The sequence below is a fragment of the Schistocerca cancellata genome, chromosome 1 (assembly GCF_023864275.1).
Source record: "Schistocerca cancellata isolate TAMUIC-IGC-003103 chromosome 1, iqSchCanc2.1, whole genome shotgun sequence".
Lineage (NCBI taxonomy): Eukaryota > Metazoa > Arthropoda > Insecta > Orthoptera > Acrididae > Schistocerca > Schistocerca cancellata.
The window spans coordinates 818,782,208-818,854,296 of NC_064626.1; the positions used below are offsets into that span (position 1 = coordinate 818,782,208).

The window sequence follows — 72,089 nt, forward strand, 5'->3', positions numbered from 1 at the left end:
TTTCAAATTGTATCGAGCGGATGGACGTTCAAGGGTATGGAGACAACCTCATGAATCCATGGACCCTGCATGTCAGAAGCAGACTGTTCAAGCTGACAGATGCTCTGTAATGGTGTGGGGCATGTGCAGTTGAAGTGATATGGGACCCCTGATACGCCTAGATACGACTCTGACAGGTGACACGTACATAAGCATCCTGTCTGAGCACCTGCATCCATGCATGTCCATTGTACATTCCGGCGGACTTGGGCAATTCTTGAAGGACAGTGTGACACTCTGCAATTCCAGAATTGGTACAGACTGGCTCCAAGAACACTCTTCCGAGTTTAAACACTTATGCTGGCCACAAAACTCCCCAGACATGAGTATTATTGAGCATATCTGGGATGTCTTGCAACGTGCTGTTCATACTCTCACAGATTTATGGACAGCTCTGCATGATTCATGGTGTCAATTCCTTCAATCACTACTTCAGAGATTAGTCGAGTCCACACCATGTTGTGTTGCGGCACTTCTGCACGCTCGCAGAAGCCCTACACGATATTAGGCAGGTGTAGCCGTTTCTTTGGCTCTTTAGTGTATGTTATGTGAACTATAGAAGGCATGTTAATACGTTCCCTTTGACATCCTAATTGCATGGTTGGTATTTTATTATGTAATTTAGTTCTGCATTAGCAGTAATTACTTAATTTATCTCAGTTAAAAAGAAACACTCTTCTGTAATAGAGATGAGTACTACCGTATTTACTCGAATCTAAGCCACACTTTTTTTCCAGTTTTTGTAATCCAAAAAACCGCCTGCGGCTTAGAATCGAGTGCAAAGTAAGCGGAAGTTCTGAAAAAAATTTTGGTAGGTGCCGCCACAACTAACTTCTGCCGTCGAATAAATGTAGCGCTACACAGGCATGCTTTGCAGGCACAAAGATAAATACTGGCCCCAAACCCTCTGCGTCAGTAAATAAATTAAAAAAAAGGTGGACGACGAGCTTTTTCCTCCGCCTCGAGTTTCGACCACTGCATTTTCACACATTATCCAACGAAGTAAATACAAATTCCGTATTGTCCACCTTCGAATGTAGCAGCATTTCAATGTACTACGAAAATCCGACTGGCAAGACTGTTTGGGATGTCTACGTTCTTAATTTTTTCCTACCTATGAGAAGAGATGGTTCCTTATAGGAACTATTGTGAATCTCATGCAGTATTCTCTTCACCATAAGAATAATACGAATATAAACATTTTGCCATGTATTCTTTCATGTTTGCTGCTAATTCATTTAGATCCTGTCTGCCTAATAAACTACGAAACTAGAGTGAGACAACAGCAAACGCGGAAGAATATACATATCATGTCATGTTTATATTCGTATTATTCTTATGCCTAATAGTGATATACAGTCAGAAATGATGCACGGCAACTGACTAGATTTTTAAATCTAAGATGACTCTAATTTCAGTGCAGAATGTAATGTAGGCTACTAAAGAGGCGTCTGCAAAGATTTTCAAACGGAGAAAAATTTTCGCTAACCTCTCGTTCAGAACATCTTCTATCATACGCTATCTATTATTTGGTTCTTGTTGATCATTATCAAAGAAAGCAGCAGTGTAAGTAACAACAAATAGCAGTCTCTTGCCATTGTTTCACTAAGGAGACGACTCCTTTCTCTCTCTCTCTCTCTCTCTCTCTCTCTCTCTCTCTCTCTCTCTCTCTCTTTTTTAAATATAAAAATTGTAAGCGGCGGTAGCGTGCGCAAAAGCAAGCCATGCCGCGAGCGGCGACAGGTCGTTAACACTCATTATCAGAATGCGACAAACAATGCATGACACAGTACAGTAATGCATTTTCATCTTAAAGTGACGTAAACACTTATAACAAAGAGTACGACACTTATCAGATCAAAGAAAAATAAGCAATCAATTCAAACCAGACGTAGTATGCGAAAAACTTGGGTACTTGTATAAATACAGATGGAGCACGTGACGCATAGCAATGGCTACCTGGTAAAGGTTAACTGCTAAGCTTACGACTCGAACCAAAGTACTGTAGCTGTATCTTCATTCATTCGACCTTAATTGTGTCTCATATTACAATGGACCAACTTTGTTTCGGTTTGGAGGTGCGGCCTAAAACTTTTCTCTCCCCTTGAATTTCGAGTCTCAAATTTCAGGTGCGGCTTAGATTCGGGAATTTTTTTTTCCTTGATTTTGAGTTTCATTTTTCATGTGCGGCTTAGATTCGAGTAAATACGGTAGTGGTTTTCCCCCCAAGGCTCTGTCCTTATGCCTTTCTTCAGCATTATTGCTATCAGTGACCAGCCCAGTTGCATAGATCTGCATTATCAGTAATTACTTAGTTTGTTGCAGTCAAAAATAAACACTCTGCTTTAACAGGAATTTGCAGTGGTTTTTTACAGTGCTCTATGATTGGAATGACATGCTTAATTAGATACTATATCAGACTGGCATATGCTTAACTTACCTCACGTCAGAACATCTTAGCTCTGAAGGAGGTTACACAGGACTCGCTTCAATCTGTACTGTGTCAGTTCTCATCAACTAAACTACTATGTAATCCAAAGAAGTTACAACAGCTTCTTTTAGGATTGCACAAAGTTATATATCTGGAATCCAGCATAAAACTTTAGGTTGGAGATTTCTGACTGGCTGGCTCATCTTGTTCTAATTTAGTGATCAGTCAGCCACACGTACTGCTGTAGTATTTTAGTGTCTTCGCTATTCAGTTTAAAGCTGTTTTACAATTATATTAGTGGAAAGTTTGATTTTTTTCATCAGTTTTAAACTGAACTGCTGCAAGTTATTTTGGTATATACATTAAAGGTCAAGATGACAAGTACCCAAAGATCAGAAGAGATTTTTTTTTCTTGTCACCACCTTATAGATGTAGTCAAGAAGGCAAAAGCTATGTAATATCGAATGAAATCAAATGTGAAATGAGAGACTTATTTCTGTTGTAACTACCATACATTTTATTGTTGTCAGTACAGTTCAGTTCATGTAAGTAAAATGCCAACTGGTTATTAATTATGCTTTAATAAATGACTAAGCCTTGGACTTATCAATAAAGTACAAAATTTGATTTGAAGTATTACAATTTTTTGGCAACACTTATCAATTTGACAGTAAAAACATCTATCAAAATGTTTATTTACAAAACATCATTCCACTTATTATATAAAGAACTGATATATAAAATATGGTGCCATATCTGCTACTATATGAGTTATAAAACATTCAGACATGAAAAAGAGAAAGTATAGAAATCAGCATTTTGTTACAAATATGAGTATTTTTAATAAACTGTATTATGAAATTATTCAGTCTCATTATTACTTAACATTTCATGCACTCTTGTTCTGAAGATGTTTCACTTGTATTTTTATTTAGTGGTAAAAATATCAACCCAGTACCAAGTCTTAATTATTTACATCAAGTTTGTAAAAATGCTGGAGCTCATGTCCAAAATGCATCACATTCAGCATAAGAAAAACATATCATCTAACAGCTCTAGAAAGTTATTTAAACCATGGTGCTCCATCCAAAGCTTAATGGTTACATTCTATGAAATGCATGCTCACCTCCCAAGCCTGCTTTTTTTAAAAAGTACTGCATACGTAACATCACAACTGGTAGTGCTCATGGCATACACATATCTGTATGTGAAAATGTGTATTACAATCCCATTACATATTTGAAGTGTCAATTACACACAATTTACAAACAATTTAATATTCTATTTACAAACAATTTAATATTCTGCTGAACTCACTGTAACACACACAATTGAGTCATATCCTTGAAAGTATTATGTCAAGAGAATATAAATTTGTCACTGAGCACCAGTTATTACACAGGACACAAGCAGTCTCATAAAAGAATGGTAAAATAAAAAACAAATGCTATCCCATAAACAATATCCTGTGATATGTGTTTGCTTATGAGAATTACAATAAAGATCAAAGATCACAAAGAAAATTTTAGAAAGAAAAACATGATATGTGTTCAAAGAGGAAGTTTTCAGAAATATTACAGAAATGTATCTTAATAATATGTTTTAACTACTTTCTTTGTGTGACTACAGCATAAAAATCAAGACATTTTCTTCTTCTAGCGAAATGCAAAATGGATTTTGTGTAGCACAGTGAAAGGAATTACCTAATTTTCACTAAAATATTATTATTATTATTTGGAGTTGGGACACAGCAGACTTTTGGAGTTGGGGCACAGCAGCCTTAATATGTAATTTTCTAAATGAGGATTTAGAAAACTACATAAAACTTATCTTGCAATCATATAAACATGAAAGATCCATATACAGACTCTTATTTTTACATTAATACATGAAGCTCATTATTGAATACCAGATGGGTCAGGCTTGCTTTCCTACTGTTTTGACATTTTGTACAATTAATTATGTTCCACAAATATTAGTTTCTGGCAGTGTTCAGTCATAATTTCTGGTTACTTTAAAAGGTCCTTTGCCCCAGTCTGAAACTATTTTTGTATTACATACACATTTTGTACAAGGTATGCATGCCTTTTCATATCCAGCTCACATGATGTAATTTAAACCAGATAAATTTTTATATACAGTCAAACATATTGAAGATTATAAAGTCTGTCCTTAACCTGATAGATCTCCAGATGATGATCTTTCAATAGGTTCCACTCTGCCTGTTCCCTGAATGTCTGTTAAGATTACAACTTCATATGGAGAGCATTCCTCGTGCCTCAGTACAGCACACAACCAGCCATAAAACCCTTTCTCTAGATCTGTTATTTCCTTATACCAGCTATCATAAAACCATGACAGCTGAACAAAACCTGCATAAATGCCAAGACCAAGAGTAAAAATAACTATAAGAAAAGGATACAATAAAATGAGAATGGGAGAGACAAGTACCCTACAGAATGTAGGCTTTTCTTCAGTATAATATGTAAAAATGTTGTACCAAGTAATTGTCCCAATGTAAAATGAATACGCACCCGACACAAGACTTACAAGAGGTAAAATAAGGGCAGTTATTACCATTATATGGGGACCACTCTTAATACCACATGATAACCAAGTTGAAGCTGAACTGGAACTGGATTTTTTTGCAGTTATATTTGCTTCAAGATGCTCAAGCTCTTCACGAGACATATTCAGTCTAATATCCACGCACTGACCTGCCTTCTTGCCACGTTTAATGGTTCCAGTAACTGTAAGGCATCCATCAGTGCTGTTGCTCACTGCTGAATGATCTGCTACAGATTCTGATGTCTCAGAACCTCGAAGGGCCATAGTCTCAAAATTATTGATTCCATCTTCCTCTTGGTCCTCGCTCTCTGTGCAGATATTGACATGCTTTCTAGATTTCAGTTTATGAGCCCCTGTAGTATCCCGCACAGCATCAAAATCTAAACTTTGTTCACTCTGACTAAGACTTTCAGTTGTTGTACTTGTCTTGTCGGAAGGATGTAATTTAACTGTTTCTGAAAGTGGGATAGGAATGCTGCAAATTTCTGATGGTGGCGACATTTCAACCTTGCACGTCTCTTCACTGCCAACAATTTTATTATTACTGTCACATCTTTCAACATTATTCTGGTGAAAATTAGTCACATGTTTTGCATTATTTCTGTTTTCTTGGCACAAGTCACTTTCAGCAGAAGGAGCACACAGCACGATACCATTTTCCTTGTCCTGTATGAAAATTACATAATTTTTATTAACATTCAGTGACATATAATATGACAACAGGAAAACAACTGTGGGAAGTTCATATTGATATATACATGATTAAGAGCTATTAATATAAAATATTTATCAAATTACTACAAACTTGGCTTACAATGTCTGGCGACAGAGGGAAAGAAGTATGTAAATAAAATTTCTTTGCATATAAATAATGCTTGTCTTTAATTGCAGAGAACGTGACATGTCAAACAGTGAAATTATTATTATTATCTTCTTTCCTTTCTCAGACCTTAGGTCTGGTTAAAAATGGAAAGTGACGCGGACCTTGATCAAGCGTGACTTCCTTTTAACTGTACGGTATATGTTACATTGCATTTAGGAACTTTCGGGTAATTGAACATGTATCAATAATTACAGATTTCTGTAGTTGTATATATAAGTTTGGATGTAGCTGTATTGCGTTGATGTACTGGTGGATATTGTGTGGTATGACTCCTGTAGTTGATGGTATAATTGGTATAATGTCAACTTTATTCTGATGCCACATGTCCTTGACTTCCTCAGCCAGTTGGATGTATTTTTCAATTTTTTCTCCTGTTTTCTTCTCTATATTTGTTGTATTGGGTATGGATATTTCGATTAGTTGCGTTGATTTCTTCTTTTTATTGGTGAGTATGATGTCAGGTTTGTTATGTGGTGTTGTTTTATCTGTTATAATGGTTCTGTTCCAGTATAATTTGTATTCATCATTCTCCAGTACATTTTATGGTGCATACTTGTATGTGGGAACATGTTGTTTTATTAGTTTATGTTGTATGGCAAGTTGTTGATGTATTATTTTTGCTACACTGTCATGTCTTCTGGGGTATTCTGTATTTGCTAGTATTGTACATCTGCTTGTTATGTGATCTACTGTTTCTATTTGTTGTTTGCAAAGTCTGCATTTATCTGTTGTTGTATTGGGATCTTTAATAATATGCTTGCTGTAATATCTGGTGTTTATTATTTGATCCTGTATTGCAATCATGAATCCTTCCGTCTCACTGTATATATTGCCTTTTGTTAGCCATGTGTTGGACGCGTCTTGATCGATGTGTGGCTGTGTTAGATGATACGGGTGCTTGCCATGTAGTGTTTTCTTTTTCCAATTTACTTTCTTCGTATCTGTTGATGTTATGTGATCTAAAGGGATGTAGAAGTGGTTATGAAATCGCAGAGGTGTAGCCGATGTATTTATATGAGTGATTGCTTTGTGTATTTTGCTAGTTTCAGCTCGTTTTAGAAAGAATTTTCTTAAATTGTCTACCTGTCCATAATGTAGGTTTTTTATGTCGATAAATTCCCTTCCTCCTTCCTTTCTGCTTAATGTGAATCTTTCTGTTGCTGAATGTGTGTGATGTATTCTATATTTGTGGCATTGTGATCGTGTAAGTGTATTGAGTGCTTCTAGGTCTGTGTTACTCCATTTCACTATTCCAAATGAGTGGGTCAATATTGGTATAGCATAAGTATTTATAGCTTTTGTCTTGTTTCTTGCTGTCAATTCTGTTTTCAGTATTTTTGTTAGTCTTTGTCTGTATTTTTCTTTTAGTTCTTCTTTAATATTTGTGTTATCTATTCCTATTTTTTGTCTGTATCCTAGATATTTATAGGCATCTGTTTTTTCCATCGCTTCTATGCAGTCGCTGTGGTTATCCAATATGTAATCTTCCTGTTTAGTGTGTTTTCCCTTGACTATGCTATTTTTCTTACATTTGTCTGTTCCAAAAGCCATATTTATATCATGGCTGAATACTTCTGTTATCTTTAGTAATTGGTTGAGTTGTTGATTTGTTGCTGCCAGTAGTTTTAGATCATCCATGTATAGCAAATGTGTGATTTTGTGTTGGTATGTTCCAGTAATATTGTATCCATAATTTGTATTATTTAGCATGTTGGATAGTGGGTTCAGAGCAAGGCAGAACCAGAAAGGACTTAATGAGTCTCCTTGGTATATTCCACACTTAATCTGTATTGGCTGTGATGTGATATTATTTGAATTTATTTGGATATTAAGTGTGGTTTTCCAATTTTTCATTACTATGTTTAGGAACTGTATCAATTTAGGATCTACTTTGTATATTTTCAATATTTGTAGTAACCATGAATGGGGTACACTATCAAAAGCTTTTTGGTAATCAATGTATGCATAGTGTAGTGACCTTTGTTTAGTTTTAGCTTGATATGTCACTTCTGCATCTATTATTAGTTGCTCTTTACATCCTTGTGCTCCGTTGCAACAGCCTTTTTGTTCTTCATTTATAATTTTGTTCTGTGTTGTATGTGTCATTAATTTCTGTGTAATGACTGAAGTTAATATTTTGTATATTGTTGGTAGGCATGTTATGGGCGATATTTAGCTGGGTTTGCTGTGTCTGCTTGATCTTTAGGTTTCAGATAGGTTATTCCATGTGTAAGTGTATCAGGGAATGTGTATGGGTCTGCAATGTAACTGTTAAATAATTTAGTTAGATGTGAATGTGTTGAGGTGAACTTCTATAGCCAGAAATTTGCTATTTTATCATTTCCAGCGGCTTTCCAATTGTACATAGAATTAATTGCTCGGGTGACTTCAAGTTGCAAAATTACCACTTCAGGCATTTGTGGTATCATCTTGTATGTGTCTGTTTCTGCTTGTATCCACCGTGCATGTCTGTTATGTTGTATTGGGTTTGACAATATGTTGCTCCAGAAGTGTTCCATGTCTGTTATGTTTGGTGGATTGTCTATTTTAATGTGTGTGTTATCTATTGTCTGGTAAAATCTCTTTTGGTTTGGGTTGAATTTTTGGTTTTGTCTCCTTCTATTTTCACTTTTTTTGTATCTTCTAAGTCGTTTGGCCAGTGCTTGTAATTTTTGCTTCTTTTCATCTAATTGCTCTATCGCTTCTTGTTGTGAGATTTTACCTAACCTTTTTCGTTTTTTGTCTGATATTTCATTTCTTATAAATTGTGTTAGCTGTCCGATGTCTTTTCTAAGTTTTTCTATTCTGATCTGTAGCCTGTGTTGCCATGCTGTTTTTGTGGGTTTCTTCTGTGTGTTGGTTGGTTCTGATCTCTGCCTAGTGTGTATATTTAGTGTAGTGAGTGCTCCTATATAAACCAGTAGTTGTAACTCTTCCATTGTTGTATTTTCATTTATTTTGTTGTGTATGATTGTGTTGATTGTTGTTATTGTTGTTTCAACTTGTGGGTTATTTGGTGGTCTATGCAAGAATGGTCTAATGTCTTATTATTATTATTATTAACTCAGTATTCTCCTTGTTGTCTGGCCTTTGCAGAGAACTGATCGAGTTTAGGATGTAACAACAGTAGCGCTTTATTGAACATGTATACAAATATGTAGTCGTCTTACTAGCGCTATCCAAAATAACATACTAAACTGGATTATGAAACAGTTCTCTGGGAGATGATCTGTTCCAGTAAAATGTTGTATGTGTCATACATCCATCATGCAGCTCAGTGACACAGTTCCCAAAGAAATACTGCTACATTCTTATGTGATTTAGTGATCATAAGAGTATAATTAATCACATAAAATACAAGTTGAATTCAGCTAAAACTAAATAGGAAAGTCAGAATTTTGACTAACACTAATGTGTAACTTAATCAGATATATTCTTAGTAGCCTGTAGCATGCTCCATCTCTCATTGTGACATGGGCTCCAGAAACAGTGCAAGCATTGGGAAGCCATTCTGATACATTACTGCTCTCAGCAGCATTCCAGATAAAGAATTTCACTCTGCAGCGGAGTGTGCGCTGATATGAAACTTCCTGGCACATTAAAACTGTGTGCCGGATCGAGATTCGAACTCGGGACCTTTGCCTTTCATGGGCAAGTGCTCTGCCACCTGAGCTACACAAGCACAACTCACGACCCCATCCTCACAGCCTTAATTCTGCCAGTACCTCATCTCCTACCTTCCAGACTTCACAGAAGCTCTCCTGCAGAGCACTTGCCCGTGAAAGGCAAAGGTCACGAGTTCGAGTCTCGGTCTAGGACACAGTTTTAATCTGCCAGGAAGTTTCAGCATTCCAGCTGTTCTCAAGGAAGATTAGGGCATAATGACCCATTTTTAATGTGATCAAGCTCAGGTTGTACAAGGATGAGGAGAAAAATTGGCCATATTCATTTTGAAGTACCATCTTAGCATTAGTGTGAGTGGTTTAGGGAAAACATGAAAACCCTGAAGCTGGATGGCTGGACAGGCATTTCAATCTGTCTCCTCTCAAATTTAAGTGTAGTGTCTTACACTCTGTGCCATCTCACACAGTGCACATTTTCAGTGTGACTAATGTCATGCTGCTTCATGATGAGACAAGTATTTCTGTCCTCTAGAGTGTTCATCAAACTGCTGTGATACAGTTTGGGGAAATAGGTGCTACATTGTTGTGTTGAATGTACAGAGAGCTGCATGTGAAGGGACTGATATATATGATCTACCACCAAGTCTCTGACTCTTTTTATCTGTGAGCAACAGTAGATGGTATTCCAGGAGTCTTATTTCATTCCATGGATTAACACCAGCACAGCTAAAAATGTGCCCTTTAGATGGCAAGAGCTGTCTTCTACCTGCTTTGATATACTCAAACTGTGCCTGTAGCATGTACCAAAATATGATGCAACTCATCAATTCAAGCCATCTTTCCTTATGCTTCAAATGCCCAATTGCAATGTTTTGGGATCCATTTATCAATCCGTATGACCTGCAAGATGTTATAAGCATATAATGCAATATGGGTCCTCAGATATTGATAGTGCTCACATGCAAACTGAGTGTTATCAGCTACACTGTGGCCTATTTGACACACGGGACACTGCAACAATCCCAGGTAACCCATGGTGACCTCTGTCAACCATACGTTTTGACCTCGCAACTGATTTTTTTTATTTAATAGGATCAGTAATGTTGCACATTTTGTGCATGGTTGTCACACAGGCAAAAGTAAAAGGCATGATGATGTCATCAGTGTGTAGCACACACATCTCTTTCAATTGCTGAATAGTGACAGATGCAGCACTCTGTCTTTAACACTGCTGCTGTCTTTCATTGAACTGCTGCACCTGATCAAAAGCATTAAAGAAACATGAAAAAATTAGATGCAACAGAACAGTCGCTGTTATCCTTATGACTAAAGATCCTCAATATAGCACTACATTGGAGGTGGAGGAAAGAGAGAAAGAAAACTGCCCCATACTAGTAAGTAATTAATTCATTCATCATGTTCCACATATCCAAACCAAGAAGGAGAACCTCAAGGGATGTGGAATGAGGCAAGTTATACAAAAGACAAGCAGACTGCAGAAACTTAATCTGCATACTGTATTAACTGTAAATTATCATTATATTGCTTAGTTCTATTAATGCTTATGCCAGCTAAATTTAATCCAGTACATTAAAAAGAAAGCTGCTGTTATGAAAAAGGCGCTACTTCCTCAGTAATGCTAAAACTATTGTTTATCTCTGATTTATGCCTTAATATTTACTTATATCAACAAAAATAATCAATTTTTGAAAATATGAGTAACTGGGTAGAGAAAAAAAAATCTACTCACCAAGTGCCAGCAGAACAACACTCATATAAAACGTATTACAGTTTGCAAGCTTTTGGAGCCAGTGGCTCCTTCTTCTGGCAGAAGGATTGAATGAGAAGTAAGAGGGGTGAAGGAAAAGGACTGGTGACATTTAGGAAAAGAGGTAGTTTTCAGAAAAGTCACCCAGATCCCCAGGTCAGGGAAGACTTACCAGACGAGATGAGAAAGAAATATTGATTTTTGAGGACTGCACCAGACGAGATTTGAAAACCTGACAGCTTGAAGGTGGAAGAATGAGTAACATGCAAGACAGAGATTACTGCTAAAACACTATGCACAGGTTAATAAGAGTGAAAAGCTAAGTGCATTATATGTAATAGAGAATGGGAGGCAGACGGCAAAAAATGGATAGGTAAGAAAGTGAAAGATGCAGAAAACTGTAAGGAGTGAAGAAAGGAATAGATACCACGAAGAAATGGCAAGACTGAAGAAATTAACATAAATTAAAGCCAGGTGTGTTCCGAGAGCCAAGGACATGTTGTTGTGCTAGTTCCAAGCTGTGGAGTTCTGAGAAACGTGTCTGGGGGAAAAATCCAGATGGCACATGTGAAATGCACTGAGGTCACAACTCTCATGTTGTTGAGTTTGCTCTGCAACAGGCGATAACTTGATGGTAGTCATGTCACTGTAACAGGCTGCACAGTGCTTACATACCAGCTGGTGTATGAGCAGTCTGACACGAATATTGTGGAGATTGGGAGGGCAATGAAAAGCTATTCTAAGTGTGGTAGGCAAAATCTCAGACAGAGTGGACCTCATTTCAGGGCATGATTTTAATAATTCATAGCTTTGTTGAAATAGCTGATTAATACATTCAAGACCAGGATAATACTGAGTGGTAAGAGGTTTACTCCTTAGTTGTTTTTTAGGTGTGATCAGCAGGTTTTTTTCTGCATCTTTCATTTTCTGACCTGCCTATTTTTCGCTGTCCTTCTTCCATCTCTCTCACATACAATGCACTTAGCTTTTCACTCTTGTTAACTCTTTCACAATGTTTTAGCAGTAATCTCTGTCTTGCCTATTACCCTGTCTTCCACGTTTAAGCTCTCTAGTTTTCAAACCTTGTCTGGTGCAGTCCCCATCAAATCAGTCTTTCATTCTCATTGCATCCGTTAAGTCTCCCTGACCTGCGGTTCTGGGTGACTTTTCTGAACCCTACCCATTTTCGTTCATGCCGCCTCCTTCTCCTTCAACCATTCTGCCAGAAGAAGGAGTCACTGGTCCCAAAAACTTGCAAACTGTAGTAACTGTTATTTGTGTGTTCTCCTGCTGCTGCTTGGTGAGTAGGTTTTTATCTATCCAATTGCTTATTAATATATCTAAAAAGAAAGATGATGAGACTTACCGAACAAAAGCGCTGGCAGGTCGATAGACACACAAACAAACACAAACATACACACAAAATTCAAGCTTTCGCAACCAACGGTTGCCTCATCAGGAAAGAGGGAAGGAGAGGGAAAGACAAAAGGATTTGGGTTTTAAGGGAGAGGGTAAGGAGTCATTCCAATCCCGGGAGCGGAAAGACTTACCTTAGGGGGAAAAAAGGACAGGTATACACTCGCACACACGCACATATCCATCCGCATATACACAGACACAAGCAGACATTTGTAAAGGCAAAGAGTTTGGGCAGAGATGTCAGTCGAGGCGGAAGTACAGAGGCAAAGATGTTGTTGAAAGACAGGTGAGGTATGAGCAGCTGCAAATTGAAATTAGAAATTAGCGGAGATTGAGGCCTGGCGGATAGCGAGAAGAGAGGATATGCTGAAGGGCAAGTTCCCATCTCCGGAGTTCTGACAGGTTGGTGTTAGTGGGAAGTATCCAGATAACCCGGACGGTGTAACACTGTGCCAAGATGTGCTGGCCATGCACCAAGGCATGTTTAGCCACAGGGTGATCCTCATTACCAACAAACACTGTCTGCCTGTGTCCATTCATGCGAATGGACAGTTTGTTGCTGGTCATTCCCACATAGAACGCTTCACAGTGTAGGCAGGTCAGTTGGTAAATCACGTGGGTGCTTTCACACGTGGCTCTGCCTTTGATCGTGTACACCTTCCGGGTTACAAGACAGGAATAGGTGGTGGTGGGAGGGTGCATGGGACAGGTTTTACACCGGGGGCGGTTACAAGGGTAGGAGCCAGAGGGTAGGGAAGGTGGTTTGGGGATTTCATAGGGATGAACTAAGAGGTTACAAAGGTTAGGTGGACGGCGGAAAGACACTCTAGGTGGAGTGGGGAGGATTTCATGAAGGATGGATCTCATTTCAGGGCAGGATTTGAGGAAGTTGTATCCCTGCTGGAGAGCCACATTCAGAATCTGATCCAGTCCCGGAAAGTATCCTGTCACAAGTGGGGCACTTTTGGGGTTCTTCTGTGGAAGGTTCCGGGTTTGAGGAGATGAGGAAGTGGCTCTGGTTATTTGCTTCTGTACCAGGTCGGGAGGGTAGTTACGGGATGCAAAAGCTGTTTTCAGGTTGTTGGTGTAATGGTTCAAGGATTCCGGACTGGAGCAGATTCGTTTGCCACGAAGACCTAGGCTGTAGGGAAGGGACTGTTTGATATGTAATGGGTGGCAGCTGTCATAATGGAGGTACTGTTGCTTGTTGGTGGGTTTGATGTGGACGGACGTGTGAAGCTGGCCATTGGACAGATGGAGGTCAACGTCAAGGAAAGTGGCATGGGATTTAGAGTAGGACCAGGTGAATCTGATGGAACCAAAGGAGTTGAGGTTGGAGAGGAAATTCTGGAGTTCTTCTTCACTGTGAGTCCAGATCATGAAAATGTCATCAATAAATCTGTACCAAACTTTGGGTTGGCAGGCCTGGGTAACCAAGAAGGCTTCCTCTAAGCGACCCATGAATAGGTTGGCGTACGAGGGGGCCATCCTGGTACCCATGGCTGTTCCCTTTAATTGTTGGTATGTCTGGCCTTCGAAAGTGAAGAAGTTGTGGGTCAGGATGAAGCTGGCTAAGGTAATGAGGAAAGAGTTTTTAGGTAGGGTGGCAGGTGATCGGCGTGAAAGGAAGTGCTCCATCGCAGCGAGGCCCTGGACATGCGGAATATTTGTGTATAAGGAAGTGGCATCAATGGTTACAAGGATGGTTTCCGGGGGTAACAGACTGGGTAGGGATTCCAGGCGTTCGAGAAAGTGGTTGGTGTCTTTGATGACGGATGGGAGACTGCATGTAATGGGTTGAAGACTTCATGTCGCACCTTGTAACTTCAGCCTTCTTTAAGCAGATGGTCTGTGAAAGTAGAGTCTCCATTTCTAAGTTTCCAATTTATATGGTGTTTCTTCAAGCAAGCGCATATTGCCCTACTAGACTGACCTTTGTGAAATGTGCCATAATTACAAGTGATTTTGTATATTCCACTCTTCTCCTAAGCTAAGTGCAGTCATTAACTTTGGTCAAAAACAGTCCAGTAGTGTTATGCAGATAAAATGATGTTTTAAACTTCTTGGATTTAAGCCTTCTGGCTACATTCAGAGAGACTTTTCCTAGATATGGAATCATGCACCATTTATCCAGGTCTTGTGGTGGTGAGTCAAGCACAGAGTACAGAAGAGAGGTGTTCTACTGTCTCTGTTTTTGTGAATTATGGAGTCCACCAAGGCAGGGGGGCAGCACTTAATACTGTTTGTTTGATTATATTTAATTCAGTTTGCAAGTTTTCATCACTCATGGGGACAGATACTATGTGATGTATCAGTGAATGAAAAGCAGCATGTGTACTGATCACTGGGTGTTGAGAACTGGCAGGTATTATAATGCCTGTGGTGGTAGATAGTCTTCCTATAAATCTTGAAAGTATGAATGTGATCACTGATCTCTATGATTAAGTCAAAATAATTTATAGAGTTACTCTCAAACTCCATTGTGAATTTGATACTATTTTGCTTAGAATTGAGCTGCTTGAGGAATGTTTAAAGTTTCTTGGTAGTATCTGTCCATAAGAACAACACATCATCGGCACACCTAAACCAATACCCAGCCTTGGAAGAGAGTGGGTTATATTCTCTCTCTCTCTCAACACTCCCGCCTCCCCTCCCCTCCCTTTGCCTCCCTCCCTTTTCTTTCAAATATCTTCATGAGAATTGTGCAAGGACTGTACTGAGAGGGGGGGGGGGGGGTGAGAGGCCACACACATAGCTAAACCTTCAAACTGTTTGTTTATCTTATAATCGAGATGGATATAATTTTGTGTTAGGCAAGTGTGTGTAGTCAACCTTATGTTATCTGTGACAGCTGGGTTGACTCCTGGTTGTCTAGGAAGTTCATGAGAATGTTTAGGCACTACTGTACATGTAAACATGGTGAGTCAAAAATGACTTTACAACTTTTAAATGTTGTTGTGGTTGTGGTCTTCAGTCCTGAGACTGGTTTGATGCAGCTCTCCATGCTAATCTATCCTGTGCAAGCTCCTTCATCTCCCACTACCTACTGCAACCTACATCCTTCTGAATCTGCTTAATGTATTCATCTCTTGGTCTCCCTCTACGATTTTTACCTTCCACGCTGTCCTCCAATGCTAAATTTGTGATCCCTTCATGCCTCAGGACATGTCCTACTAACCAATCCCTTCTTCTAGTCAAGTTGTGCCACAAACTTCTCTTCTCCCCAATCCTATTCAATACCTCCTCATTAGTTACGTGATCTACCCACCTAATCTTCAACATTCTTCTGTAGCACCACATTTCGAAAGCTTCTATTCTCTTCTTGTCCAAACTATGTATTGTCCATGTTTCACTTCCATACATGGCTACACTCGATACAAATACTTTCAGGAACGACTTCCTGACATTTAAATCTATACTCGATGTTAACAAATTTCTCTTCTTCAGAAACACTTTCCTTGCCATTGCCAGTCTACATTTTATATCCTCTCTACTTCCACCATCATCAGTTATTTTGCTCCCCAAATAGCAAAACTCCTTTACTACTTTAAGTGCCTCATTTCCTAATCTAATTCCCTCAGCATCACCCGACTTAATTCGACAACATTCCATTATCCTCGTTTTGCTTTTGTTGATGTTCATCTTATATCCTCCTTTCAAGACACTGTCCATTCCGTTCAACTGCTCTTCCAAGTCCTTTGCTGTCTCTGACAGAATTACAATGTCATCGGCAAACCTCAAAGTTTTTATTACTTCTCCCTGGATTTTAATACCTACTCCAAATTTTTCTCTTGTTTCCTTTACTGCTTGCTCAATATACAGATTGACTAACATCGGGGAGAGGCTACAACCCTGTCTCACTCCCTTCCCAACCACTGCTTCCCTTTCATGCCCCTCGACTCTTATAACTGCCATCTGGTTTCTGTACAAATTATAAATAGCCTTTCGTTCCCGGTATTATACCCCTGCCACCTTTAGAATTTGAAAGAGAGTGTTCCAGTCAACATTATCAAAAGCTTTCTCTAAGTGTACAAATGCTAGAAACATAGGTTTGCCTTTCCTTAATCTTTCTTCTAAGATAAGTCGTAAGGTCAGTATTGCCTCACGTATTCCAACATTTCTACGGAATCCAAACTGATCTTCCCCGAGGTCGGCTTCTACCAGTTTTTCGATTTGTCTGTAAATAATTTGCGTTAGTATTTTGCAGCTGTGACTTATTAAACTGATAGTTCAGTAATTTTCACATCCGTCAACACCTGCTTTCTTTGGGATTGGAATTATTATATTCTTCTTGAAGTCTGAGGGTATTTCGCCTGTCTCGTACATATTGCTCACCAGATGGTAGAGTTTTGTCAGGACTGGCTCTCCCAAGGCCATCAGTAGTTCTAATGGAATGATGTCTACTCCTGGGGCCTTGTTTCGACTCAGGTCTTTCAGTGCTCTATCAAACTCTTCACATAGTATCGTATCTCCCATTTCATCTTCATCTACATCCTCTTCCATTTCGATAATATTGTCCTCAAGTACATCGCCCTAGTATAGACCCTCTATATACCCCTTCCACCTTTCTGCTTTCCCTTCTTTGCTTAGAACTGGGTTTCCATCTGAGCTCTTGATATTCATACAAGTGGCTCTCTTTTCTCCAAAGGTCTCTTTGATTTTCCTATAGGTAGTATGTATCTTACCCCTAGTGAGATAAGCCTCCACATCCTTACATTTGTCCTCTAGCCATGCCTGCTTAGCCATTTTGCACTTCCAGTCAATCTCATTTTTGAGACGTTTGTATTCCTTTTTGCCTGCTTCATATACTGCATTTTTATATTTTCTCCTTTCATCAATTAAATTCAATATTTCTTCTGTTACCCAAGGATTTCTACTAGCCCTCGTCTTTTTGCCTACTTGATCCTCTGCTGCCTTTACTACTTCATCCCTCAGAGCTACCCACTCTTCTTCTACTGTATTTCTTTCCCCCATTCCTGTCAATTGTTCCCTTATGCTCTCCCTGAAACTCTGTACAACCTCTGGTTTAGTCAGTTTATCCAGGTCCCACCTCCTTAAATTCCCACCTTTTTGCAATTTCTTCAGTTTTAATCTACAGTTCATAACCAATAAATTGTGGTCAGAGTCCACATCTGCCCCTGGAAATGTCTTACAATTTAAAACCTGGTTCCTAAATCTCTGTCTTACCATTATATAATCTATCTGATACCTTTTAGTATCTCCAGGATTCTTCCATGTATACAACCTTCTTTTATGATTCTTGAACCAAGTGTTAGCTATGATTAAGTTATGCTCTGTGCAAAATTCTACCAGACGGCTTCCTCTTTCATTTCTTAGCCCCAATCCATATTCACCTACTATGTTTCCTTCTCTCCCTTTTCCTACTGTCGAATTCCAGTCACCCATGACTATTAAATTTTCGTCTCCCTTCACTACCTGAATAATTTCTTTTATCTCATCATACATTTCTTCAATTTCTTCGTCATCTGCAGAGCTAGTTGGCATATAAACTTGTACTACTGTAATAGGCATGGGCTTCGTGTCTATCTTGGCCACTATAATACGTTCACTATGCTGTTTGTAGTAGCTTACCCACACTCCTATTTTTTTTATTCATTATTAAACCTACTCCTGCATTACCCCTATTTGATTTTGTATTTATAACCCTGTATTCACCTGACCAGAAGTCTTGTTCCTCCTGCCACCTAACTTTACTAATTCCCACTATATCTAACTTTAACCTATCCATTTCCCTTTTTAAGTTTTCTAACCTACCTGCCCGATTAAGGGATCTGACATTCCACGTTCCATTCTGTAGAATGCCAGTTTTCTTTCTCCTGATAACGACGTCCTCTTGAGTAGTCCCCGCCCGGGGATCAGAATGGGGGACTATTTTACCTCTGGAATATTTTACCCAAGAGGACGCCATCATCATTTAACCATACAGTAAAGCTGCATGCCCTCGGGAAAAATTACGGCTGTAGTTTCCCCTTGCTTTTGGCTGTTCGCAGTACCACAACAGCAAGGCCGTTTTGGTTAGTATTACAAGGCCAGATCAGTCAATCATCCAGACTGTTGCCCCTGCAACTACTGAAAAGGCTGCTGCCCCTCTTCAGGAACCACAAATTTGTCTGGCCTCTCAACAGATACCCCTCTGTTGTGGTTGCACATACGGTACGGCTATCTGTATCGTTGAGGCACGCAAGCCTCCCCACCATGTTCCATGGTTCATGTTATAGAAATTTTTTGAGATAACTTACAGAGTCAGTACATGTATCATTTTGTAGCAATCATTCTCAAGTTTGATTTACGTAGTGCATCAGTACCCCATTCTGCCACTAAGTAATGTAAGGCCCTTTTTTCTTTGTGGAGGAAACTGTCACTAGTATTATGTATTGGATATGCATGAAAACTTTTTAGTTCCTCAGATCGATGAAGATGACCAAAATGGAAGGGTTTATTACCAGCAAGATGGCGCACCATCTCATTTCCTCTTAGAAGTGCAAGGTTTCCTCGATAATTGGTCCCCAAGTCTGTGCATGGGCCTTGAAGGGCCAATCACATGGTTACCTTGCTCCCCAGACTTGACACCACCGAATTTCTTTCTGTGGGATTTCATTAAAAACCATGTGTATGTTCCTCCCCTACCAGACAGTTTAGCTGACATGAAACATTGAATCTAGAGTCCCGTTGCACATGTTACGCCCAATGTGCTGCAACAAGTGTGGAACGAAACTGATTACCAGTGGGATGCTTGCTGTATCACAAATGGTAGTCACATCAAACCAAAATCACACTTGACACTTTCATGTGAAACTTGGGGTTGTTTGCTACAAAATGACATGTCTACTGACTCTTGTAAGTTATCGCAATAAATTTTTATATCATTCCAAAGTTGTAAAGTCCTTTTTGACTCATGCTGTTTCAGTGAATAATCTGCTGACAACATAGCCTGGCACTATGGTGGAATTGGGCATATTTAACTTTATCACTAAGTCATCTGAATTTCTCCCATTTTAGTCATAAATTAAACATTAACAACTGCCATGTTTCAAAAACTTGTGAGATACTTCATAGATGCACTAGTTCAAAATCTTTGATCTTACAAAAATTCCACTGCCACATACATTTATCTTTGTACCCGAGGATGGCGTAAAAGCTGAAAACCAGTTTGTAAAATAAAATTATGAATATTGCAGACTATTACAACAGTGTTGTGTGTTTTCATTGATTATCTTATACAGTATGGAGAGTAGGTTGACAGACATCTGTCTCGTTTCTGATGAAGCAGAACTTCAATTCAGTATTTGAGAACTGTCTTCCACCACAGACATTTCATTCATAATTTTACAGATTCGTTTTGTATTACACTTTTCCAGCTTTAACCATTCTCATTAAAGCATTGTGCTTTATACAATTATGGCCCTAGTTTAGCCATGAAAAAATCTTGTTCACCACAAATTTCATTATATGTTTACATGGATACATGTATAATTTGAGGATTTTCAGAGTTTCGGGTGTTGTGTATAATATATTTTGTCATAAGTCTAATGTGTTACAGTTTCTGGGATATACAGGGTGATTATAATTAAAGATAAACTTTCAAAATGCTGTAGAAATAACACCAATGGTCAGAATGACATCAAATTGTAACGGAATATTATCGGAGAAGGGGGAAAACGTATGGCAGAAGAAAAAAATAGTGTGAAAATTCATCAATAGAAGGTTCTGTATGGTCAGAATACATAAATGAAAACACCTGTCATGTGCACAACCCATTGAAGTTGTTATAAACATGGATTTTCCTCCTTTCATGTCTGCGACATTCGCCATGACTGTCTCAATGCGGGATCACACTCTGCTTTTAAAGCTGTATTACAAGAATGATGACTGTGCACATGTCGCTCTGCAGAAGTTCCAGACACTGAAGGACTTGAAAAGAGGCATTGGCCCGATGACTGCTGTGGCTGTGGAGAAAATGATTCGAAAAGACGGGTTCTTTTGGTGTGCAACCTGGTAGAGGGGGGAAATGAACAGATTCAACATCAGTGGAAGCAATGGCCACAGCAATGCAGGAGGAGACGCGTGGTGGTGTGTAAACATATAGTGCACAGAGAATTGCCCAAATATTGGACATATCTGTGAGCACGGTGCGTAAAATCCTACGAAACATCCTTCTTTGCATCCATTCAAAACTACCCATGTGCGCAAGTTGCTTCCTGTTGACCTGCCCCCAAGAGAGACCATTGCTTTAGAATTATTTGCTCACAGGGAGGTGGACAATCATTGGCCATGGAAGATTTGTGGACAGACAAAGCCCACCTCCATCAACAGGATATGTCAATACACAGAACTGTTGAAATTGGGCAATGGAAAATCTACATGCAAATCAATCAGTACCACTTCATCCTGAAAAGGTTACTGTGTGGTGTGGGTTTATGCCATCATTTATCACAGGGCCCTATTTTTTAAAAGAGACAAGTGCTTCCAGTCCTGTTACATGTACTGTCATTGGTAATTCTAGAATCATCGGCTGCCATTTCCCTACAGCCTGGCCATCCCAATCACCTGATCTTAATCCGTGGCTTTTGGCTGCATTGAAGACATGCATTGGGCAACACGTTCTGAATGTGACCCAGGAAACACTTCAATCATTTGTGGAACTTGTTGCAGAAAACAGTTGACAGCATATTGAACATGTTTTGTGCCAGTCACATGGAAATTAATAATCTGATTTTTTTTTATTGATGCTTTTTATGCAGTTTTTGGCCTCAGGACAATTAGAAATCGTTGTGATTGATGCTTTTTACATGTTTTTGGCCTCAGGACAATAAAAAAACAATTTTTACCATCCCATGTGATATGACCTTGCCGTGGTGGATGGGCTTACATAACTAACAGTATCACACCTGTACATCCATGCACACTGAGTAGTACAGTTTGTTTAACGTCAAACGTACACCTTAGGCATTGCTGTCTGATTCATTTGTCATTTGTAGCTGACCACTATTAAATATATCTAAAAAGAAAGATGATGAGACTTACCAAACAAAAGCGCTGGCAGGTCGATAGACACACAAACAAACACAAACATACACACAAAATTCTAGCTTTCGCAACCAACGGTTGCCTCGTCAGGAAAGAGGGAAGGAGAGGGAAAGACAAAAGGATTTGGGTTTTAAGGGAGAGGGTAAGGAGTCATTCCAATCCCGGGAGCGGTAAGACTTACCTTAGGAGGAAAAAAGGACAGGTATACACTTGCACACACACACATATCCATCCACACATACACAGACACAAGCAGACATTTGTAAAGGCAAAGAGTTTGGGCAGAGATGTCAGTCGGGACGGAAGTACAGAGGCAAAGATGATGTTGAAAGACAGGTGAGGTATGAGCGGCGGCAGATTGAAATTAGAAATTAGCGGAGATTGAGGCCTGGCGGATAGCGAGAAGAGAGGATATGCTGAAGGGCAAGATCCCATCTCCGGAGTTCTGACAGGTTGGTGTTAGTGGGAAGTATCCAGATAACCCGGACGGTGTAACACTGTGCCAAGATGTGCTGGCCGTGCACCAAGGCATGTTTAGCCACAGGGTGATCCTCATTACCAACAAACACTGTCTGCCTGTGTCCATTCATGCAAATGGACAGTTTGTTGCTGGTCATTCCCACATAGAATGCTTCACAGTGTAGGCAGGTCAGTTGGTAAATCACATGGGTGCTTTCACACGTGGCTCTGCCTTTGATCGTGTACACCTTCCGGGTTACAGGACTGGAATAGGTGGTGGTGGGAGGGTGCATGGGGCAGGTTTTACACCGGGGGCGGTTACAGGGGTAGGAGCCAGAGGGTAGGGAATGTGGTTTGGGGATTTCATAGGGATGAACTAAGAGGTTACGAAGGTTAGGTGGACGGCGGAAAGACACTCTAGGTGGAGTGGGGAGGATTTCATGAAGGATGGATCTCATTTCAGGGCAGGATTTGAGGAAGTTGTATCCCTGCTGGAGAGCCACATTCAGAATCTGATCCAGTCCCGGAAAGTATCCTGTCACAAGTGGGGCACTTTTGGGGTTCTTCTGTGGAAGGTTCCGGGTTTGAGGAGATGAGGAAGTGGCTCTGGTTATTTGCTTCTGTACCAGGTCGGGAGGGTAGTTACGGGATGCAAAAGCTGTTTTCAGGTTGTTGGTGTAATGGTTCAAGGATTCCGGACTGGAGCAGATTCGTTTGCCACGAAGACCTAGGCTGTAGGGAAGGGACCGTTTGATGATGATGCTTACAGCGACATCTATTGCTACATTTTGGAACTATTTATTTTTGTTCTGCCACACGTTTTCCGCCTTCACCGATAATATTCCGTTGCAATTTGATGTCATTCTGACCAGTCGTGTTATTTCTACAGCAGTTTGAAAGTTCAACTTTAATTATAATCACTCTGTATATTTTGTTAAACTCAGTTTTCCATTTCAGCAGGGGTGTATACTGTCTGCTTTTTATCATTAGCTTCCACTATTTTCAATTTTGTTCCATGAGTTTGTTATTAATAATAGCCTTGAAAAACGTTAAGTTCCAAGTAGCTCCAGAAAATCACAAAATGTTATCCAAGGTTTTCTCCTGTCATAACATATATTTCTTTGTTGGGTGTTAATTGCTTCAGTTCTGTTTTTAAAGGAAACTGGGAATACTTGCAACATAACAGGACCAGAAATTAAAAGAGAATTAGTAAGCTCAGTTTGAAGTTAAAGTCATATCTCAAGGAGGAACTTGAAATGATTAGCTCTGGAAGGAGTAGGCACAGGAACTGTCACTAAAGAGTAGCTGACCAAGCACTGGAGACATATGTACTTAGCAGAACAGTTCGTGATGGGACGGGCCTTCCATGGTACATAGGTCTCTGTAAAGAAACATCTAAATAAACTGTGACTACTGCACAAAGCCTAGGGCTGTAGATAGGGTATTGCTAAAGGAAATGTGTTTGGCTGTCAAGAAGGCAATATGTGAAGCCTTCAATGACTACAGTCAGAGAATCTTGTCAAGAAACACCTAAAAAACCCAAAGAAATTTTGGTTATAAATGAAGGCTGTCAGTGGCACTAAAGCCTGCATCCAGATGGAGGACACAGGAACTGAAATTGAGGGTATCAAATCAAAAATGTTGAACTCCATTTTCAAATGTTCCTTTACAAAGGAAGATACAGAAGTACTGACCCAGTTAAATATGCATAACGCACCACAGATTAGTAATACACGCAGCCTGACAAAATAGCTGAAGCACCAAGAAGACATGATCTGACATCAATGTAACTTTTTGCATGTACCAACAATGGCAGGTATGTAAATGATTAGCGTTATAATTCTCTGTGACAGGTAGAATTGTGACCAAACTTCATCAGTGTTCTTACCAGGTCTGGTAGAGTATATAAGGGCCATGAACAGTGTTATATGTTGGGTGATCACTGTGATGGAGACGGAGATGCAGTGTACTCACGTGAGACACGATGATCAGCACTTGGCAGAATTTGGAAGGCACCTCATAGTCAGTCTCCATTTGGTCTGCTGGTTGAATTGTGCAATATCCAGATTTGTGGGGCATTCAGATGTGACAGTGACACAATGATTTGACTGCATGGGAAAGCGAGGTATACTCATTTTTCAAGGTTCTGGTCGACTATGTCTGACCCCATAAGGGAGAATCAGTGCACCAAGCACTCCATAACTTTCCACATCTGTGCCTGCAATCTGAGAAAAAGTAATAGATGCTCTGCAACATTCTTTATCATTCAACACTATTGGATGGAGGATAGCAGCGGCTGGACTAAGGAACTACCAGCCCACGCATAGGCTGCTGTTAACACCACAACACAAATGGCTGTGTTTGGAGTGGTTCCTATCACCAGAAAGCATGGACTACTGACAAACAGAATCACACTGTGTTCAGCAATGAATTGTGATTCTGCACTACCCCAAGTGACCATTGTTAGTGAGTATGGTGCTGACCTGGGAAGGGGTCTCATTCTTCTAATGTTTCACAGCAGTGCCACTCCTGGCATGACTTCAGGTCATGGCTGGTAGTGACTGAGGGAACTCTTAATGCGTAACAGTACATTATGCAAATCCTGCATCCTCATGTGTTTCCTCTCATGTGACAGTGTCGTGGCGCCACTTTTCAACATGACAATGCTTGACCATATCTACATCTACATCTTTACTCTGCAAATTACTGTGAGGTGCATGGCAGAGGATACTTCCCATTGTACGAGTTACTAGGGTTTCTTCCTATTCCATTCATGTATGGGGCACAGGAAGGATGGCTGCTTGAATGCCTCTGTGCATGCAGTAATGATTCTAATTTTAGGCTCACATTTCCTATGTGAGTGATACATAGGGGATTGTAATAGATTCCTAGAGTAATCATTTAAAGCTGGTTCTTGAATGTCTGTTAATGGTCTTTCTCAGGACAGTTTACGTCTATCTTCAAGAGTCTCCAGTTCAGTTCCTTCAGTATCTCTGTGACACTCTCTCAAAGATTAAACAAATCTGTGCCCATTTGTGCTGCCCTTCTCTGTATACGTTCAATACTCCTATGTGTGTTATCTGGTATGGGTCCCATACACTTGAACAGTATTCTAGAACCAGTTGCACGAGTGATTTGTTCTCCTTTGTAGACAGGGTCCACTTCCACAGTATTCTACTAGTAAACCGAAGTCTACCACCTACTTTACCCACAACTGAACCTATGTGATCATTTCTTGTCATATCCCTACGAAGTGTTACACCCAGGTATGTGTATGAGTTGGCCAATTCCAACAGTAACTCACTGATATTATAATCAAGGGATACTTTTGTTTTGTGTGTGAAGTGCAACATTTAGAGCAAGTTGCCAATCTTTGCACCATGATGAAATCTTACCAAGATCTGACCGAGTATTAAACTGCTTCTTTCAGACAGTACTTCATTATAGGTAAGTGCATCACCTGCAAAAGCCTGGTTTTACTATTAATATTGTCTGCAAGGTCATTAATATACAACATGAACAGCAAGGATCCCAACACATTTCCCTGGGGCACACCCGAAATTACTTCTACATCTGATGACGACTCTCCACCAAAGGAAACATGCTGTGTCCTCCCTACTAAAAAGGCTTCAATCCAGGACTGGATGTGGCACATGTCTGTATGAACTGTCATTCTGATGTTGATGCACTCCCGTGGCCAGCAAGATCCCCAGATCTGTCCCCAATAGAACATGAGTGGGACCAGCTCGGATGTTGACTCTATCCCAGTGTCAGCATCCCGAATCTCATGGACCACTTAATGACAGCTGTAGGCCACGTTACTCCAGGAGAGGATACAACGGCTTTATGAGATCCTTTGCTATTGAAATAGTGTATGCACCAAGGCCAGAGGGTTGCACTGGTCATACAAATATGTGGCTCATACTGCAAAGTGCTTTAAAATTTTGATTTGATATTATAAATCACTGAAACAACATAACATATCCTCTCAACCCACAAAGTTTCATTTTGTTTCCTACTCCCCTTCTGGGTGCTTCACTTTTTTGGTCAGGCAGTGTGGATATTAGTGTTAATGAGACTGATAAATTGTTGATATCACCAAAAAATTGAACAAGGCTCGAGGGCCCAATGGAATCTTTATCATATTCTACAAGCAGTTGCAGCTGAGTTAGCCTGTTTTAACAATAATATACTGTAGATCACTTGAACAAAACAATTAGCCCAACAGGTGGAAGAAAGCACAGATCACTCTCATCTACGAGAGTAGCAGAGATAATTCACAAAACTACTTCTGAGTATCTTTGACATTAGTCTGTTGTACAATCTTAGAACATGTTCTGAGCTCCAACATAATGAGATATCTAAAACAGAATTACCTCCTTCATGTCTGCTAGTGTGGATTCCAAAAACAGGGTATGGACTCAACCTGCATTTTTCTCACTTGACATACAGAAAGCTATAGAGATCACAGCATTCAGGTACATGCAGGTACTACCCTACTGCTTATTAAGGAAATTACAATGATAGATGCATCAAATGGAATTTGTGAATGGATCGAGGCATTCTTGAAAGGGAAGATATAGCATGTTACCTTGGATGGACAGTCTTCTAGATGTGTAGAAATGACTTCAAGCATCTCCCCAGGAAGTGTGTTGAAACCCTTGCTAGTCATGCTGTATATTAATGATCTAGCAGGCAATATTAATAGTAAGCTCAGACCTTTTGCAGATTATGCAGTAATTGGTAATGAAACACTGTCTGAAAAAATGAACCCTAACTGGAATTCGTCAACTAATTCAAATCCCTTTAAGGATACAAAATGGAATCATCACATGGATTCAGTCATAGGTAGAGCAAGTGGCAGACCATGTTTGATTGTAGGATACTAGGAAAATATAATCAGTTTTCATAGGTGTTTCTTTCTAAAACACTTAAGTGACCCATCTTTGAATATTGCTCTAGTGTGTGGGGCCTATACTAAACACCTCTACTGGGGATACAGAATGTATATAAAGGGCAGTTTGTTTTGTTTGATCCTTAGGAGAGTCACAGAGATACTGAAAAATCTCAACTGGCAGATGCTTGAAGATAGATGCCAACTATCCACAAAGGCCTAATTAAAAAGTTTCTAGAATCTGTATTAAGTGAAGAATCTGGGAATAAACTACAGCTCCCTATGTACTGCTCATCTAGTGACTCTGAAGACAAGATTAGATTAATTACAGCAAGCACAGATGTATGCAAGCAAATGTTCTTCCTGTGCTCCATGCATGGGTGGAACAGTAACAATCCCTAGTACACGGTATAATAGGAAGTGCCCTCTGCCATGCGCTTCATGGTGCTTTGCAGAATGTAGCTGTAGATATATTATCCTCTCAAAGTACCTTTACCTTGCTTTATGTCTCAAATGCTTTTTCACACCTTATCTGGCATTACTTCCGGAATGTCATTAATTTTTGAACCATCTGATTATTAAAACATGTAAAGAAATGTTTGAATGCTTGAAGACTTTTCTCTTTGTTGTTAGTTTCTGCCCATCTGCCATCTTAATTGTTGAAATGTGTTGTCTACCCAGTATTTCTCTTTGTTTTTCTATTTTTTATTTATTATTATTATTATTTACCAATGGATAAATGCTCCTATCTGAGCGCAAAAAATGCAAGTATGTTCCTGTTTATTTAAAAAACTGACTGAAGAGTGGGGTACCACATGCCTCATTTTACCTTCCACAGCACCTTTAAAAATTTTCCCAAAAATTTTGGCATGTGAACATATCCGCACTCCTTTCAATATGCAAGTCACCTCTAACTCTCCCAAGCTCACCTAACCATAACTCACTCACATCCACTAGTCCATTGCTGTAAGTCATTCACACCCAACCACTCTCATTTGCCCATTTTGATTCATTCTTTCAGCCCAACTCATTGTCATTATCCCTTTGTCTCTGCCAAACTGTCACTGTCGCCTGTCTCACAACCAGTCTCCTTCATTGTGTCCTACTGCTTCTGTCTTCTCTCACCATCACTGTCTCCCCATTGCTCTCTCTTTCTGCTACTATCTCTTTCATTCTATCCCACTGCTGCTGTCTCTTCTTACTGTCACTATCTCTCCCTCGTTGTCACTGTCATAGACTCTGTCTCTCATTACCACTGGTTCTCAAACACATCCAATGTGTCCTCCTCTCTATTCCTCTCCCACTGGCACTGTCTTCTTCACTCTTTACCTAACACTGTTCTCTCACTGCCAACTATGTTCCGCTGCCGCTGTGCCCCTTTCTTTCTGCCACACTGCCTTTGTTTCCTTATTTCTTTCTATAACACAAGCAGCATTTGTTACTTTTCTGTCTCTTTGTGACTACCACTGCCTCCTTCTCTTTCAGCATCAAAAAGTGCAAATTTTTGCATTCCAATATTTTTAAAGGTGCTGATGAAGGTTGAATGAGGCAGCCGAAACCCCACTTTTCAGTCAGTCTTTTAAATAAACAGGAAAATATTCAAATTTTTTGTGCTCCGAGAGGAGCATTATTCCACTGGTTCCCTTCTTTTCCCTGCTGCAACAGGGTAGTCACTCATATGAAAAGAAATGTATTGGTGAGTAAAATTTTGATAGTTTACTTCCATGAATTTGAAATAACACAAAACTAATGTTACACCTCAGACCAGATTTTATGTGCAAAAAGGTTTTTGTGCATACTTTAGTACTACAACATGCAGTTCCCATACCAACATGATGATAACAGACACATTTTGTAGCATATTCCTTTTTGCTGCATCACTTTATAAACTACAGATTTTACATGTAAGCATAAGATAACGTCAACCATCTATATCTCAGAAACAGATAAAGATATCAAGACAATTTTCCAGGTTGTTTAAGGCGGGTCTTAGGAGATTATTGTAAAAATTTCAGCCATTCGCTCTGCGAAGCCGTCTTGGACACCACAACTTGGTTTTGCTACAAAAAAATACAAAAAATGTTTTTTTTCAGGTTTTCTAAGGAACTGCACATGAACTAATGGCACCTCCACAAGCTGCACCATAGATCACATAAAAAAAGGAGCAACCAATTTGCTGCATTTGCCTAAAGTGAAAGTAGTGTGTAATATTCATACTTAAACCCTTACTGTAGGATGGTGATACTATGATGATCCTTCTGTTGGCAATACAAATGGTTTATAGTACAAGGGCCTGCCTTTGTATCACCAACAGAGCCTGAAGTATGGGCCCTGGAAAACCATGTTTTTATGTGCTTGAAATCAGCCAAACCATAAAGTTTTTAATACAGCTGAGAGGTGTAATGAGACATCTTCTTGAAATTCATGTAAGCTGTGGGGCACCATGATTCAAAAAAGTGTTTACTACCAAGCAGATGGTGTACCAGGTAATAGTTTTCTCTAAACTGCATTATGCTTGTGAAACTTCAATGCTTTAGGCTGAGGTATGAAGAAATAGCTCTATTACCAGTAGAAGCTTTGGTCAATTGTGAAACTCAGCTAGGAGTAATATGTAACCAATGCTACAGTTTTTATAAGAGTGTGGATGAACAGTACAAAAGCCACCTCAGTAGTTGCAGGATCAGATGAATTTAACTTGCCCAATATGTAAGTAATGACAGACTTCTCCACAAAAGCCTCTATTACAGTTCAGTACTGGCAGAAGACCTCATGGATTGCTTCAAGGACTAGCTAAAAAAATTGCTATAAACAATAATGTAAATTGAAATATATATGGTGTTGTTATAGGCAAATGACAAACTCCATTTTTTAAATGCCTCATCTATAGTTTGCTTTTGTGGCAGACCTTGTACATGACACTTTCTGACAGAGCACTAGTACAATTCTATAGTTAACTACTTATCCGCAGGTCTAAAAACAGTTGCATACCAAGCACCATGGCTAAAAGTTCCTTAGCAATCCAGACAGCTTCATATCTTTTCTGTTACAAGTGGCTATACCTTACATTGTTCCATATCCCTGAAGGTTCTGTTTCACAACAGGATTCATCCAACACTGTCTTCGGTGATGATGGTGAATTCTTCCATCAAGATAGTACTCCATAAAGAAAAACAGAAATGTCCAGTTTTGTTTGGAATACCATGAATTTGTGTAAGTTTTACAAGCTCGCGATTCTCCCTAAATTAGTAATGAATGATATATATCCACCTATCTGTTTTCATTCCACTCACTACAAAAGTTTAGAAATGTGATCAACATTAGGCCTATGCCACACACTATGTTAGTGGGAATTGCAAGTAGTGTGCGATTCTTCTTATGTGTAGTGGATGAATTAAACAACTGAACATGGGGCAAAGGGAGAAAAAAAAACACATCAAGAATTTGAGACTGCAGAATCATATTTAAAAATGTTGTTACTGGAAAAATGATGCAGACAGATCTTGTTATGCAAAACTGAAAAAAGATATTCGTATGGTACAGTTGATAATAATGACACATTAACAGTGAAGTCAAGAACAAGCAAAAAACTGAAAAGATGTATTGCTATTGTCTCTCTACATAAGTTTGAACAAAGCAATGAATTTATAGGTTGAGGATATTTATGAATGATGATGTGGAAGTCTGAGCAAGGAAACATCACCTGTAAATTAAGCTTGTGTTAAGTTTTGTGTCAAATAAATGATTGTAAAAATATGTTCACTACGTAAACGCAGTTGTTATATATTACTTTGTGATACAAGTAAACTGGAATGTTGATATATTGTTTTTGTAATACTGTATATACAAATTTAATTGAAATGTAAACGTAATGTTGACGAGTCCCCAGTACATCAGATCTGTGATTTGACTTTGTATGTTATGATTAATAAAAATTCTGATTCTAATTATAATGCAAGGGGTATTCACTGGAGAACTAAGTCTAATTTATTTATGATATATTTATACGTTATCACCTATGCATGATAGGCTATTCACCCATGATATTAGATTCTGCTGCATTTACTGTTTTACGGTTCAACGCAACGACTTGATCCATGCTGCATTTCTTATGCATCGCAAACAATGTTAAACTACACAACATGATGTGAAGAAAAACTACAACAGTCGAAGTGTTTTTCGTCAACTAAACTAGAACTTTTGTACAAAACAAATGCAAAAGAATATTCTCCTGTGAAAGATAAAGTGGCAGCCGTAAAACAATGCGGAAGCCTATATAGATGTCATAATATACCAGATATGTAATACTGATTTCATTTAATGTGATAATATACCAGTTACGTAATACTAATTTCATGTAAGAAACTGAACCAAACGTGGAAATTGTATTAAAGGGGCTGCATGCTCTTGTGAAGGTGGACATTATTAAACTTTTATATAAATAACATCAATACGTTTCAGTGAAACTCTGACAGTAAATCACATGCTTATATGCACATGCATCCCATTCAATGTACCTTAATGTGCAGTATCTGCTCGTGAATGGCATTTTCACTAAAACATTGTTTGTCAGAAGCAACAATTTTCGCTTTTATTTCCGTTTCCATTTTTGCTTGCATACAGTTCTTAAGAATAACTTCGCAACCTGATGGCACGCATTATGCATAAATATATTTGTCACTTTATTTATTTATTTATTTCACCAATTTGCATACTATATTTCATTTTCCATGAAAAACATATCCTCCATAACACACCCTCCCTACTACACACAACGCCCTTACCCACTTGGGGTGTGGGGTGGAAACCTGTGTTGAATCGATCCGAAGCCACTGGCGCCGGCTATGGTATTTGACAGGTGGAATTTTTTGGGAGTTATAATACAACTGTAGGTGTTAACATTTGTTAGATATCAGATATACATAATTACCTCTTTCGTTATTTAACTGTTGACAAAATAAATGTTTGCATTCTAACGAAACAACAATAAATATGCGTTTTCGGGCAGTGCGCTCCCCTTGCGTGTTGTTAATTTATAGACTGTGATTCAAAATTCCTATTATAGCCTTCTAAGAGTTGTAGAAGGGGCTTAGTAGATAAAAATTCTGATAAGGAATCCCTGTTCGGAAATGCACCCATTGGTAGCAAAATCGGATCACTTTCAATTCCCCCTCTTCCCGGTACGCTCATGGCGGAGATAATGATCTCTGATCTGTGTGCTGTAGGAGCTTTTTTTTACTTAAAAATGTATGATCGTCGTACCTCGTATCTGTATGAAAGCACGATTGCCGTAAAGCAGTGACAGCCATGTTACTGTCGTGATCCGAAATAACCCCTTTCTAACTGCTAAATGAAACAGTATAATTTCAATTTCATGTCGCCAAATGGCTATATTATGCATGAAGCAAACAAAAGAAAAAAATATTTCACACATCAGACAGACCTACATTACTTTAGAGCCCATGTCTCATGTGTATTTGTCATTTGACTGAATCATGTTTAAAAGTTCCTTTTGTTGATACAAATATTTAAAAAAGCTTTTGCAGTTCAAAAGTCTAACTGACCGACGGACTTTAAGCAAACAGCAAATGATGTAATTCAATAACCGAAATAAAAAGTATATAAATTGTTCATGATACAAGATGAAAAAAAAAATTAACAGTTCTTCTTTCACAAAACTAAAAAATGCGGACATTTGCAGAAGTCGTAAAAAGTGCACAGACGCTACATCAAAAGTCGAAAATGCTGACATGTCTGCATAAATGAGGACGTATGATAACCCTAAGCATAAGGAATAGGTAATATTTCGAGTACTTGTTCTTGGGTTCCCTTCTATGTGACAAGGATGTCATCTTCCAACTCCAGAGTGCAGATCATCCGTGGAGCACCACAACCAACCCTAGTTTCCAACATACCAATTTCTCGTAGCCAGTGTTGAAGTCTGACAAAGGTTATTATATCGAAAGTGTTATGTGATGTCACCAACAGGGACTAACTATGGTGCTCTCTTCTCAGCTAGTGTGTGTACCAGTGAAGAGGGAGATTTGAATGTGATCCGATCTTCAAACTGATTTTACATCCAAAGGGTACATTTATGGACATGGTTTCTTGTCAAAATGTCATCTACTAAGTCCCCTCTACAACCCCTAGAAGCGTGTAATACGAATTCTGAATCATCCTGCATCATCACTGTGCTATGACGTCTGCAATTGCATGTCTCCTGCATGAAAATACAAATTATTAGTTTTCATCTTTCTGGTATGCACACTAACCTTGGGTAATGGCCTACATACATAATAGTACCATCACTGCTGTCTCCCTTTGGTAAAATAGGAAAGCGTATAGGAAATAGTGGTCTCAGATAACCACAAGGCTAATCTATTGATTATCATATTACAGAACTAATTGTCATTAAGAAATGTTAAGCTTGCAAGCAATGTGCACGGGGTTCACTGACTTGTACTTGCGAATACTGCATGCAACGTATCAAGAATAGGACTCAGTTCACCAGCCACATTAAAGGTATGAGTCTTGGAGAAGGAAATATGATATTTAACTTTCATGTGAAGTCATTATTCACGAGCATTCCCATTAATGATTCTATAGATATACTCTCGTAATTGTTTGACGACACTGTTACGGATTTATTTGTGCATACTATGACATCATCGTATTTTTTGTATGGTGGACAGTATTTTAACTACATCTACGTCTGCATCTACATGGTTGCTCAGAAATTCACACTTAAGTGCCTGGCAGGGGGTTCATCAAACCATTTTCATACTACTTCTCTACCATTCCACTCTCGAAGGGTGTGTGGGGAAAAGGAACACCTAAAACTTTCTGTTCGAGCTTTGATTTCTCTTATTTTATTATGATGTAGGTGAGTGTCAACAAAATATCTTCGTATTCGGAGGAGAAAGACGGCATTGTGATGGGAAGCACATTAGCATCAGTTATAGTCAATATGTTTATGGAGTAGTTTGAGGATATCACTATGGACATGGCTCAGGCAAAACCTAGTTGCTTTTATCATTACGTGAACGACACATTCGTTGTCTGGTCTGATAGACATGCAAAGCTTGTAAAATTATTGAACCATATGAACAACATCCATGACAACATCAAGTTCATGGTGGAGCTAGAGACGGATGGTGCCCTGCTGTTCCTTGATGTCCTGGTTCACTGTAAAGCAAACGCATGCTCAGCCGCAGTGTTTACCATAAATCCAACCCCTATCTACTCCTACCACCTGTCATCACCTGTCACAGAACATTTCTGTTTTGAGGACCTTGGTTCAATGAGTGTAAGCCAACCCAGATGCTGAAAAACCTTCCAAAGGGACTGAGGTACTTACGGAAACTGTTCAAGTAATACAGCTACAACGGCTGTCAAATTGTGCACGCCATCTTCCCAAAGACATGCAAACACAAGGCCCCCATGGAGCACACAAAGACGCAAGCTTTTTTGCCATTTTGAGGCTCAGTAGTAGGAAAGGTTAGCCGCCTCCTAAAGAGGTACATAAACGATTCGACATTCAGGTCTCCAGCAATAATATATATATATATATATATATATATATATATATATATATATATATAAGTATGCACCAAAAATGTACTGGAGAATGATGAATACAAGTTATACTGGTACAGAACCATTATAACAGATAAAACAACACCACTTAATAAACCTGACATCATACTCACCAATAAAAGAAGAAATTAACACAACTAATCGAAATATCCATACACAATACAGCAAATATACAGAAGAAAACAGGCGAAAAAATTGAAAAATACATCCAACTGGCTGAAGAAGTCAAGGACATGTGGCATCAGGATAAAGTTGACATTATACCAATTATACTATCAACTACAGGAGTCATACCACACAAAATCCACCAGTACATCAACGCAATACAGCTACATCCAAACGTATATATACAACTACAGAAATCTGTAATTATTGGTACATGTTCAATTACCCGAAAGTTCCTAAATGCAATGTAACATTTACTGTACAGTTAAAAAGAAGTCACACTTGATCAAGGTCTGTGTCACTTCCCATTTTTAACCAGACCTAAGGTCTGAGAAAGGAAAGAAATAATAATAATAATAATAATACAGTTATTATGAGGTGTGCAAAAAGCAATTTAGGTTTCAGAACACCAGAATTATAGAAAATACCTTGCACGTGTGGACAGTTTCATGCTGAACAGACTGTGCATACAATTGACCAGTGCCGTGTATAACACAAGAGATGTTTTCACCTACGATATTATGAGAAGTTAGTGATAGTGGAACATGCTTTAAAAAGTGGACACTGTATTGTAATTGTTTTTGGTAGCTTTTAATTCCCTTCCCTGAGGGGATTTGGCAGGTTGAGGGAGAGGTCTCAGATTCTTTGCGGCCGTTGTTCTATGTCTGTGCTGTTGGCATTCTGATTATTATGCGTTGGGGGCAAAGGGACTAGGAGGACTTGCCTCCCATTTAGGAATCTTGTAGAGGGCATTTGGGGGACAGCTCCAGGATTTGCCTTATGGCCAAGCAGAAATCTCCAAAAACCCTGGCTAGAGCTCCTTACGTTGACACCATAAGTATTGTGCTGGGGCTCACTCCCACTGTGACAGTTTTCTTCCTTTCAGCCATAGTACACGCCCTTTTCGTTAAAGTGTTCCAGATCTTGAGGGCTCATCAGGACATTGAACTGATAGAGTACACCAAATGCGGCACTACTGTGATTGTCTTCACTGGACATTCCTTCTAGGTGTCAGGCATAGATTGTGTCACTCGGTGGTGGACCTCCATTTGGGAGGATGAAGTATCTGTTATTATTCTTTCTGGTATAGCATCATGAAAGACATGATGGAGATACAAATTTATTTACTGTACTCTCAATAAATACAATGGACTACAGTTAAGCATAGCTTTGGATCCAGCCACTGGAAATTTGAAATGGGTGTAGCAGGTGCTTAACGAAAACATTACCATATATAGTACTGGAGCGAGTACCAGTGATGTCACATAAGGCAGCATGGCTCTATAAGGATGGTTCCATCACTAATATGACAGTCTCCACCTGATAATGGCTGAGGAGCACTCAGCTGAAAGCTCGTGGATTTTAAACCACTTGAAACGAGTGGAGGTCCAAAAGACTTTTATAAGTATACATCGCCATGAAACCAACAATCATGTAAAGAGTCTAGCAAAAAGATCTCCCATGTTTGGTAAGGCAGCTGTATATGTTTTGGTGGGCATACTGATGTGGAGGGGGTATCGATCGATAGCAGTGTATGTGCCATTTTCAGTATGTGCAATGGCTTGGGTGGGTGACCATTGCATGTTTGTTGTGGAGGAGTATGTTTATATGGTGGTTCTGTAACTACTACTCAGCAAGCATTTCGCATTAGGATTAAGCTTGGCTAACATGAACCTGTTCCTTACAGGAAATTGTGAAGGCATTGCTAATTACACTTATAAAATTTTTGCCATGATTTACTTTAGTTTTCTATTTTTTCTTTTGTTCCTACTGGTGTATGTAATTATGATGATATAACATACTACTGCGGTTTTTAAATGTAAAGGTGTAATTGTGATTATTTCGTTTGCCAATGCATAAACATGTTTCTTGCTTTGTAACTGTGGAAAAGTTTGTAAATTTCTTTATTTGTATATTATTAATTTTGAAAAATGCAGTCAAGAACATTTATAAAGATCTATGTAGTTTACGAATGATATAACATCTGTAGACAGGGAACAGCGATAGCGATAAAGATAGTCGAACAGAGGATGAGTAATAGAAGGTACGGTGGACAATGCGTCCTTGAAGCGTGCGCGGGAAAATGGTACTATGTTTTTATGAAAAGCACCCGGAATTGTATGGACAGTGATGCCGACCTATGAGAATGTCAATTCGCTTTACCGCTGTGGTACGTAACGCTATCGACAGCGAACTTTAGGAGCATATAAACTGAACTATGAAAGTGTGGCTAACAAGGCTTTGTTGTGAATGAACTTTGTTGGCGTTGATATTTGGATGGTGGAGCCGTCGTCTTTGGCGTTCTGTCAAGCCATGAAACTGGAGACTTTCAATGACATTACAGAAGGTTGAACTGCGAGAACAGAGTGGATATTGTTTACGGTGTGCATCACGTAAAAAAACAATTCCATGAACTGTGTATTTGTGGCTGCGGCTATAGGAATGTGACAAACAATGTAACTATGAAATGAAAGCGTCACGGACAGTGCACAAAGTGCAAACGGGCACTGTGTATGTAATGTGCTTTGCAAGGGGGGACATGTCAACAACAGTCGCATACCAGTGTCTTGAGGTTTGTTAATCGCCACTGGGTTACCGATACAGCTGTGCAGAAACTTTGTTCGCGTTTCGCCGGAGAAGATTAGCAAGTGGAATTGCCTGTATCCTGCTCACAACATCGTAACCCGCCGACGTCGTGGTGCCCCGCGCAACGCTTCGTATGCAATGGAAAGTTAAGATATTTCTCTATCCCCTGGTCTAAAAACTTTCTTTCTCTATTAAAAGTAGTAGAATTATGGACTCTATTCAAATCAGTTCTTCCCTTGTTTATTTTTGCTTTCTACCATCGAAAATAAAAGTATCATTAGTGAACTAATAGTTGCATGGTAGTCATTGTTGAAACACTGCTAAATATAAACTTCTTCCTCTCATCAGAACATCAGAACTATTTCCCCTTGCATGTCAAAATTATTGCAACCGCATTATTTTAGGTGATTTTATGTATTGTTATGTGTACAGCAAAGTGATAGTGACTAATAAGCGTATTTTGTCGTGAAATACTGCTGCACGCGTAAATTACGGTGACCGCCATAACAGTCTGAGATCCGACCAAAGACATAAAACCTGCTATTTCACCATTGATGCATTTCCTGCCGTGAGCGCGAATCATATTTCACTTGTCAAAACACGTGGGGAATGTTCACACTGTATTAAAAGCTTTGATACGGTATTGCTATGAGTTGTAGTATTCAGAGATGCTGGTTACACTCAAAAAGTAGATAGATATATGGCGAATCCCCCTGTTTTCATGTAATTATTAACTGAGTTGTATGTGATTCACGAGATTTTGTCACCTTTTCTAAATTCTGTCAGATATTATCTTTGATTTTTTTTAAGTTTTGGAGGGTATGTTCATAATTTTGTTGACTCAGGCTATTTTCAGAGCAGTTTCTCGTAAACATTTGGTTTTTCCATTCATAAATAAAGTGAGATTGTGACCAACTGAGAAGTGTAACAAATAGTTTGTTTTCCAATTAGAATTTTGGGTGACTTAACAGTTCAGATTTTGATAATGATTTTTCCTATGGGGTGAGGTAATCGCAAAATGTATTCGAGTTTGGGTACCTAACTTTAGAATGTCAGGTTCTGCACTGAAAGGAATACCTACTGGCTGACCTTGGACTGTGACAATGTGGCCCATGCGAGAGTATCTTTCCAGCAATCGCAAAGCGTTCAGCACTTCGACATGCAGCTGCCCTGGGATTGTGTGACAGGAGTGTAAGATGAATTCTGCAGAGAGTTCTTCGCATGCACACACACAAAATGATGGCTATGCAAGAATTAACTTAAAGAGATTTTGAAACTCACAGAGCTCTAAGTGTTATTCAGAACATCTCCCTTTGTCGCTGTTTTGATTTCTTCTGTTAAGACCCACTTTTCGATTGTCAGGTGCTGTAAATAAACAAAATTTCCGCTGTCTGGTAGCAGAAAATCTTCAGGAGGTTCACCAACAACCACTTTCCAGCCATCATGTGACAGTTTGGTGTGTCGTTGCTGAATTTGGAGTGTGCATCCATATTTGTTTGAAGTAGATGGCATAACTGTAATGGTTAGTTCAAATTGCTACTGTCACATGATAGAGGTCTTCTACCAGAAATGACACAAAGGATTATGGAGAACTTCTGGGAAGTGTCAACAATGGAGGACTCTATTTACCAAACATAAATTTTAAACCAACTAATGTAAAATGGCATAGTAGTTGCTGTTCACAAATAAAAGTATTTTCTCTGTATCTTTTGTTTGTAACTGCCTTCTGAAATATGGGAGGTATTTTTGCTGGACCCTGTACTACGTACCTCTATGGGGAGGAAACATGGTACAGCAGTAATCACCTGGGGATGCCACATCTCGAAAATGTTAATTTATTAAGCTCTCTAACCTTCCTATTATGCTACCGTGAAGAGAAGATGAATCTGCATTTTGCCGTTATGAACCACCATATCAACACTGCTGTGGTCAGGAGTATATTTCGTCATGTCACCTTCATCCTACTCTGAGAGAGAATAAGTCACACCAGAAAGCAATTAAATATAAATGGCCATCAGCTAAGTGTCGTCCCATTCACCTGTGACTACTGGACTGTCTCTCAGCCTTGGACTGGGACTTGCTTGATGAAGCTACAGTAGTACAACAGATGCCATAATAGAGGAAAATGATGTAAAGGAAGAAAGGGTAAATCAGTTTACTTTCAAAGCAACAACATGTGGGGCAGGAGGTAAAACAATAGAACGCACCATCAACATGATTATGGCTGGCCGGAGTGGCCAAGCAGTTCTAGGCGCTTCAATCTGGAGCCGCGCGACCGCTATGGTGGCAGGTTCGAATCCTGCCACAGGCATGGATGTGTGTGAGTCCTTAGGTTAGTTAGGTTTAAGTAGTTCTAAGTTCTAGGGGACTGATGACCTCAGATGTTAAGTCCCATAGTGCTCAGAGCCATTTTTTGAACATGATTATGAGAAACATTACGCAGGTGCCAGGTAGGCTCTTAAGAAGGACTTAACTTTGCATCATTGCAACCAAGTTTCCCTTCCATTCACGTAATAAGTGGTGTGGAACAAGCTGTTTTCAAGATTCTCAATGAAAATGTAGATGAAATTCATCAGAAACAAGCTGCATTCTGTCAAAACTCAAGCCATCAACCTTGAACATGAGAAGAGCTGAGTGGAATGGTCTTCACAAGGTATGCAATGATCCTCTCAATACATTCTGCAAGCTGACAAGGTCAGTGCAGCTGTAATCATTCCTACTACGATTCCAAGATTCTATTGATGCTGGAGGAAGAGAAATATAAAAATTGTCAAGGGAATCAACACCAGAGCAATGAGGAAGATTTTCAACTGCTCCTCACTGGAAGACAAAGCCATAATAAATCTCCTCCATCAGGCACATTGACCATCTACATTGCAGGGCCTTCCAAAAGTTCATAAGATTAACACACCCCTCCATCCCATCGCAAGGACTATTGGAAAGCCAACTTAGAGACCAGCGAACCTCTAGTCAGCCACCTCACTCAGCACATTGGTCAGTATGTGCATCATATCAAGAAAACAACTGTCTTCGTAAGCCAAACTAAGGAAATGAGTCTTGGAGAAGGAGGTATCATGGTCAGCTTTGATGTGGTATCATATGTCATGCACGTTCCTACAAAAGATGCTATAGATCTGCTCTTCCAGTTATTTGACAATACTCTTGTAGATTTATTTCAGCACACACTGAGGATATCGTATTTCTTATATGATGGAAAATGTTTTAATCAAATGGATGGAATTGTGATGGGAAGCTCATTGGCTGTAGTTATAGCCAGCGAGTTTATTTAGTACTTTGAGGACATCACCCTGGAAACAACCCCTCCAAAGCCTAGTTGTTTTTATCATCACGTGGATAACACATTCATTGTCTTGTCTCCTGGATATGAAAAGCTCGTAAAATTCTTAAACCATATAAATAACATCCAAAACAACATCAAGTTCACAATAGAGGTAGAGACGGACAGTGCCTTACTGTTCCTTCCCATCCTGGTCTGCTGTAAACGAAGTGGGTTTCTCAGCCGCAGTGTTTACCATAAACCAAACCACACAGACCAATATCTGTATGCTACCAGCTGCCACCAACTGTCACAGAGCAGTTCTGTTTTTGGGACCTTGGTTCATTAAGCGTACTGTGACTCAGATGTGGAAACATGCTGAAGCAACTGAGCCACTTAGGGAAAAAGTTTAAGGAATACAGCTACAACAACTGTCACATTTTGCAAGCCATCTTTCCAAAGACATGTAAACAAAAAAAGGACATCCTATGAGGACTGTGAAAGATAATGTAGGCTTCAGAACGCCAGAAGTATATAAAATACCTTGTGTGTGTGGATAGTTTTATGCGAAACAGAATGTGCATATTACTGAACAGTGCAGTGTGGAACACAGTACCCTGAGGAATCAGCGGTAGCAGAACATGCTCTGAAAACAGGACACTATTGCAGCAGAGACTAATTGTTTCTGGGATAGCATCATAAAAGTACTGATGAAGATAAAAATTTGTACACAATAGCCTGCAGCTAAGAACAGCTTTGAATCTGGCCATTGGAAGGTTGAAGTTGGTGCGGTAGGTGCATAATGGAAACATTTCCATGTTACGCTGGAGTAAGCACGAGTGGTGTCACATAAGGCAGTGTGGCTCTATAATGATGGCAGCAGCAATCATACACCAGTCTCCACTTGGTAACTGCCGAGGAGTGCTCAGTTGAAAGATCATAGATTTTAAACCACTTGGCATGATTGGAAATGTGAGAGAATTTTGTCTTTATAAAATATGTTTGTTTGACTTTTATTGAAATATTAATGGTGTACATGATACTAACACGATATGTCGTCTTTACAGAACAAAGATTAATACGAATGTGGGATCCTTACCAGATAGGGCTGATGGAGTACATCGAAAAAAGTTCAAAGAAGGGCAGCACGTTTTGTATTATGGCGAAATATGGGAGAGAGCATCACTGAAATGATACAGAATTTGGCCTGGACATCATTAAGAGAAAGGCGTTTTTCGTTGTGAAGGAATCTTCTCACGTATTTCCAATTACCACCTTTCTTCTCCAAATGCGAAAATATTTTGTTGATACCGACCTACAGAAACGATCACCGCGATAAAATAAGGGAAATCAGATCTCGTACAGAAAGATATAGGTGTTCGTCCTTTCCACACGCCATACAATTTGGAATAATAAATAATTGTGAAGGTGGTTCGTGAACCCTCTGCCAGGCATTTAAATGTGATTTGTAGAGTTTCCATGTAGATTTAGATGCAGATGAATGGTAAAAGTTGTGTTTAAAAGGAAAATACTGCTTCAGAATTGTGACTGAAGTGTAACTATCAAACGCTAGAAGGAAGACCTCGGACTTATCGCTGCAGACTAACCAAAACCTTTCAGGGATTAGATCTCAGTAATGATTCCAGGAATATCCTATGACTTCCTGTTAACGGTTCCAACAGGAATCGTGTTTCAATTAATCACACTATGCACAAGAACACATAAGCTGTAACTCTTCCTGTTCTGCTTTCATGACAGCAATAAAGAGAGAAACACCCAAAGCAGCTACGAACAGAAGCCATGCATCTAGCTACAATGGTTTCTTCAGTACACACATTCACACTGGCCGTGCCTTCTCATCATCATCGATTTCGTCTAAATTTATTGTATATGGTGGACTTGGCCAGAAATGAAAGTGACAGTAGTGGGAGCACCAGAAGGCCAAGCATTTGGAAAAAAGAGCTTTCTGTAGAGTGTTTCGAGCGATGCAAGAGCGATTTATCGTGATGTATTTTCCAGGCAGCAGTTGGCACAGCAAGAAGAGTACAGAGTGGTAATCCGACGATCTTGGAGTTGAGTCCTTATGCAGAATATTTTTTTATTAATTTTTACGTTCTTGTACTACAAATAAACCTAATTAATGGCAGTATATTTAATTTATTGTTGTTGTTATTGTGGTCTTCAGTCCTGAGACTGGTTTGAGGCAGCTCTACATGCTACTCTATCCTGTGCAATCTTCTTTTTTATTAATATTTACATAAATGGTTTGGAAATAAAATACAAAAAAATGGGGACGCCAAATAAATTTCCAACAAAGAATCCTACCTATAGTGTCCATGAGGGCATTGCAAATAACTTTCCAAGAATGGACTGTAATTAAATTGTAGTTTCAATTTGACACAAACAACAATTGGCTGCTGGTGCAGGCAAAGTCGGTCCATCGGCTGGTGGGAACAATGCTAGCATGTGTAACTCATCAATGGTAAAATAATAAAAGTAGCTAGTTTTATATATAAGTTACAGAGAAATCCAGCACTGCGCTAGTTTTTATTTATAGCTGTGCCTGAGACTTCATATGAATTAAATTTATTTTTTATTTATAAAGCCACCTTGTGAAGTGAAATAGTAAATTGTTAGGAATAAGTGGTATTTGGGGTATAAGAACTTGCTAACCCATGCCACTTCCCTCAAAAACTTCTGCTTCTGTGATGTTACATTGGAGAGAAGTAACTTCAAGCTTCTGCAAGTACAGGTTTGTGGGGAGAGAGATATTGCATAACACTCTCAATCGATCTATCCATTCAGAAGGAGTTTTCAAAGAGTGAATTAAAGTCTGACGTAGAGCTGCAGCATGTCTCACCTCAGGGTCTTCATTGGATTCTTGAGACCACATAGTCCTCAGTCTTACAGCCACTCTGGTGAATTACAGGAAGCCTTCTATGCATGTTTATTCATAAACAAAAGTAAATCAAAATGTAATGAATAGACACCCAAGTCACAAAGAAAACTTCATAAATTCGTTGTTCCTAGCAAAGAATGTAAATGAAAGCCATTGAAAGAATGAAACATTGTTAAGTTTTTAATGCAGAAAGCATAGTCAAGCAAATTCACTATTAGTTTGTATTGTTAAAGATGAGACTGCAGTGCTTGATTCTGTCACTGACATAAACTTCCGCAAATACATCTATCACTGAGTCACAAAAAAAACTATGGTGTAATCATTGGTTCCATGGTGTACTACGCCTTGATGATCCAACATCAACACTACTAAGCTTGGAAGACGACTGTATATAAAACTTTAAATTAGGGTATCTTTCTTTCCCATGTTCCAATTTTGGTTAAACAAAACCTGAATGTTATCCCAAGCTATGCTCAAGTTACCTGTGAAAACCACATGAAAATTCGTCTAGTAGTTTTCCAGATTAGAGTTTTCAAACAGACAGACACAATAATTTTATAGTTTTGTAATTAGTATAAATGGAGTTCTTGTACAAGCCTTACAATCCCATCCTGGAAATTTATTTGCAGTTCCAAATTTTTCTTTTTGTTTCCTTTTTGTGCCTTTTATGAAAGTATTAATAAATGCAGTATATTGTCCATCATTTTTTTGCAGTGTAATTACCGTAAAAATTGAAAATAAAAAAAGTTTTGAACTAGGGATTCGACCCCACGACCCTAGGTTTACCATTCTGTACTTTTACCACAGCACCAACTATTGTGTAAAAACAATGTCAACACAAAGTATGATAAATGGCTCACACCCTGCCTGGCCCACGCCAAAACCCAGATTTTTTCTAAATGCACGGCCATCTGGAGCTCCCACTTCCGCCACTTTCATTGCCCGTGAAGTCCTGCATACAGTACCATAAATTTGGACACAATTGGTTTATGACAAGTAGCAGCGGCCCACTTGTAAGATGCTATGGAAGTGATCCTCATCTCCAGACTGTATTGTTCACTTATGTACAAGACAGACACCAAGAATGGTGCTCATAGTGAGATTCTGTTCGCGATTCTGGCTGCAGTGAAATATCAATAGTCTGAACATCGAAATGCACCCTACCTTCAATAATTCAAAACAATTTCTGGCTATACTCGCCAAAAGACGAATTTTAGACACAGGCTGTAAGTAATGTACAATCATTTTTCTTTGCACCACATGCATCTTTAACCAATTAAACCGCCCATTCACTGAGAGTCGAAGAAATCTTTGTTTCGAAAGTCTGCACTCAGCAGAAGAAATCTGAATTAGAAGCTCATTTGGTTCTATTCATTGACATGTAGACGTCTATCTTCAAAATGTAGTAGCTTAAGTGAAGTCAGATTGTATGATACACTGTTTTGTTGTTATTCTTTCTAATGTCGCAGATTTTTTGTAGCCTAAATTTCGATACTTTTGGATTGTTCATAGTGTTGTAATGTTTCTGAAAAATAGTTTTTTAGATTATATCCAATGCCAACAGTGTTAAATAACGGCACTGGCTGATAATGAGTAGTAAGTATTGGCTGGTTTTAATACAAGCTGCTTAAAGGTATATAGACTTGTTTTCACTTGTGACAGAACGTTATTGGTTACTTCACTCACTTTCGCTAATGGTCGTTTCCATTCCACTGGCCCTGAGCAGCTCACTTGTTTTATTTCAAAATGGCGTACAATTGGCTCCATCATTCCCCCCCCCCCCTCCACCCTCCAAATACACGTATTTGAATTTGGAAGTTTCTAGTTCGAATCCTGACACTGAAGTTGAATCAAATTCGTTGATGGCGAGCAATAGTTGCTGCTACGAGTTTTTAGTTCTGGAGGTGGCATATACTGATAGAAAACAATCGTCTAAATAAATACATAGGGATCTGGACTGTGTTATTCGAACAATTTGGGTAACAGACCGATTACCCTATGTAAAAGTGGTGGACAGACGGTTCACTCGAAGAAAAGATCTTAGGAAGTTCCGGATTTGAGTCCTAACATTTGTATTTTCGGAGAATTACCGCTATTTCTGTACTTACACAGCAACCTCATTTCATCTTCCTGTTAGGATTTGCATCAGAAACAATCTTTATTCCAGTCCTGACATTGTTATGTTATCAGTTTAACATTTTTTCAGTCACTGGAAAGTTTCTATAGGATCGATGGCGTTCATGTAGTCCGCACTTGATTCCCTGATTGTGTTGTAACATCTGGTGTATGAGATTGTTCCTGTACCAGTAACACACATACCGCCTTACATGATGGCCACCAATCTGTAGCCACAGATGACAGAAGCCAGCCTCCACTGCCAGCCACCTCTGATGGGTAGTCCACTGGCCTAGCAACACTGTTCTGGCCAGAGCATAAACTGCTCTAACCTCCAGAATTGCTTGGGTCAGACAGACTACCAAACTGGTGGATCGCAGTCAGCATTCAACACGACCTCATGGCATTCAACATCATGGTTCATCTAATGGGACAACATGGACAGTGACCTGAGAGGGACAGAGTACCTCCAGAACAGCGTGTGGGACATAAAACACAAGTGCCATAGTCATCGCCATCTCTGAGCAGAGCCTCCGCCAAGGCGCTCCTTCCACAGCATGGGTGGCAACCTGCCTTCTGGAAGTAAGTGGCCTGAGCACAGGGTGGATGTTGCGATATACGGCAGCCTGAGCCAGCCACTGAGTTCAGAAGATTCCTCGCTGGATTGCTGAGCTACCAGCCACCACCAAATATCCGGTGACAAGATGTATTCAGAGAAATAAATTAAGTAATATTTAATCCTGTATTATTGTGTCTGGCTACGCCAGACAGGTTTCTTGGCTTTCATCCTGACAAACAAAAGAGATTTCCACCCAGCACCAATAAGAATTGGAGGATGACAATTTCGTAACCACTTCTGGTCTGGCACACGAATGTCCTCAACAGTAACACAGGGTACTTTGTGAAAAGAAACATTGTTACTTGCTTTCAGAGGAATTGTATTTGTTGCCATGACCAGAATAGGGCTTGAAGACTGCCTATAGTGGAAGGCGCGGTCTTGTATGTCGTGATGTCCTATTGAATGCTGATAGTGGTCTACCAGTTTGGTAGTCTGTCTGACCCAAGTGATGCAGGTGTTTACAGCAGTTTATGCCCTGGCCAGAACGGTGTTGCTAGGCTTCTAACTACCCATCAGTGGCGGCTAGTACTGGTGGCCGGCTGGCTTCAGTTATGTTTGCCTATGGATTGGTGGCCGTCTCGTAAGGCAACAGGAGTGTGACCAGTACAGGAACAATCTCATACATAGATGTTAAAATACAATAATCAGGGAATCAAGTGCAAATGACATTTACTCCATCGATCCTACTTACTATAGGCCTAGATAGCCAACTAATTTATCTCAATTTAAGGATAATAGTCAGCAAGAGTACCTGGTTCCAACATGCTGTAAAACTTATAATTTAATGGCTCACAGTGCACTGTGTGATAAATTTCTGTCTGCAACACATACTGCATGTAGAAGATACGATCACACAGTAGATGATTTCTCAGAGTGCATTGGACATTGAGAGGTGTAAGGATTAGTTAGTCTGGTCTAGGCAGCCAGAGACTGTGGTCATGAATGTGTGAGTTTTGTTTCTGTGAGTGTGTGTCTGTGTATGTTGTCTACTTCCAATGAAGGCCTTGTTAGCCAAAAGCTCACTTTCTGACAGGCTTGTTGTTTACTTACCTGCGACTCAGCATCTCTGGGATATGGTGAGTAGCAGCTATCTTTTTCATAATACTGTTACTTTGTAACTATATCACACTAAAAAGATATTTTTTTATGATTTATTATCTTTTTGTCAGTCTGTTACCACTTCTTTTTCTGAGTAACGTGTAGACACAGCAAATTGAAATTCGTGTCACACACTAAAGCGCACAGTCCCTTGACAATGTAATAAATGTAAGCTTCTAAGTCAACACAGTCGAAACAAAGGAAAATTTATGTCACATATTTCTATACCTGCAATCTCATTCATCAAAACCTATAGGCCTGTTGGCCTAGAGTCACGAAATTTGGCGATAAGTTACGTTTCAAAGTACAAGTAAAGGAAAAAAATTGAAAATTCTTAATCTGTAATCATAGAAAACGAAAGAAATACTTTTTGTCATTTGTTGTCTGATTTTCTGCTGTTCATCTGCTAACACCCCTTTTTCTCAAGAACTTCTATATATATCAAGTTGAAATTTATATCACACTCTAAGGTATATGATCCCTTTGTAGTGTAAAAAAGTATAGCTTCTAAGTCATTGCGATCAAAAGATATGGCCATTTATATTTGCAAACTCACTCATTAAAACCTGTAGGGTACTTCCTACTGACCTAGCAGCATTAAATTTGGCAAGAAGCAATGTTTCACATATAAATAAAGCAAAAAAATCAGAAAATTGTTAACTGGTAATTATATCACACAAAAAATATTTATTTTATTATTTGTTATCCAGTTTCAAACTGAAAATTAAAACATTCCAGAAAATTTTGGAATTCCTCAGGACCAATATCTTGCCAGCATCAATTCTGAGAACAGGCATAAATCGTCGAGGTTCTCGATTCCAAGGATGGGTAAACTGTCTATATACATAGTTAAGTTTGTATGGAACTCGTAGAGTGCGAGCCCTACTCGCACCTGGCCAGTGTTGTTTTAATTTTTCTTGCATTTCAGTAAATTAAGGTAAATCGACTTCATCTTGAAAATCATAACTGCTCTTTTGACCTTATCAACATATTTCTTTACTGATTTTTGTACTGGTTGTTGCTCAATGAGATTTAAAGAACGTGCAAATCATGAGAGACGTGGAGGGTTCAAAATCACACCAGCTGATTTCACATTAGATTCGTTGTCCATTTATTGCAGAAGAGCTTTTAAACTTGATATTATACTTGGTGATAACAGCCTTTGCTGGCTGCAGTGGCCAAGTGGTTCTAGGTGCTTCAGTTTGGAACCACACGTAAAGTGCCCTCCGCCACACACCGTTGGGTGGCTTGCGGAGTATAAATGTAGATGTAGGTGTAGATGCTATGGTCGGTCACAGGTTCTAATCGTGCCTCGGGCATGGATGTGTGTGATGTCCTTAGGTTAGTTAGGTTTAAGTAGTTCTAAGTTCTAGGGGCTGATGACCTCAGATGTTAAGTCCCCATAGTGCTCAGAGCCATTTGAACCATTTGATAACAGCCTTTACCCAGTTTGAAATATTTTCTGCAATGTCTCTTTCTTCTAATTAGAAGCACTCAAGAAGATATGACTCTAATTTAGTCTTCTCAGCTGTAAAATGTGCCATGACAGAATATAAACTAATATCATTTATAGTTGCCCACGTGTCATTACCTCTGCAACAGTCAAATCATTATAAATTTTATCAAACATCTGTACAGAAAGTTTTATAATGTTTTTAGAATTTTTAATTATAATTTGCACGAAGCATAATTATGAATTTCTGTAAACATTATGCATCTTATGCCAGATTTTTCATTAATTTGATTAGCTTTATGATTTTCACAAATTACAGGTTTTTGCAAACGAAAATCGGTTGGCTTTAAGAGTGTCACAAAAGAAAATAAATCAGGGTGGTAATGGCAGGCTGGATACAGATTGAGACTCATTTTGACTTCCTCAAAGGAAGCAAACATTGGTGAGGACGACTTGTGAGAAATGATTTACTGAACTTCTGGAGAAGACTCACTGGTTGATTATGATCATGATTAACTTCCTGGACACACCATTATGGAGGTGCTGTAGGATACTTGGACTTCAATATCTCTTCAAGTTTGATGAGGAGTCAGAAGAATAGGATGTCATCTCTCTCTTGTAGTTACAGCATTTTCTTGTTTTATCTGGTTTGTTACAGTGACATGATATGTTAATTGAAGCACTTCAGCAGTGAGGCAGAGAGAGTTATGGCACAATTTTGATATAAAATTCATATCAAATTAATTAAATTAATCCCCCATCCACCCCCTTCCACAAGAAAGTGTGGCAGAAGAGTTGGTAGCATATACCCTGGAAGATATGGAGTGTTATAACATCTACATCTACGTGATTACTCTGATATTCACATTAAAGTGCCTGGCAGAGGGTTCAGTGAACCAACTTCAAGCTGTCTCTCTACTGTTCCACTCTCGAACAGCACGGGGGAAAACGAGCACTTGAATTTTTCTGTGTGAGCCCTGATTTCTCTTATTTTATCGTGATGACGATTTCTCCCTATGTAGGTGGGTGGCAACAGAATGTTTTTGCAATTGGAGGAGAAAACTGGTGATTGAAATTTCATGAGAAGATCCCGTCGCAACGAAAAACGCCTTTGTTTTAATGATTGCCACTCCATTTCACATATCATCCCCCTATTTAGCGATGATACAAAACGAGCTACCCTTCTTTGCACTTTTTCGATGTCATCCATCAGTCCCACCTGATGTGGATCCCACACCCCACAGCAATACTCCAGAATAGGGTGAACAATCGTGGTGTAAGCAATCTCTTTAGTAGACCTGTTGCACCTTCTAAGTGTTCTGCCAATGAATCGCAGTCTTTGGTTTGCTCTACCCACAATATTATCTATGTGATCGTTACAAATTAGGTATTTTGTAATTGTAATCCCTAAGTATTTAGCTGAATTTACAGCCTTCAGATTTGTATGCTTTATCGCGTAATCGAAATTTAACTGATTTCTTTTAGTATTCATGTGAATAACTTCACGCTTTTCCTTATTCAGGGTCAATTGCCACTTTTCGCTCCATACAGATATCTTATCCAAATCATTTTGCTATTCGTTTTGATAATCTGATGACTTTACAAGACGGTAAATGACAACATTATCTGCAAACAATCTAAGACGGCTACTCAGATTGTCTCCTATGTCGTTAATATAGATCAGGAACAATACAGGGCCTATAACACTTCCTTGGGGAACGCTAGATATTACTTCTGTTTTACTCGATGACTTTCCGTCCATTACTACGAAGTGTGACCTAGTATGTCACACCAGCAACACTTTGCAGTACCTCCTGTAATAGTTGGTGTTTGGGCTGAAACAGCATTTTTGAAAATACACAGACAAGCTCATAGAGGAGTGCATCTGGGTTTATTAGCAGTGACATGAGGACTTTTGTCTTACCAGAGTTGCATGGCACCACAGTTATTGATCCTATATTATCAGGAAAGGGTATTCCATTCTTCTCCTTCTTCCAGTCTATGCCATCACAGGAACAGTCGCTTACAACGAAGTCCTTGTGATGAGGATACCTCACCCACCCTGCCGCAATACCGACTGCATCAGGTATGGGCATATAATGTACTTTTATAGGAAAAAAACACTTGTAATAATATGTGTAGCCACTATAGCACAGTTACCTTGACAACTGACCACGATGGCTACATACCTGTAAATTATAATGAGAGATTTTTGAAGTAAGAAAAATACTAGATTTGTGATAATATATTGTTTTTTATTTGCACTTCATCAATGGTACATAGGATGCAGTACATCAGTAAAATCTACTGGTTAATTTTTTCGCAGCAGTGCAGTATTTCCCAAATAACTGTTTCCTATATGCACTAAATTCTGCTTGTATTTACCTCAGACTGATAGAAGCATCACAGAACTCAGGTATTCCATCTGTAAATTTAGTGCTGGTGGACTCTATATCAGTTGGAGCTGATGTGAATTGAAGCACAGTTCTAAATCATTCACATGTATATTATACATACAAAGATAGTTCACTAAGTCATTGTACATAGCTTGAGTGCAAGGCAGCCAGTGGTCTAGTCTTGCTGACACAAGAGATAGCACCATCCCTACTTCAAATAAGTTCGTAACAGTAGAGTGCTGTAAATAAATGAATATGTCTCCAGGTTTTACCCTGAGTGCTACATCATTGTACATGGGTATGATGAATAGCATCAGACCATCACAGTAAATGCTTGGAGGCTGGGGAGGAGGGGAAAGAGATGTAATCACCTGGACATTGATGTACGGCATTGCATGACATACATCATGCCATTGTGACTGAGTAAACCACAATTTAACACTCTTCATCATATTCTCAATCTCCATCACCACGTGGCAGTCACTGTCTGCTTCTGGCCCATATTCAGATGCTTGGACCCACTAGCAGTTAAATTACATGTAGAAGTGAACAGCAGTAGTGCAATGGGAGTAACTGGTATCTTCTCATCCACTGCATCCACAATTTGTCCTTGCAGTATCACTGGAATGTTCCACAGTTCAGTGGATGGTGTGTATGTTGGGAGTCTGGTACTGACATCTGCCCTGTGGCTGGGGCCCCAGTGCACTTCTGTGAGTCATGGGCAGGTATATCCATGCTCTGCTGTTGAGTGTCTTTATAACACAAATCGATGAATGGAACAAACAATAGCAGATCCTTGTCCTTCTCCAACATGTTGACCAGTTCTGCTGCAGAATCCCATGTGTTGGAGTCCTCAGTTGCTCCTACAAGTTCCAACAGTCTGGGTTGTTATGCTGCTGCAGGTCTCAGGGAGCTGTGGGTCACTGCTGGTGCAAGTCCTGGTTATGCTGCTGAATAAAGAAGAAGAACTGTTACATGCGATAATAATAATAGCAACTACAGACAGACATGTAATATTATTAAACAGAGGTAGCCTTCCACTTCTTCCTATTCTGCTGAGAGGCGCTGGACGATCTCGGCTGCTGCTGTTGATGCTTCAAGGTCCTTCACTGACTGACTGTAACTCAGACCAGTGAGCTATCAGATTCGGGTTATATCCCAGATGGCATGATCACATGACCTGGTGTGATGTTTCCAGATCGCATTTCTGCCTCTCTGTGGCAGCATTGTGAAACAAAAAGCAGCCAGTCTCCACACACCAAGCTGAACTCACAAGAAAATTTTAGGAAGCATTTTTCAATAGGATAAATGAAATCCCACGAGTTCCAGAGTGTGCAGGTGTTCCAGGAATCCCTTCCATCTTTGTCAGCGTATTTCAAACGAGCTGGTGTTCCACGAAACCCTTCGCTCTTTGCCGGTGTCTCAGGTGGAACTTAAAGATGGTTTTATGAGCTGCCCGTCAACAAAGCAAACTGCCAACATAGCCAGGCCCAGGTAAAATACAGGTCTGCAGGCTTTGACATGTTTGGGATGGGCAGGTCTGCAGTTAGGTATTTTGCTATTGTTCATATACTTAGGATGACACACACACAGAATGCTTAACGATTTCACAGAAAGCATTTTGGTGTTTAGCACCAGTTCTGGAGATTTCCAATGAATATAAAGCAAGTTGTCACCAACATACATCTCCCGGGGCTTAGTGGGCTCACAATGGGCAGGTGTGGCAGTTCACATGAATAAAAGACTGCTCGTCTCAGCAGATAGCTAGTGTGAGTCCCCAGGAGGAAGGGGGGAAGGAAGGGGGCTTAAATGATCAATTTAAATAATTAGACTATTAATTTGATATCAAAATGGCACCAGAGGCGACTTTGCTCCACTACTATCTTCTAGATGAAGGCAGTGTGATTGACTTATGTCATTCTTTTCATGGCTGGCAAAAGCTGCTGGGAAAATCTGCTGACGACAGTCAGGTATATAAATGCATATCCTGTTGTGTATTATTCTGCTATTTGGAAGAATTTGTTACTGTAATGCTCTATGCTGTAGAGTCTAATTCAGCATGCTGTGTGTGACGTTGTTGCAGCAGACTGCCCTAGAATCTTCTTTCAACTCTCTGATATCACTGGAGACGTATTTTGGATTCAAGGAGCTACAGTACCACTTTTCTGTTCTGTTTCATTGATCGAACCCTTGTAGGAGCATGTACCTTTTTGAATCAGTTTAGGAGCAGTAGCATGTCTCTAGATGACAGCCAGACAGAATTGACTCAGGGTTCAAATTCAGTTTGCCCCATTACTTATATGGTGCAAAACTCTTATAAAGGATACACAGCTGTAACAGTCAGATCATTAGAAATACGAAGTGCTGCCACTTGTCAATAATGTGAGAATATATGCATAAAAGGAACAAATCTTCTTGGAGAAGGAAGGCACTATTTCTTATTTCATGAGAACTGGAGAACAGCTTTCTCAGTATTGAATACATAACCCTGAATCACGATAGTTGTATCCAAAAAATAAGTTCTTCTTATAAAGCCATTCAGTTCTATAAATGCAACTGCTGTGCAAACATATCAATAAAAAGTCTGTTTTCAGTAAATGTGTTGGTCTTACAAAGAGCCTGATCCCTATGGTCGACAAATTGCTGAGGAGTTAGGAGATCGACTTGTGTTACTAAAAATTCATGAAACTGTTCATAAGATACAGAGAGAGTGAGTGCAAGAACAGAAGCAAGCTGAGCGAGATGTCTAATCACATGCAGAGGAAACACACAAAACATTTTCTATAAAAAGGGGTCCCAGTATGCTGTTCAGACTTCTCAGTACTTCACAAATCCTCTTAAGCCTGAAAGTGCTGCAATACAATACACAGCAAGATGATTAAGAGATCAGTGTTTTTCTTTCAGTCAAATGAGGCACAAATCAATTTTAATATTTTTGTATCATGAGGGCAATACTAGGCTTTGTTTAAACTAGCGTTGGAATTGTCAGCGATATCTTTTTCCCCCTTCTGATAGGTCATGAATTTGTTCTTTGTCCGTCAACTTTATTTGGTGTAATTTGTCTCTTGTTGTGGATGTCTCGGTTTCAGCTGCTGCATGAGCTATTCCTCTTTTATTATTCTTACTGTCCGTTCTCGCCTTCTTAAAGCTTGTTGTCCATGGCTCCACAGTGATTTGCAGCAGAAACAGAGTCCCCACAGCGAAACGGGTAGCCTGCTTGTTCGTGTAAATGGCGAAGTGGCCGAGTATCGACTGCAGACGCCATTGTTTCCCATGGCGCAGCAACAGGCTCAGCCACAACACCTGCAGGCAGTTTGAAGTGGGATGGAGAAAATAATGGATGAATTAGATTTGACTTTGAACTATTTAGATGTTTTACTACAGAGGAAATGTTATTGTGACTCCCCAACAGGAGGCATAAAAAGAAGATTAATAGTATTTTTGCGCCATGTGAAAGTGAAGACTGTTATAACATTTTGGTTAACAGGCATCTTTTAAATAACGAAGCTAAATTCAGATTTTACTTTAGTATAGTTTGTGCAAATTTTGCAATTTACAGAAAAAAGTTTTCAACATTTTCAAGAAACCTATTACGAGAGCTGAAAAACTCGCAGTGACACTAGTTTCCTTCTCTAATCCACATATTCTTGGCTAAAATTATTAAAATAAATTTGTTTCTCGTTATAACAGTTGTAATGATGTAACAACTCCTAACGTTTTTTTTTTTACATATAATGGAATGTTATGTAGCTCCATATTTCTTATTAAGAGCGAATGTTCTCGGATAGTAATTGAACCTTTTCCAGTTACATACTGTCATATTTCTGCGTTAAGGTGAAGACAGCAAACCGTTTGGATGTTAGCTGTTTATTACTACCCTTGCATATTATGCAGGTAATACTTCTGCATGTTGCTGATTCATTGTGATAAGTCCTTATTTGCTCTTCCTCCATCGTCAGGTTTATGGCAAGGAAGAATGAGAGAGAGAAAACTCAATACAAGTAGTATTCATTAAAATGGCTAGCTGCTTTTAAGAAACTTACATAAAGTAGTAAAAAATTAAACAATACATTAATTTTATATTAAAAGGGAATACATCATGCTCCTAAGATCACCAGTCTCAAATAATATCAGTCTGTCCTGACACACTCTTAAACTTCTCATTTTTGAGTTTTATGTCATCATTTAATTCCTAAATTCCATATGCATTTTTAACTCAACTAAACGTGTGGTGGAGTGTTCTTGTAGTCATATGTATGCTCAGTATAAATAAATTTACATTATCTTTCTTCGTAGGTGTCCCAGGTATTTTATTTCCAATCCTGTGGAAGTTTTCACCCCTTCAGTCTGTCTTTTTTTGAGCAATGTACCTTTGTTTATCTGCACAGAAGCTGTGTATTCATCTGAAACATTTAATGGAGCTTGTATCTCAATCTTGCCTCAGGCTCTTTCAGGGTAAGTGACATGGATTCAATTTCTGTATCGTCTCCAGAATCAGTCACAATGTCTGAAACAATACAGTCGTCCTTTTCTTCTAACTAAAGAATCAAATATTGGGATAGATCTGCAAAAAAAATATTTACTGTTGGGTTCATCAAATGTATCGATACAATGCTTGCAGAAAGTTTAGGAAGACATCTAAATTTCATTGAATCCACCTGTGTTCCTTAAGTAACAGCATTTCAGTCAGTGTTTTACATGATGTTATTATAGATCTGAATTACGAGTCTATAGTTAAAATTTCACTGCTCTGTCTCGAATACTTTTGGAAATTTAATTATTTTCCTTTTTGTAAACAGAGCTAAAAAAATTCTGTTTTTCTGAATAACTGTTTTCTTCCTCTAAAATTGCTTGTTCTAATGCTATTAAATTTTCAATGCGATCTCATTGCATCATAGCAATCAAACAACAATAATAGAACAATATGGGAAAAAATCCTACTAATTTGATTATCTCTCCAACAAACTTACTTTTCCCCAGTAAATTCGGTGGCAAAATTGTCCCAATTCCATGGTAACCATCGATTTGCAGCACTTTGACTAGACACCACAGCCAAACATAACAGATGCAACAATCGAACTCGTTTTTGTTACTCCCAGCGTCAACAGCATCCCAAGCAGCCAGCAAGCAACACATTAAACACGATAACAGATGAGTCCAATTACAAACTTTTATATTGATTTGTTACATAGCTTTTTACAATAGTTTGTGTTTGTAGTGCCATAAAAATCGACAATAACTAAAAAATTACACAACAATTCTGATTGTTTAGTTTCCCAAAAACCCTCACAGATATGAAATGGTGCATTGCAGGACGGTTTATTTTTTTATTATATTCCAATGTACAGACGTTTACCTAATGATGTCACTTTCCTTTAATAACAAAAAATTGCTAATAAACACCAGAAGACCTGACTTTTCACAGAAAGATATTGTATATCTATCCAACAAAGCAAAGTTTTGTTCGCTACACTTTCAGCCAAATCAGTTAATATTGGTCATGGGAAATCTTTATGGAATGTAATACCTATATTATTAAACATATAAAATAAGGCATCATAACTACAGCTTAAGGGAAAACCACAAAGACATGATAATAAATCGCCAATTTCCAAACACAGGAGAAACCCATTACACAGTTTTTGCGAAATGTGAGCCACAAACGGCAAGAGTCTTCAACACATTCATGTTTGAAGCAAAAGTAATTACATTTACACAAATATTCTTGTATTTGAAAGTCGAGTGAAGTGTGAGAAAGAGCTAATCATTGGACTCCATTAAAATTTTTTAAGTGTGAAGGAAAGTGCCCATGATAATAATAATAGACATAAACAGAAAGATGTGCTTCTCATGCATGAAAGGTGTTTATATTCTCTTGCTTTCAGCAGAATAAGCTGCAGATATCGATATATTCGAAAGTATTGCTTCATGAATTATTTGTAGCTTACATCACTGAATCAGTGTGATTTGACTATTTTTAGATGTATTTCACCATTATTCATGTTCCTTGGCAACTTAATAACGCATGGAACGCAAAAATATAACCACTATTCTGTTAATTAAGGAGAAAATAACTAAAAACAAACATTATCCTTACAATGCAAGTGACCGACTGCTTTTCACCGTTTGGAGCGCTAGTGTTGCTCCAGCTATCAAACGGTAACAACTTTTGCTCTAGGGCGTGTCGTGACCACGTAGTTAAAAAAAAGAAGGGGGTCGCATTACAGATCTATGCTGTATATTGTTTTGAAGCCTGGGTGGGCTTGGCCTACCGCCATTTTAAATAGCACAATGCATTAGCAGACTATTGTCTACGAGTGCTTCTTGTCTATTATTTCTGTCGTGTGCTCGCAACATCTGTTTTAAATACTAAAATTATAGAGCCTACACAAATAACTTAGTGTCAGGAAGGTATGTTCGAACGTTTTTCTGTGCTTGAAAGAGTATTTGCCCTGCCAATACGACACTTTCAGAGTGAGGTCATAGGAAATTGTCACCACGGTAAATTATGTGGGTATGAAAGTGGTGAACCTAATTTTTTGTGCTAATATAGGTGGCGGACGCCTCCTTCAAGTTTGCGACGTAATGCCACGTCACTTCTTTTCTTACCTCCATGATCTTGACTGTATTTATCAGACTATGATAATACCAAACACGTAATCGTGGAAGTAAAAGAAGAAAGGAGATGGTGCTATCGAGTTCCACTGTATGTTAATTTGAAGCCATAGTGGGTGGGGCCTGTCGCCATCTTAAATAATCCAAAACATTTGCAGACTACTGTTTACGATTGCTTCTTGTTCATTATTTCTCTCATGTGTATGCAACAGTTATTTTAAATAATGAAAATTACAGTGTTTACATGAATAACACAATGCCAGGAAGGCAATTTCGAACGTTATTCAGTTCTTGAATGCGTATTTGCTCTAGTAATACGACACATTTGGCCTTGTTAATATAATTTGTTTCTTGTTGATATATTCTGAATAACCAAGAAGAGGAGGATGTGATGTGGAACGGATGCATTCGTAATCCATTTAATTCCACTTTTAGTGTATTTTTATCGACGGCAAGTGGAACAAGAACTCCGAAAACAATGTTTGTTTGCTGATACCGCTTCTTGTTCGTTAGATTTTCAGCTTTCTCCTGATATGCGCAGCATTTTTAACGTTAATGTTTGCAGAAAACTTACTGATGTGTTCTTTGTTAGCCCACAAACGTGTGTAGTGTGGAAAGAAGCAAGTATCTTGTGCTTGTCAACAAAATGAATGGTTGTTGGAAAGTCAAAGAAACAAGACTGCATAGAGGTAGTACCTCCATGCAGAATAGAGTTCTTGTTTTATTAGATATCAGTACGTTAGTCTCACTGTAGTGTACACATCTCCACACTTTGAATACAGAGTGCTCTATTGATCGTGACCAGGCCAAATATCTCACGAAATAAGCGTCAAACGAAAAAACTACAAACAACGAAACATGTCTAGCTTGAAGAGGGAAACCAGATTGCGCTATGGTTGGCCCACTAGATGTATCTTTGTGAACTTTTCATTTCTGAGTATGCATGCAGTTACAGGGTGATTACCTGTAAATACCACATGAGTGCAATAAATGCTCAAAATGATATCTGTCAACTCAATGCATTTGGCAATATGTATAACGACATTCCTCTCAACAGCGAGTAGTTTCCCTTCCGTAATGTTCGCACATGCATTGACAATGCACTGACGCATGTAGTCAGGCGTTGTCGGTGGATCACGATAGCAAATATCCTTTAACTTTCCCCACAGAAAGAAATCCGGGGACGTCAGATCCGGTGAACGTACGGGCCATGGTATGGTGCTACGACGACCAATCCACCTGCCATGAAATATGCTATTCAATACCGCTTCAACCGCAAGTGAGCTATGTGCCGGACATCCATCATTTGTTGCAGGTTGTGGTTGACGTTTCACACATGCCTGAACACTTCCTGTTTCCATAAATAACGTAACTATCCGGCGAACGGTCCAAACACTTGGATGATGTCGTCCAACATACCAAGTAGCATACGTAGCACATGCCCGTTGGGCATTTTGATCACAATAGCCATACATCAACACGATATCGACATTTTGCGCAATTGGTAAACGATCCATTTTAACACGGGTAATGTATCACGAAGCAAATACCGTCCGCACTGGTGGAATGTTGCGTGATACCACATACTTATACATTTGCGACCATTACAGCGCCGTCTATCACAAAGCGAAAAAAGTGGTCCAACTAAAATATTCATATTTCTTTATGTACTACACAAATATGTAATTAAAAATGGGGGCTCCTATTTTTAAAAAAACGCAGTTGATATCCATTTGTCCTATGGTAGCGCCATCTAGCGGGCCAATCATAGCGCCATCTGGTTTCCCCCTTCAAGCTAGACGAGTTCAGTTCTTTGTAGTTTTTTCGTTTGATATTTATTTTGTGATATATTTGGCCCAGTCACTAGACAGGATATTTTGCTTGAACATGTATGTAAGTCATTTTTTAGTATGATATCCTTACTTGTGTAACATATAGGCCTACCTTTCCGACAACAGCCTATTTGCTTCTTTCCACAGAATATTTCTAGTCAACATGTCTATTTTGATCATCTGCTTCATTTCACCTTTGAGTTTTATTTTGATATTTTCAAAGTATATACACCTATATCACACTTTGTGATGTACCAATAGTTAGTTACGCAGTTAGTTTCATGTTCTGTGTATCATTAGCATGATAAATCATAATGATGCAGAATGAGTCATTTTATATTACCATCTTCTTTGTAATTAAAGACAGACAGATTTTAATAATTCCTACCTATCACCATTTAACATTACAATAACAGGTAGTCTTCTGTGGAATAGGAGGAGTTGTCAAAGAGAAACGTTTTCAGTTTAGTTTCAGATTTTACTTTGTTGTTTGTCAGGTATTTTATATCACTGGTAAGTGATCAAAAGTTTTGGTTTCAGAATTGTGAATCCCCTTTTGCGCTATAGACAACCTTAAGTGGCAAAGTGAATGTCATTTTTTTGTTGTTGTTGTAATTATGTATATCATTGTTCTTGCTGAAGTGCAGTGGATTGTTTACAACAAACATCATGAGGGAATAAATGTACTGCAAGGCAAACAGATTGCTACTCACATGGCGAGCAGCAGGCATGAACGACACAGAGAGTGTTCTCGTCTGTTTTCAGCCAAAGACTTTTTCAGAAAGGAAGCAAAGCACATACACACATTCATACACACACACAAACACACACACACACACACACACACACACACACACACACACACACACACACAAACATGATCATCGCTGTTTCCAGTTGTTCTACTCAGATTTTTTTAAAGAGGGGGGAATGTTTGCAGTTTGGAAGGCAATGAAAAACACAGGAAAGAATAAAAGTAGATAGCACAACTATAACTGATATATAAAGAAGAAAATATTCCTTTCAACAGCTCCCCTTATGAATGAAATGTGATTCCTTTAAACTAAAGATTATGATCAATTCATTTACAACACCTGTAAACGACGCCATTTTGATGAAACAGCTGCGTCTCGACACAATCAAAGCACCATATGGTATTTTGGGATATGACTGACAGACATCCCAAATGGTCGAAACTGGGCATGGGCACATCAGAGTGACATCATGCTGAAGTATCACCACTGTGAATCACAGGGGTACAGATCTGGTGACTATTTAAGATGGCGGACGTTGGCTTCAAGTTTGTGATGTAATGACAACTCCCTTCTTTTTTTACCTCCATGGCGCTAATACTGACCCCACGATTGTTTTCTCCTAAATATTGCCAATCAGGAAACGAATCTGACCAATCCTACCACCGAATTAATCAGGGAAAATTTTGCTTGAGAGGCCACAAAATGAGTAGGAAGTTTTTTCCTATGTTGCAATAGTATTTGTATGATTGCTATGCCACAATAAAATGGTAATAACAATTTCACAGCTGTAGGAGAATCAGTTTTCGAGAAAAGAAACGTTTTAGTTCTGTTTACAAAGCGAAAAAAGCATTCTATCGTCCAAGGTGTCAGAGGTACAGCAGTGAAACTTTAAATGAAAACGCAAATCTAATAACATCATGTAAAATACTGACTGAAACGCTGATACTTTAAGGACACATGAGGATTCAAGGAAATTTAGATCTGTCCATAAATTTTCTGCAAGCCCTGGAACAGGCCAAATTTATTGTTCCCGGAGGCAAAGAAGAGAAAACTATTAGCAGATGAAAAGAGGACGCTTAAAACCAACAAATTCACTTATTGTCTTTCATGTTGGACTGTTCCAGGAAAACCTACTGATGGAATTCAGTTCTTTGGTTTCACTGAGACATTTGATCCCGTTCCAAGCATTGTTTCTCTTCAATTTCTTCGACATGAGTCCTTAATGATTCTCCACATGTTCTTGTAAATATCACTTAAAATGCTATGAAATATAAGTTTGTTAAAAATAAAAACTTACTAGTTTAATTAACTTTTTTCAGGTCTTTACCAACAGGTGGATCTTACTCATTTCTAGTCTTTTCCTTCCAAATATCTACAGAATGTCAGCAGAATTTTGAAAGAAGTACTGTCCGCATTTGCCCACAAACTATCTCCTATTTATTTCACAGTTCATTGAAAAGAAAAACTTTTGAGAAAAACAAAGGAATTTTCGACCAAATGGCGGTTTTCCAACTGTCACACTACGATACCACATGCACATATAGTCCCACTCACTTCCTCACGAAGGAGAATTTAACTGTTCTGTCCATAGGCCTGTTATAGCCTGGGTCCAAAATGGTGGCCGCTATGTTGAAGGTACAGTACTTCTCTTGTTCAGCCTTTACTTTCTTCAGCATGCCCCTACCATCTAGTGGTCAATACCTGAATTAAAGTCCTCAATGATGACAGAAAAGTTCACATTTTCATTTTCCATCCTATGAAGATACGTATGCAGAGCGGATATCTGCCATCAAGAGGAATATTTTGGTACTAGCAAACTTTCTGTGGTAAGTTTATAAATTTATTTTTAAGCGTTGTGTTCATGTCTTGTGCATTTCTAAGTTTTCAGTCACTGACACATTCTCATTCTTCGTTTCTGGGATATTGCTTGGCGTGGTGGGGGTTGAGCTGCCACGCCAGCCACAGCCGGATACGCCAGTGCGGCTACTACCTGCAACTGTGGCTGGCCTGCCTGTCTTTTGTCGCTCAGGTATACTGTGTGGCGACATGGCCAAAACTTGGCTGCACTGTCTAATATAAGGCTCCTATAATATGAGATGAACTGTCCGCCATGTTTTCCCCAAACTATATGATACTGACACTTGTTTACATACGAGTCATGAGGCGAGTGGAGATTTCTAATTACATGTATTGAAAATTTCGTATAAGTATGGGTGGCTGCTCTGCTGTGAACTGAACTAGCTATTGAAAAAATTGTTTTCTCGTGTTAGATTTCCTAGTGACCCTGAATGAAGAAAAAGATGGGCCACACACTGCCAGGAGACAATTGTGAATCAAGCAGAGCTCAGTTGTGTATTGTAAATATACATTAATAAAAGTAATTATAAACAAGAGACCAGTTGTATGCAGTTGCGTTACTTCCCAGTCGAACTGTGCTGAAACAGTTCGTCTCAAAATTTTTCGGTTCCTGTGATATTTTCGCAATTGGAAAAGTGCAGAGGAATATTTCTGATGTATTTATACTTCTTATCATAAACAGACATACACAAAGAGAATAATACCTAACACAATGTCTTATGTAGTTACAGTACAAAGAATGATGAGATATTTTTACAGCGCAAGTAGCATATGGAGTCTGTTGATTTGCTCATTTTTACACTTTACTCGTCTTTGAAATACACGAACGTTTTTGTACATGTAATTAATTTTGTTTCCAAAGCAAATATATTGAAAATTGTTGCCGTTTGAGGCTCAGTTGTAGAAACAGTTGTGGATTTGGTTTATTCTCTGTTGGGAAACAATTTTACTGCTTTTTGACGTTTTATTATGACGTCTGTGCGGTTTCCCCTTCAGCTACAGGTGTGGTGGCTTATTTGGTACGTTAAATAATGTAGGTACTACATTTCATATATGCACCCTAGGTTCCACATTCACTGATTTGGCTGTAGTGTAACGAGCAACACTTCATGTTGTTGGATAGCTATATGATGTGTTTCTGCTATAGGTCAGGTCTTCTAGTATTTGTTGGCAATTTTTTGTTATTAAACGAAAACGACATTCATCAGTACGTTTCTGTGCGTTACAAGAAAATCGTAAATGAACTGTCCTGCAATCTATCGTTTCATACCTGCCGTGGTCCGTAAGAAATTAAAGAATGAGCAATGTGGTTTTATTTTTCAGTTATTGTCGATTTTTATGGCACTACATACGCTCCCTGTTGCAAAAACTGTGAGACAAATCAATATAAAGGATAAAGTTCGCACTCATTCGATATGTGCGTTACAAGAAAATCGTACATGAACTGTCCTGCAATCTATCGTTTCTTACCTGCCGTGGTCCGTAAGAAATTAAAGAATGAGGAATGTGGTTTTATTTTTCAGTTATTGTCGATTTTTATGGCACTACATACGCTCCCTGTTGCAAAAACTATGACACAAATCAATATAAAGGATAAAATTCGCACTCATCCGATACCGTACTCAGAAATGTCACTTGCTGGCCGCTTGGCGTGTTGCTATCGCAGTGGGTAACAAAAACGAAAGGGAGCGTCGCTACTGTTATGTTAGAGGGTCAGCCGCCTCTGTTTCCCAAGATGTTGTCCCAGTCACAGCGACCAGTCGCCAGTGGGATGGAGAGAAGAACACTCCAATTGGAATGACACTACTTAGATATTTTACTATATGAAAAAGAAGATGAGAAGGTATTGTTATTGTGATCCCTCAACAGGAAGAACAAGAAGATTAATAGTACTTTTGCAGATCATGATGTTGAAGATTTTATACAATCTTCTAAATGACACAAAATTCAGACTCTGTTTTAAATAAAATGTCAATCAGTTACAGCGTGTTTGGCAATTTACAGAAAGTAATAGGCAGAGAAAAACGTGCAAATGGTTCAAGAAACCCATCAGTGCAGTTGGAAAACTCGCGGTGACTCTTATTTTCTTCCCTGTTCAACAAATTTTTGTCTAAAATTATTTAAAATAAAATTTTTCTCTTAGTCACAATTGAAATGGTATAATAACTCATAATGTTCTTACACATCATCGAACGTTAAATAATTCTCGAGTTCTTATTAAGAGCATCTGTTTTCAGATAGTAATTGAACCTCTTCCTGTTATATCCTGTCATATTTTTCATTTAAGATGAAAACAGTCAACTATTTGGAAAATAGCTATTTATTGACATTCTTCTACATAGTACTGAATGACTATAATAGGAGTCCTTATTTATGTTTCCATCATAGACAGACTTACAGCAACAACAAGAGGAAGAATTTAAAGTAATCCCAAAGACTTTGTATTCAGGGCAGCTACATGCTGGCTACACGATTTTGAAGATAAAATTTAATATAAACAGTTGCCTTTACAAGACCTACAAAATGTACTAAAAATTAAACAACACTTTAATTTTGTGTTAATAGGAAATGGATCATGCTCCTAAGATCACCAGTCTCAAATAATATCAGTCTGTTCTGACATACTCTTAAACTTCTCAGTCTCGAGTTGAAAGCTATATCCATTACTTCTCCAACTAAAATCCAGTGAAACCACATTTATAAGTTTATCTCCTCTACTTTGTTTGCACTTGAACATTGTATATTCTGTACTTCTTCGAGTTTGCATCCAAAGTTACCTCACATTCATGTTTTACTCTTATACATTTTCGCATCCTTATGCAATTATTTTTACTCTCTAGGTCCAGTCCCCCTCCCACCTTTCTCTGTCTATCTCCTCTTTCCCCCATCCTCCTCTGATCCTGAGTCTTGTTTATTGTTATTTCAAATTCAGATTATGTAATAGTATTCTAACCTGAAGCTGATAGGCCATAAATACAACCTTCGTGTTTTCTGTGAAAACAGACTGTAAGAAAGAAAACAAAACAGCACATTGTTGTGTATATAATTTTTGTTATATATATATATATATATAATCAGAGACCATATACGTATGTGGGAGAAACAATTTGTCTAATGGTTTAAATGCTGAAAACTGCCTGCAAGAAAGAAAAGAATGCCACTCACTTTCACAGCAGAGCATTTTCTTCCGTGCAGTCAGTGTTAAAAGAAAAGTTGTACATTGTCCTTTAAAAAGTACACAGTCCATGTCTCTCTGAATGTTTATTAGATCATAATGTCAAAATTGAAAGCAGTCAGAAGTTTTCGAGATTTTTGATAACATCATTTCACAATTATATTATATATATTCTATGTCTGTCAGACATTTATTAGAGTACCATATAAGAATTTGAAGTCGATTGGTCAAGAATTTTTCGAAATTTTTGCTGACAATCTTTCTCTGTTATATATTATACATATATTTGTATGTTATACATGTTATTAATATACAACCTATGTCTGTGTGGACCCTAATTAGAGCACCATGTAAGTATTTGAAGTAAATCGGTCAAAAAGTTTTCTAGATTTTTGGGGTCAACGTTTTCCCCTAGCATTTTGAATATACATTTATACAATAAAAAAATAATAGCCTATGTCTGAAAAACGTTCATTTCAGTATCGTGTAAAAATTTCAAATAAAACGGTCAAGAATGTTTGAATATTTTGATAGCAATGTTTGCCCTTTACATATTACATAAACCTATATACATTATATATATTTAAAAACAAATAGCCTATGTCTGGCTGAACATTCATTAGAGTGTGGTAATCAACCAAATCAAAATGCAAATCTATACAGTAAAGATTTTCCACCTGGATGTTTTAACATTCAGGCCTTTGTTGTGAAAATAATACCCAGATAATGAACCAAGACTTGGAATACTGGTGCAGTCTTAGTATGACATCAGAATCTAGCTTGGACCTGTTGGGCTATCTATAACAGCGTGGAATTTCGACAAACTAGCCCAGACTTGATATACCAGGACAGGTTATAAGATGTCAGAATCCAAATTCTGGAATATTGTCAATATGATGTCTGTGACAATGAATGTTTGTGTGGGTAAGGGCCTGTCTACTGACATATTTGACATGTTTTTCCCTCTTAAGCTACTATTCACTCAGAGGTGTATGGTCACTGCTTCTCATAACTCTAAATCTCTCCACTGCTATATTTATTTCAACAAGCACTGGAAGGAACAGACCTTCCAGACACACTGTCCTAATTTATTCCAGTTAGTCCAAGCTATAGTATAGTAAAACCACTTGCGTCTTTATTTAAACAAAAACCTTTTCATGGAGAGCTCTCTTTCCACGATCGAGAGTTCCACCACCTTACACCAAGGAGACTGGGCAGAGCTGTCAGCCACCAAGTTCGTTGTGTCGCCTAAGGCCTAATGCATAAGAGTCCATCAGTAACAGCTATGGGTAGAGAGGGTTACCTCCAGTACTTACTTGTGAAACCCACAAAAAAAAGTTCTTGTGTACAGCTTGTAAAATACACCACAAAAACAAATTATGTGTGGAATGGATTGTGGCTATTTACTCGCAATAACATAAACATCGTACAGCTGTGAAACGCGTAAATTTATGCATACTAGGGGTGTAGCAGCATTTCTGAATGAAACACGCATATACTTATTGACAAGTCGAATTGTACCCATCAAAATATGAGAAATACGTATGAAAGATTAGTATGATCTGTTCTACGAGAATATTGGTCAATGCCTCACTTGTACATGACATATCAAGACGAAAAACTGAACAACCTTCGCAACAGAGTGCAGCGCCAACAGACGACAGATGACTGCAGCATCGCCCAGCGACGCAGCACAAATCGCTACATCCATCTGGTGGAAGGAATATCAACGCCATGCCTCGGGAGTGAGGACAGAGGCTAAAGGGGATGACGAGTGAAAGCTCTAGCATATTTATTGTCAGTTCTTGAAAAATGGGATTGGATGTTGAATAGCAGATCTATATACATTACAGCTTCGATTCTGGGTTACACAATAGTGAAATCAATGAATAACGTATAGAAATCGATGAAGTTTCCAGCTAATTAACTATTAACCCCCTTTACATGTGTATTCTTATGCTTTTAAAACGAATGTTGTACCGACAGCACTGAATTTTGCAGTGTTGGTCCACCTTTCCACCTCTTTTCACATCCAAAACCGTGCCACGATTCTGTGTAAGATGGATTGGAGAAGCTCTTGAATGGTTGAAAAGGATGGAATGCACGCTGTTGTTATTCTGAGTTCGGAAAGAGCAAAAGACGTTTTCCAAAACTGAGTACCCGAATAGTAACATAGACCTTCGGTTTTGTACACCAACTGGTTGTTACTTCACACAATACGTTTTATATTTGTACTGCAAATTCGAACTTGCAAACGAGATGTATTTCTGACACGTGGTAGTACTGGCCACTGAGTTATCACTCGCATTTCAGACATAGACCTGAAACCATCATAGCTTGGAAGCTGAACTTTCCGTACACATTTCTGGCGATTAGCACACATTTCGAACCAGTAGACCGTTATTCTCATCCTTCTAGGGAATCAGACAAATACACACAATGTGAGAGTGCAGATTAAACACGACGTTGAGGCGTAGCCCCGTGTAACGATCCCGCCTTGGAGGCGCTCAAGGTTGCTACATAGGCGGAGGCGGTTAAGTGGGAGATGTTTCTCAGAGCTAGATAGTGACAGATGGTGACGCGAGACTGGACGCGCACGTAGTTTATGTATTAGCCGATAGAGGACAATATTGGATAGGGGGACTGTGATTTTAGTTTCGATTATGCCCACTATAGTGCACTAAAGTAATAGAACGTTTTTCATAAACTGTTCTAGTATTTTTCCTAAAGTGTTATTATGTCTTTTTGTGTATGTAAAATGTTATAAAGGTGTTTTAGCAGTATGAATGGTGCGTGAGTGTGGTTTAAGGTTAATATGAAGATAACTGTTTAACGAGTTATGTAGTGGGATTTAGTGTGGGAACATTTCGAAGAAGTATGGATGTGGACAAAGGGGATTTTTGTAGAACAGATTTGTAAAGTAAGTTTATGGTAAAGGGAAAGTTAATTCAGATGTAAATAACAATAGTAAATAACTTTATGCATAAGCAAAACTTCAGCATATTAGATAATTACGTCGGTAAAAAGTGCAGTCATTAGGTTTATTATTTTGCGATTGGTTATTGATGAAAAGCGCGGATTGACGCGGGAGAAGGTTGTTTTGCTATTGGCTGTTGAGTAAACTGACCAATGGTAAAGCAATATTCTTCGCGCGCCATTCTCTGCTGTTAGAGAAGACAGAGTATTCTAGAAAAAAGTGGAAGCCTAGCCATGAAACAATTCGGACATGTGTAGTAGTGTTCCGATGGAAACGATAAGTTGCCGGATCTAGCGGTGTTTCATACATCAAAAGTGTGGTAAAGTGACGGCATAATTATTCCGATGGACGTGTAGAAATTTCGGAAATTTTAAGTGAATTTTGTGATGAGAAAAGACATAAATTCCGCGTGGAGTATTGAGCTGATCGGTGGCTAAAAACTGTGACTGCTTTTGGTACCGACAGACTCAATATTTGGCGAGCATTATCAATCAAAAACAATCAGTATTTTGTAGCTATTACCCGATTTCGGGAAATGCAACACCATAAACTTGCTAACGTGAGTGAAAGGGATTATGAGTGACTGTGTTAAGACTAGAACGGGCTTGGCAGTGATACTTGTTCACCTAAGTTTCAGAATATATTAATTGAGGGCAACATTTCCAACCTTCATTTGTGTGTAAACTTTCTCCCAAAACGTAGATTAGTGACTAAAATTGCAGCCTTGTTCACGTCGAAGTACAGTAAGTTTCACTCGGCTTTCCTACTGATGATCTGCTGAGACAATGTTCACAGGTAGGTGCAGCTCCGTCGTAAAGGGACGGAAAGAACCGCGCCGCCGCAAAGTGGACGCGCCGATGGTGGTTAAAGGCCATCCAGCAGTCCCTAACATACATTCAGCTAGCAAATTCCACACACTATGATTGTAAACTTATGAGAGTAATAGTGTATTGCCTTCATGTCCGCAACATTTCGACACAAAGAATAGGCGCCAGTGTCGGACACTATACCACAGGGCTCCCTCTATTTAACATCCACCAGAAGTCAGGAACTTTATGTTCCAACACACAACTGAGAACATAATAGAAGAGCACCATAGATCGAGTCTCTCTCCATAGCAATCCATATTACAGAGTACAAGGCACACAGGTTCACCATACCCAAACGCTTAAAGTTGCTTGTCAGAAACACATATTCCTTCTCCCATTCTGATTATGCAAGTAGAATAGCAGAGGAATCGACTAGCAGTAATATAAGATATTCTCCACATTGTGTTGTTTCGGGCTTGCTACCCATCAACAGTGTATTGTAGCAAGACAGCATCAGAGTATTTAACAGTGCATACAACACACACACCTCTCATTTCCGATGAATAGTAAGGGTGTTTGTACAGGAAAATGTGCTATAATAGATCATGCAGACAAGTGGGTCGGTTTGGCTCCGTTTGTATAGTGCTATACTAGCATTTGGAGTGGTAGATTCAAAGAATCAGACAGGTTCTCAGTTAACTGTAGGATTCTCAGCCAGCTGTACCACAGCGACCCTCACATTTTTTGATGGGTGTCAGTATAACTTTTCAACTAATACCGATTTTCGCTGTAGACATGCATTGGTGTAATGGAATTTTGTTATCACTGTAAACTAAACATTGAACTTTAACCCTTCTTCCTTTAAAGAGAATATGAGAATTGATTCCTCACATAAATTATAAATACTTTACCCCGTACAAAGGACATCTAAGATTTGCAGCAGATTTTTTAGATTGAAGTCAGCTGATAGGTTGTTGTTGTTGTGGTGAATCTGTGCGAATTGTACTCCCCAATGTGGATCACTATGGAGAGACTACCTATGGAGAACATATCTCAACTGATCTTCGAGTAATTTGTCAAGTACGGTATTTGTTGGAACACAAATTTAGCATTCTTAACGTCTGATCGCTGTTAAAGACAAGGAGTGCTGTGGTCTAGCATCTGTCACTGGTGACTGTTTTTCGCGTTGCAGTGTCGTGTATAAGAAGGGGACGGTCCACCATCAGGAGAATGAATGTGCATTTCTTGATCTTCTCGATACGCACATTGGGAGAGGGAGAGGGAGAGAGGGAGGAGTGATTTGGCACCTTTCTCTGTTCCAGCTGCATATGGAGCAATGAATACGCGTATCTGTAAAGTGACTTAAACATTTGAGTGTGGTGAACTTTTACTTCTTGTACTCTGTGATATGAATCGCTATGGAGAGAGACTCAATCTATGGTGGACATATCTTAACTACTCTTCGATTATAGTGTCAGTTATGTGCTGGAACATAAAGTTCCTGAATTCTGGTGGATGTTAAATACAGGGAGCACTGTGGTTCAGTGTTTGACACTATGGCTGTTTTTCGTGTCGAAATATTGTGGACATGAAGGCAATAGACTATTACTCACGTAAGACGTCACTGTTTCGTCACAAGCATTTACCATCCCTGACAATCATTTTATGGGAATGATGTGAATAAGCCATGGAGTGGACAAACTCTTGATAGGTTGAAAGCGATGGTACACATGTTGTTGTTCTAAAATATCGTAGTACTACCCATTGAATTATCACGTTAAGGTGTTCACATTTCTACCACAGACCTGAAACCACAACTTGGAAGCTGAACATTCCATATACATTTCTGACGAGTAGCACATATTTTGAACCAGAAGACGATTATCCGTCCTTCTTGAGAATCTGACATACGTACACAAGCTGTGAGAGGCACCCACATGCCTTGCTCATACTGTGGCATCAAGCAGTCAGGCCTGCAAGATGAGTGGTCTGCCAAGCGAGTGGATTCATTCTTATTTATCGAGTAACATGAACTCTCGTACTCACAACTAAGTTACAAATTATCCTCCTATATGAATAATACGCAACGGAAACGCACATCTGACTATCAGTAATTTACATAACTCTGACTGTTCACTACGCACTGGCAGTACCACATTTTCTTTCTTTTTATTTTTTATTTAACGGCTTTTATCAGCACGTGGCCATCGCACTGAATATGAGTGGCGCACACATTATAAATTCTGGATATCATGACAACATACAATTCGAAGAAAAAGGCCACCAATCTTTTTCTTTTCACTATCTTATTTATTCCGATAAATTTATAACCTAAACACACAAATTCCATATCCTACAACAATAGCATGTGAGAAATTCCGCCCAGTGGGCATGGCTTTACATTGGTGAATCTCTATCTTATGGTCTCGTAATTATTTAACGCTACAGTGCACTTTCTGGATAGGATGGTGGATCTTTTGCTATATCTCACACTTCGGCTCTCACAACCATCATCACGAAACTTTCCTCCAGACCGAGCAGTACAAAAGGAACATGCATACCCACTACCTCTGAAACTACCTTGCTACTCTCCCATGCAAGCCACACATACTTAAATTACATGACATACACCACACTACAACATGAAATGCTACACAGGGAATAGTCACAACATTATCACTTTCACCTTTCCCACTTCAATTAATATTTATCCCAGTTTCACACGACACAGCCCCA

The 72,089-nt window shown here is 38.9% G+C and overlaps 1 protein-coding gene across 2 annotated transcripts; it reads right to left on the reverse strand.

The window, feature by feature from the left end:
- Positions 1-4,553: 4,553 nt before the first annotated feature.
- Positions 4,554-31,917, reverse strand: LOC126188282 (uncharacterized). 2 transcript variants are annotated; one of them, XM_049929867.1, is made up of 2 exons: positions 31,647-31,917; positions 4,554-5,704 (listed from the first exon to the last, which is right to left on the reverse strand). In XM_049929867.1, the coding sequence occupies exons 1-2, from the start codon at positions 31,746-31,748 to the stop codon at positions 4,643-4,645; spliced, it is 1,164 nt and encodes a 387-aa protein (XP_049785824.1). In that variant the 5' UTR covers positions 31,749-31,917; the 3' UTR covers positions 4,554-4,642. The 2 variants fall into 2 exon arrangements, with proteins under 2 accessions (XP_049785824.1, XP_049785832.1); XM_049929875.1 differs by lacking the exon at positions 31,647-31,917 and adding an exon at positions 31,168-31,329.
- Between the last annotated feature and the right edge of the window lie 40,172 nt (positions 31,918-72,089).

Coding starts and splice junctions, on each gene's coding strand:
- LOC126188282 (XM_049929867.1), bottom strand. CDS start 31,748: ATGCAAGCAAAAATGGAAACGGAAATAAAAGCGAAAATTGTTGCTTCT. Junction 5,705..31,646: donor AGCAGATACTGCACATTAAG/GTACATTGAATG, acceptor ATTTTCATACAG/GACAAGGAAAATGGTATCGT.